The 72,089-nt window shown below is 45.2% G+C and overlaps 2 protein-coding genes and 1 long non-coding RNA gene across 4 annotated transcripts; 1 reads left to right on the top strand and 2 right to left on the bottom strand.

The window, feature by feature from the left end:
• Window positions 1-59,326: 59,326 nt before the first annotated feature.
• LOC123162653 (RING-H2 finger protein ATL39-like) lies at window positions 59,327-60,133 on the top strand. Its single transcript, XM_044580436.1, has one exon. The coding sequence runs from the start codon at window positions 59,473-59,475 to the stop codon at window positions 60,001-60,003; it is 531 nt and encodes a 176-aa protein (XP_044436371.1). The 5' UTR covers window positions 59,327-59,472; the 3' UTR covers window positions 60,004-60,133.
• Window positions 60,134-61,192: 1,059 nt separating this feature from the next.
• LOC123162000 (uncharacterized) lies at window positions 61,193-63,917 on the bottom strand. Of its 2 annotated transcripts, none has more exons than XR_006480978.1 (2): window positions 63,058-63,917; window positions 61,193-62,908 (listed from the first exon to the last, which is right to left on the bottom strand). It is a non-coding gene; the product is annotated as an uncharacterized lncRNA (long non-coding RNA). The 2 variants fall into 2 exon arrangements; XR_006480979.1 differs by having other exon boundaries at window positions 61,193-62,414.
• Window positions 63,918-66,783: 2,866 nt separating this feature from the next.
• On the bottom strand, window positions 66,784-67,818 carry LOC123158033 (uncharacterized). The gene is made up of 4 exons (XM_044576176.1): window positions 67,744-67,818; window positions 67,162-67,679; window positions 67,046-67,090; window positions 66,784-66,928 (listed from the first exon to the last, which is right to left on the bottom strand). Coding segments are annotated over exons 1-4 (639 nt in total). The 3' UTR covers window positions 66,784-66,927.
• Window positions 67,819-72,089: the final 4,271 nt, after the last annotated feature.

The raw sequence follows: 72,089 nt of genomic DNA, 5'->3' as shown, positions 1-72,089 counted from the left end.
TGAATAGGGAGGCGTCCTCTCATGGATTATACCATGTTCCGCACAAAAAGCATCAAATTCATTGGAAAAATACTCTCCACCACGGTCGGACTTAAGCCTCTTGATTTTTCGATCAAGTTGGTTTTCCACTTCAGCTTTATAGATCTTGAAAAAGTTCAAAGCCTCATCCTTGGATTTCAGAAGATACACATGGCAGTATCTAGTGGAGTCATCAATTAACGTCATGAAATATTTCTTTCCACCTTTTGTCAACACACCATTCATTTCACATAGATTTGAATGTATGAGCTCTAGTGGTGCAAGATTTCTCATTTCCGCAGTCGTGTGAGACTTACGAGGTTGCTTAGCTTGCACACACACTTGACACTTAGATCCCTTGATAGTGGTGAAACTAGGGATTAAGTTCAACTTCGCTAGTCGCGACATGCAACCAAAGTTAACATGACAAAGACGTGAATGCCACATATTTGATTCACTATTGTTGCAAATATGATTAACAACTTTATTGCAAACGTCTGATAAAGATAAACGAAACAGGCCTCCTGACTCATAGCCTTTACCAACAAAGGTTCCATACTTGGATATTACAAATTTATTCGACTCAAAGACAAGCTTGTAGCCATCTCTACACAGAAGAGATCCGCTAACAAGATTTTTATTGACGGAGGGGACATAATGTACGTTCTTCAGCCGCACGATCTTCCCCAAAGTAAACTTCAGATCGACCGTGCCAACACCACGAACAGAAGCACTTGAACCGTTGCCCATCAGCACGGTTGAAGTCCCTGCGGTCTGATAAGACGAAAACATGGAAATATCACCGCATACATGCACATTAGCACCCGTGTCAATCAACCAGTCAGGAGAATGACATACTGAAAGAATAGTGGGAAATATACCATACCCAACATCCTTCATGTCAGTGTCTCCAATGACAACGTTAGCGGTCTTGCCGCCTTTCCCAGGATGACGCTTGTCATAGCGATTAGGGCAACTAGGAGCCCAATGATCAGGATCTCCACACACATGACAAGCACCTTTATTCTTGTCATTCTTCTTCTTGAAGTTCGTGTGTTGCACAGCCTTGTTCTTCCCATCAAACTTTGCTTTACCATCAAACTTGCCCTTGTTCTTGAACTTGTGGGGCTGGAAGTTCTGCTTCTGTACCACATTGGCACTAGATCCTCCCTCAATACCTCAAGCATGTGTATCCTTTGCTCTCGCCTTTTCTTCCACATCAAGAGTACCAATGAGATCCGAAACGGAAAACTCCTGTCTCTTATGCTTCAGTAAGGTAGCAAAGTTCCTCCATGAAGGAGGAAGCTTAGTGATGATACCCCCGGCAACAAACTTGTCCGGTAGCATGCAATTGAAGTGCTCAAGTTCTCTAGCAAATGACTGTATCTCATGATCCTGCTCAACCACGGAGCGCTCTTCAGTCATCCTGTAATCATAGAATTGCTCCATGATGTACAACTCAGTGCCGGCATCCGAGACCCCAAACTTGGCCTCGAGTGCGTCCCACATATCTTTTCCATTATCAATTGACGCATAAGCATCAACAATATTCTCACCAAGAACACTCAAGAGAGCAGCCTTAAACAAGGTATCCACTTTCTGAAAAGCTTGTGCCTGTTGGGCATCTTGCTCTCCTTCAGGTTTGCCAAGAGTGGCGTCATAGCAACTCATGGTTTGAAACCATAAGACTGCTCTCAGGCGCCACCTCTTATAGTGGATACCCTCAAACATAGGAGGTATCATGGAAGCAGCAAAACCACTCGGGGTAAATTGCCTATAATAAGGTTTTTGGATTGTTGGAAATATGAGCAATTTACCGAGTGATTTTATTAACAGAAATAGTAGATAAAGCATGACTAGTGTAGCAGTGATAAAACAAGCCATGCAACTTGACAAAGAGAAGGTAAACAACATGTTCATATATGAACCATAACTAAACATATCTAAAGCAGACGGTATAGCAGGTTGCATATATGAAATAGAGTCTAACATATCTAGGGCAAAAACTAGAACAAGGAACTATAGCAGAACCTCCAGTAGAAAGGGGAGAAACACGTACGTGACAGCAGCAGGAGCAGAGGCACTGGACTTAGGGTCGGTGTCCTCCATGTCGTCGAGGAGGTAGTTGACGTCAGGGAAGTAGTCGTCGGAGTCCGGGGCATCCGTGACGAAGAAGTTAGTAGTCGCGCTGAGCGCTCCCCAAAAACCTTATCACCCTTCTCCCGTACAGGACTCAAAAGGTGCGGTCTCGGAGGCCTACTGTCCCGACCTGCGGTGCACACCGCAAGCTGGGATGGGGAAGAACATAGCAGCAGCGCAGTGCTCAGGAACTTGTGGCGAGAGGAAGAAGAGATTCTGGTGCGGTCTCTCTGGGAGGAGCGACCTCCCTTTTATAGGCACAAGAGAAGGAGGCGAGAGGCTGCGCTGGGAGCTGAAGAGAACGAGGGAGACAAAACGAACATGCAGCAGGCGAAGAGGTGCGCCGTTCGTATTCAATCTCCACTACAGCAAGACTTTTCAGCTTTCGCGTGCCCTTTCGTTTACCCGTAGTGCGTGGCAAAAATTTACATCGGCTCGGCTCATTCCCGCAACCCGCGGCGCGTCGTGACGAGGCGGGCGGCGGAGGAGGAGCGCGCGTGGATGTCCCTCTTGTTCTCATGCTCATACAAGTGGGGAAGGAGCCTCCCTTATAAAGAGGTCCAACTCCCTCTAAACTAGCAAGGTGGGACTAAACTTTAGTTCCACCTCTTGCCTTGCACGAATGGGCTGCGTGGGCCTCTAGGATTTATTAGGAATTTCTAAAACTGCTATTGGGCTAGGCCCAAATAGACAAAAATTCCAGCAATCCCCCACCAGATCCCAGAGGCACACAAAATTTGCCTTTGGTTCCAAAACACTGTTTTATATATCGGTACTGCAGTGGAGACTGTTAAGTTGAACTTCCACCTAGAACTCTATGCTACACTAGTAAGCAACTTGAACAGTGGACTGGGCCTTGAACTGCAAGTTTTCTGCGAATCTAGCTTCACATAAAGCCTTGACCGATACGTGGCTACCGTGGGTCTTCCCCGCAGGTGGAGTTTATGCGTCATACTCCGTGACCTTTCATGAGTTTACTAGAGAGAACCCTACTCATAGATTGCGACGTTTAACAATCAGACTCATATAGGTGCGTTCTTCAAAAGATGTTCTGCAGGACAACATCTCTGCTTCAAAGAGCCACTTAGAACACATTAAGATATACATCAACCTGCCATGCAGACTAGGAGAGTATTGCATCTTCATGGAGTGGTATTTTAATAGTAAGGATACTCTCCTCCCAGTTGACCAACAGCTTGTCTTCCACATCTAATTCGCGGGATCTCTGATCACAAAGAATAGGTTACCACTGTGAACAACTCATATTGTGGGTCTCATACCCATCTCCCTCGATGCATTATCTATCACATTACGTGATAGACCCTTAGTAAAAGGATCTGCCAGATTTTTAGACGTTTGGATATAATCCAATGCAATAACTCTAGAGTTTTTCATTTTTCTGACAGACTTTAACCTTCTCTGAACGTGTCTTGATGACTTCATGTTATCCTTTGAGATGCTCACTTTTGTGATCACAGTTTGATTGTCGCAGTTCATAAGGACACCTGGTATAGGTTTCTCAACAACCGGCAAGTCATTCAAGAGCCGACGAAGCCAATCTGCTTCGACCGTAGCTGTATCTAGTGCTGTGAGTTCTGCTTCCATTGTTGACCTCGTTAAGATGGTCTGCTTTCAAGACTTCCAAGAAACAGTGCCACCTCCATGAGTGAATACATAACCGCTCGTGGCCTTTATCTCATCAGCATCTGAGATCCAGTTTGAGTCACTATACCCTTCAAGCACCTTTGGATGCCCAGTGTAGTGAATTCCATAATTCGTAGTGCCTTTCAAATAACGCAAAACTCTCTCTAGAGCTTTCCAATGCACATCTCCTGGTTTCGAAACAAACCGACTTAGTTTGCTAATAACAAAAGAGATGTCAGGTCTTGTAGCACTTGCTAAGTACATAAGCGAGCCAATAATCTGAGAATACTTCAATTGATCTCTAGCAATTCTTTGATTCTTTCGAAGCAGCACGCTAGCATCATATGGTGTTGGAGAGGGCTTGCAGTCACTATAGCCAAAGCGACTCAAGATCTTTTCCACATAATGAGATTGAAGCAATGTAATCCCACCATCATCGTCTCTCAACAACTTGATGTTCAGAATGACATCAGCCACTCCTAAATCCTTCATCTCAACACAGCGAGATAGGAAATCCTTGACCTCCTTAATAACATTCAGATTTGTTCCGAAAATCAGTATGTCATCAACATACAAGCAAAGCATAACTCCCTCGCCCCCACCATGGCGATAGTACACACATTTATCAGCTTCGTTCACAACAAAGCCTACTGCTGTTAAAGTTCTTTCGAACTTCTCATACCACTATTTGCGTGCTTGCTTGAGTCCATACAAAGAATTCAGCAACTTGCACACTTTCCCTTCCTGACCATCTATTACAAACCCATCTGGTTATTCCATATAAATTTCCTCATCCAACTCTCCATTTAGGAAAGCAGTCTTAACATCCATTTGATGAACGAGAAGACCATGGGAGGCTGCTAGTGAAAGTAGAACTCGAATAGTGGTCAGTCGACCACAGGTGAGTAAGTATCAAAGAAGTCTTCACCTTCCTTTTGGGTATAACCCTTTGCCACGAGCCGAGCCTTGTACTTTTCAATAGTACCATCAGGCCTAAGCTTCTTCTTGAATACCCATTTGCATCCTATAGGTTTGCACCCATAAGGACGATCAGTTATCTCCCAAGTTTCATTCGCCAAGATGGAATCCATCTCGCTACGAACCGCTTCCTTCTAGTAGTCAGCATCTTCAGATGCATAGGCCTCCGAAATAGAACTGGGAGTGTCATCTATGAGATACACAAGAAAACCATCACCAAAGGACTTCGCAGTCCTCTGTCTCTTGCTCCTAGTAGGAACTTCATTGATTTCCTCCACAGGACTATCAAAGTGTTCCATCGAAATGGCAGGTTCGGTAATTGTAACTGGTTCCTGATTCGATGAACTAGGCATCTCCTGATTAGATGAGGTAGCAATATCCTTCATGGGAAAGATATCTTCAAAGAAAGTCGCATCATTCGACTCCATGATCGTACCGACATGCATGTCGGGTACCTCAGATTTTACAACCAAGAATCTATAGCCAATGCTATGAAAAGCATATCCCAGGAAAACACAATCCACAGTTTTGGGTCACAGCTTCTGATTCTTTGGAATTGGCACATTGACTTTCGCCAAACAACCCCAGGTTCGTAGATAAGAGAGCTTTAACCTTTTCTTCTCCCATTCCTCGAATGGAGTTATATCTTTGTTCTTCGTGGGAACTCGGTTTAGGACATGACATGCAGTCAATATCGCCTCCCCCCACCATGCCTTGGAGAGACCCGATGTGTCTAACATGGCGTTAACCAAATCAGTTAGAGTACGGTTCTTCCTTTCGGCCACCCCATTTGACTGAGGTGAATAGGGAGGCGTCCTCTCATGGATTATACCATGTTCTGCACAAAAAGCATCAAATTCATTGGAAAAATACTCTCCACCACGGTCGGACCTAAGCCTCTTGATTTTTTGATCAAGTTGGTTTTCCACTTCAGCTTTATAGATCTTGAAAAAGTTCAAAGCCTCATCCTTAGATTTCAGAAGATACACACAGCAGTATCTAGTGGAGTCATCAATTAACGTCATGAAATATTTCTTTCCACCTTTTGTCAACACACCATTCATTTCACATAGATCTGAATGTATGAGCTCTAGTGGTGCAAGATTTCTCATTTCCGCAGTCGTGTGAGACTTACGAGGTTGCTTAGCTTGCACACATACTTGACACTTAGATCCCTTGACAGTGGTGAAACTAGGGATTAAGTTCAACTTCGCTAGTCGCGACATGCAACCAAAGTTAACATGCCAAAGACGTGAATGCCACATATTTGATTCACTATTGTTGCAAATATGATTAACAACTTTATTGCAAACGTCTGATAAAGATAAACGAAACAGGCCTCCTGACTCATAGCCTTTACCAACAAAGGTTCCATACTTGGATATTACAAATTTATTCGACTCAAAGACAAGCTTGTAGCCATCTCTACACAGAAGAGATCCGCTAACAAGATTTTTATTGACGGAGGGGACATAATGTACGTTCTTCAGCCGCAAGATCTTCCCCGAAGTAAACTTCAGATCGACTGTGCCAACACCACGAACAGATGCACTTGAACCATTGCCCATCAGCACGGTTGAAGTACCTGCGGTCTGATAAGACGAAAACATGGAAATATCAGCGCATACATGCACATTAGCACCCGTGTCAATCAACCAGTGAGGAGAATGACATACTGAAAGAATAGTGGGAAATATACCATACCCAACATCCTTCATGTCAGTGTGTCCAATGACAACGTTAGCGGTCTTGCCGCCTTTCCCAGGATGACGCTTGTCATAGCGATTAGGGCAACTAGGAGCCCAATGATCAGGATCTCCACACACATGACAAGCACCTTTCTTCTTGCCATTCTTCTTCTTGAAGTTCGTGTGTTGCACAGCCTTGTTCTTCCCATCAAACTTTGCTTTACCATCAAACTTGCCCTTGTTCTTGAACTTGTGGGGCTGGAAGTTCTGCTTCTGTACCACATTGGCACTAGATCCTCCCTCAATACCTCGAGCACGTGTGTCCTTTGCTCTCGCCTTTTCTTCCACATCAAGAGTACCAATGAGATCCGGAACGGAAAACTCCTGTCTCTTATGCTTCAGTAAGGTAGCAAAGTTCCTCCATGAAGGAGGAAGCTTAGTGATGATACCCCCAGCAACAAACTTGTCCGGTAGCATGCAATTGAAGTGCTCAAGTTCTCTAGCAAATGACTGTATCTCATGATCCTGCTCAACCACGGAGCGCTCTTCAGTCATCCTATAATCATAGAATTGCTCCATGATGTACAGCTCAGTGCCGGCATCCGAGACCCCAAACTTGGCCTCGAGTGTGTCCCACATATCTTTTCCATTATCAATTGACGCATAAGCATCAACAGTATTCTCACCAAGAACACTCAAGAGAGCAGCCTTAAACAAGGTATCCATTTTCTGAAAAGCTTGTGCCTGTTGGGCATCTTGCTCTCCTTCAGGTTTGCCAAGAGTGGCGTCATAGCAACTCATGGTTTGAAACCATAAGACTGCTCTCACGCGCCACCTCTTATAGTGGATACCCTCAAACATAGGAGGTCTCATGGAAGCAGCAAAACCACTCGGGGTAAATTGCCTATAATAAGGTTTTTGGATTGTTGGAAATATGAGCAATTTACCGAGTGATTTTATTAACAGAAATAGTAGATAAAGCATGACTAGTGTAGCAGTGATAAAACAAGCCATGCAATTTGACAACGAGAAGGTAAAAAGCATGTTCATATGTGAACCATAACTAAACATATCTAAAGCAGACAGTATAGCAGGTTGCATATATGAAATAGAGTCTAACATATCTAGGGCAAAAACTAGAACAAGGAACTGTAGCAGAACCTCCAGTAGAAAGGGGAGAAACACGTGCGTGGCAGCAGCAGGAGCAGAGGCACTAGACTTGGGGTCGGTGTCCTCCATGTCGTCGAGGAGGTAGTCGTCGTCGGGGAAGTAGTCGTCGAAGTCTGGGGCGTCCGTGATGAAGAAGTCAGTAGTCGCGCTGAGCGCTCCCCAAAAACCTTATCACCCTTCTCCCTTACAAGACTCAAAAGGTGCGGTCTCGGAGGCCTATTGTCCCGACCTACAGTGCACGCCGCAAGCCGGGATGGGGAAGAACGTAGCAGCAGCGCAGTGCTCAGGAACTTGTGGCGAGAGGAAGAAGAGATTCTGGTGCGGTCTCTCTGGGAGGAGCGACCTCCCTTTTATAGGCGCAAGAGAAGGAGGCGAGAGGCTGCGCTGGGAGCAGAAGAGAACGAGGGAGACGAAACGAACAGGCAGCAGGCGAAGAGGTGCGTCGTTCGTATTCAATCTCCACTACAGCAAGACGTTTCAGCTTTCGCGTGCCCGCAACCCACGGTGCGTCGTGACGAGGCGTGGCGTGGCGAGGCGGGCAGCGGAGGAGGAGCGCGCGTGGATGTCCCTCTTGTTCTCATGCTCATACAAGTGGGGAAGGAGCCTCCCTTATAAAAAGGTCCAACTCCCTCTAAACTAGCAAGGTGGGACTAAACTTTAGTTCCACCTCTTGCCTTGCAGGAATAGGCTGCGTGGGCCTCTAGGATTTATTAGGAATTTCTGAAACTGCTATTGGGCTAGGCCCAAATAGACAAAAATTCCAGCATAAATCATCTGTTAAGGCCAGCTCCTCCCTGATGGTCGGTGATTCGAGTCGCCGGCTCAGAAATATTGGGGAAAACCACTGCTCACACACCAATGGACATACCGGCTTGATCTCTGCAGATGGCGCTCACAGCTGCATATGATCCTCCTCTCCAAACAACGGTGTCAACATTTAATTTTTGCTAGCCCAAAAGGCGACGCGATACACTATGTTGACATGTTCGGGGATGAAACACGCACTTGAGTCACCCTGTGTTGGATTGCTTGCGGCTCGCCTAGGTAATGTTGCACAAAGTTATGGACAACAAATGGGCTTTGATAGATGCCCTCGTATATTGCCTTCTCTCGCGCTCCCCAGACTACCCAAAGAGTCACTACAAAGGTAAATAACCATGAACAATTTATTTGTATTTTATGAACAAAATTTACAATTGATGAACATTTTTGGAACCTAATGAACAAACTTCATATTCAAGAACATTAAAAAATGATGAAATAATTTTGCGTTCAATGAACAAAATTTGATTCTAATGAACATTTTTGAAAAGGATGAACATAATATAATTTGATGAACAATATTTTAGTTTGATGAACATGTTTAAATCTAATGAACAACAAATTAAATTTGATGAACTTTTTTGGAATCTAATGCCCCTTCGAACCCCGCCCGCTAACTGGCTAGCGGGGCCGCCATGTGCGTAGCGCCTTGTATTTCGTACACGATCACTCAAACTGGTAGAATGCAATTCTATGCGTAACTTTGTTTTGTAGGTTTGATGTGAATAGTATGGCTCATGTGTATGTGATGCATGCGTGTAAATTATACATGGCCTGCGTGTCATGTTCGTCAGCCGGCAGGAGCCAAAGTGTTGTTATTATAACGTATAACGACCTGCGTGTCGACTTGTGACTCTATGTAAAATTCATTACTAGTTGTAGTAGTTGGATAATAGAGATCAGGTTGGTGGCTTGATGTTCCGGCGTGACAAACAAGATGGAGTTCCTAGATGGTCATCGGAGTTGGAGCCGACCTGGAAGAACATCCATGAAGGAGTCATACTATTTTACAATATGTGTTTATTTGTAATTGTTATGCTTCTTTGTTTCTATGCATGTTAGAATGGTAGAAAGATCCCTCATGAATATCAAGCGAATTGCCATCCCCGATGTTGCACCTTCGCACGTCAAGGACGTCTAGTAGTGGGCTCATAAAATTGGGGTGCTGCTGGGTGTCCTTGAACTGAAGGGTTCGTGTTGGACACAGACATGCACTGCATCAGGTTAACTTGACAAGGATATCAAAACAATTTTGGACCTTGTGGCAAAGAAGGTTGGGAGCTGAGGTATAAGATACCTACCCGACCAACAGGAGTCGTATAGAGATACGATTAGCAAGGAGTTGCTTACCGGATAGGTATGTTGGCTAGAAGTGATGCTAAAGCTCACTAGTCGCATGCACTAGTCGGATCCTGAATCACTTAGAGTTTGTGGAGGGATGCTGACTTTAGTGGGAGTATTTCTGTTTAGGCTTGAATTACTCTACATAAACACATTGCTCAGTGATTGCATATTTTTCTGTTGTAGATCAATAGCACCATCTGCTCAACCCAACTTTGCATTGAAATCAATTCTAGAAAAGGATAAACTGAATGGAACAAACTTTACCACCTGGTATAGAAATCTAAGAATTGTTCTCAAACATGATAAAATGGAACATGTTCTAGAGGATCTCCTTTCAAAGGAACCTGCAAATAATGCTAATGCCACAACCACGAATGCCTACCAGAAACTCGTTGATGAATCAAACGAGATCAGCTACCTCATGGTGGCTTGTATAGAGCTCGATTTGCAGCAGCATTTCAAAGATGTTGGGGCTTTCAATATGATCGAGAGTCTCAAGAGCATGTTTCAGGTACAGGCTAGGACTGAAAGGTTCAACGTCTGGCGATCCTTGATGGATTGTAAGCTGAAGGAAGGTGATCCACTGAGCCTGCATGTGATCAAGATGATTGGATATGTGCAAGCTTTGGATCGGTTGGTCTTTCCGCTCTTGGATGAGCTGGCTACTGATGCAGTTCTGGGTTCTCTTCCGCCCAGCTATGGGATGTTCATCTCGAACTATCATATGCATGGCATGGATAAGAAGCTCACTGAATTGCACGGGATGCTCAAAGTGGCAGAGCATGATATTAAGAAAGGCACGCATCAAGTGTTGATGGTGTAGAAATCAGCTAAGTTCAAGAAGAGTTGGTCCAAGAACAAGGCTAAGGCAAAGGGCACAGAGACGGTAACCTCCACCGCTGCGCCGAAGTTTGGCCTGGACTCGAAGAACATTTGCAACCACTGCAAGGAGACCGGTCACTGGAAGAGGAACTGTAGCAAGTGGCTTGCAGAGCATGGCAAGAAGGCCGGAAATGATTCTTCGGGCAAAGGCACTTGTTGCATATGTTATAGACATTTACCTTGCTGGCATACCTAGTAGCTCTTGGGTATTTGATACCGGATCGGTTGTTCATATTTGCAACTCGATGCAGGGGCTGGTAAGAACTAGGCGTGTGGCACAAGGGGAGATTGACATCAGGGTCGGCAACAAAGCAAGAGTTGCTGTGTTGGAGGTCAGCACGAGCTTCCTTCTGGATTTATTTTGGAATTGAATAATTGTTATTATATTCCTGCACTTAGTCAAAACATTATTTCTGCCTCATGCTTGATGAGTCAGGGTTATGAATTCAATTTAAAGGACAATGGTTGTTCATTTTATTTGAATGGTATGTTCCACGGCTATGCACCCATTGTTGATGGGCTTTTATATCGAATCTAGAACAAGAACCAGTCTATAACATGAATGTCAAGAGGCACAAGCCCAATGAGATAAAATCCGACATACTTCTGGCATTGCCGGCTTGGACACATTAGTCTGAAACGCATGAAGAAGCTCCATGATGATGGGCTCCTAACTTCGTCCGACCTTGACTCATTCGAGACATGTGAATCATGCATGCTTGGCAAGATGACTAAGTCTCCTTTTGCAAAGAGTTGTGAGAGGGCGTCCAAGCTGTTGGAACTTATACATAATGATGTGTGTGGCCCAATGAGCACAACTGCCAAAGGTGGCTATCAGTACTTCGTAAATTTTACCGACGACTTGAGTAGATATGGATATATCTATTTGATGAGGCACAAGTCGGAAACTTTTGAAAAGTTCAAAGAGTTTCAGAACGAGGTTGAGAATCAGCTCGGCAAGACTATAAAACTTCTACGATCAGATCGTGGAGGTGAGTGCATGAGCCAGGAATTTGATGATCATCTGAAAAGCCGAGGTATAGTACCTGAGCTCACACCTCCAGGTACGCCACAGATAAACGGCATGTCAAAACAGAGGAATAGGACCTTGTTGGACATGGTCTGGTCTATGATGAGCAAATCGGATTTACCCTTGTCATTCTAGGGATACGCTCTAGAAACTGCAACTTTCACATTTAACAGGGTACCATCAAAATCCATAGACAAGACACCGCAAGAGATGTGGACCGGGAAGAGTCCCAGTTCGTCTTTTCTAAAGATCTGGGGTTGTGAAGCATTTGTCAAGCGACTTATGTCAGACAAGCTTACACCCAAGTCGGATAAGTGCATATTCATGGGATATCCAAGTGAAACCTTGGGATATAGCTTCTACAACCGGGAACAGAACAAAGTGTTTGTTGCTCGAAACGGGGTTTTCCTTGAGAAAAGAGTTTCTCAGTTAGGAGGACAGTGGGAGGATGGTCCGACTCGAAGAAATTCGAGGACCACTCGGGGGCAGCTCGGCTGGTGATGAGATCATACCGGAGTCTGTCAGGGAACCCATAGTGGAAGCGGCACCAGAACCACGGAGGTCGGAAAAGATTGCGCAGAGTGCGCGATGTATTATTGATAGAAAGCGACGAGCCAACCACATATGCGGAAGCGATGGTGAGCCCAGATTCCGAGGCATGGCTGGAGGCCATGAGATCCGAGTTAAAGTCCATGGATGAGAATCAAGTATGGGACTTGGTTGATCCGCCGCCTGGCGTAACAGCCATTGGTTGCAAATGGGTCTTTAAGAAGAAAATCGATGTGGATGGAAATGTTCAGATCCACAAAGCTAGGCTTGTTAGCTAAGGGTTATGGACAAGTTCAAGGAATTGACTACGACGAGACTTACTTGCCGGTAGCGATGCTGAAGTCGGTGAGGATCGTACTTCCTATAGCTGCATAATTCGATTACGAGATATGGCAGATGGATGTCAAGATGGCTTTCCTTCACGAAAATTTAACCGAGGACGTGTATATGATATAGCCCGAGGGTTTTGTCGATCCGACTAGCGCTAGTAAAGTATGCAAGCTCAAGAGATCCATTTATGAGTTGAGGCAAGCATCTCGGAGCTGGAATATTCGTTTTGATGAGGTCGTCACTGGTCTCGGTTTCATCAAAAGAGAAGAGGACGCTTGTTTATACAAGAAGTTAAGTGGGAGCTCGATAGTGTTTTTGATCTTATATGTGGATGACATATTACTGATTGGAAATGATGTTTCGATGCTGAAATCGGTCAAGGAATCATTGAATGGAAAGTTTTCAATGAAGGACCTCGATGAAGCAGTTTACATTTTAGGCATCAAGATCTATAGAGATAGATCGAGGAGGCTGCTCGGCTTGAGCCAGAGCACGTACATAGATAAAGTGTTGAAGCGGTTCAACATGAGTGAGGTGAAGAAATGGTTCTTGCCACTCTCACATGGTATAAGGCTAAGCGAGACTTAGAGTCCTTCGCCATATGATGAGCGAAGCAGGATGAGTAGGATTCTGTATGCCTCGGCAATCAGATCCATCATGTATGCCATGATATGTACAAGGCCAGATGTTGATAAGCCTAACAAGCAGATACCAGGCTAACCCAGGTGAGCGTCACTGGGCAGCGGTAAAGACTATTTTGAAGTACCTAAAAAGGACTAGAGAGATGTTCCTAGTTTATGAAGGTGAGGAAGAGCTCGTCGTAAGGGGTTACGCCGATGCTAGTTTCCAAACCGACAAAGATGATTGTCGATCACAATCCGGATTCGTGTATGTCATGAACGGAGGAGCAGTGAGCTGGATGAGTTCCAAGCAAGATACGATGTCTGATTCTACCAAGGAATCCGAATACATTGCGGCTTGTGAATCTGTAAAGGAAGGTGTTTGGATCCGGAATTTTCTGGATGATCTTGGCATTTTCCCAGCCTTAGTAAAACCGTTGGACCTTTATTGTGATAATTCTGGTGCCATCACACAAGCCAAGGAGTCGAGGTATCACCACAAGGTCAGACACATAGATCGGAAATATCACCTGATACGAAAGATCGTAAAGAATGGTGATGTAGAGTTATGCAAAATTCACACGGATGCAAATGTTGCAGATCCATTGACTAAACCGCTTCCACAACCCAAGCATGAGGGGCACGTTAGAGCTATGGGCATACAATGTCTATTTGATTGACTCTAGTGAAAGTGGGAGACTGTTGGAGATATGCCCTAGAGGTAATCATGTATGATGATATTTCCTATGTGTTTATGAATAAAGATAGTCCTTGGATGTAATCAATGATACTTGTTGGCAAGTACGTGCCTTGTCTGTGAGATCTTGTGTTGTATGATACATCCTAAATTGTCCCTAGTCACAAGTGACGTGTGGGCACACGTCGGACTAGACTAGCATATGACACAGTGGATGGATCGGTCTCACTAGTCATGGAGCATTGGATGCTAACGGATAATATGGACTCAGAAGGATCTGGTCGGATACAACGTAGTCGAATCTAAGTCGAGATAAGGTCCGAGTCGGACAGACCCAACGATGAGACACATCAATATGTCATATGTGAGTCTCTAGTACAACATACGTTCTATGTCCTAAGACCTGAGCTGACACATGTACTCAGGATGGTGACAGACTTGCTTTGGGCCGACCAAACGCTACTCCGTGACTGGGTAGTTACAAAGGTAGGTTTCGGGTTTGTCCTGTCCCATGCTGCGAGACATGGCCGAGCAAGATGGGATTTGCCCCTCCGATCAGGAGAGATATACTCTGGGCCCCTCATGTGATCCGACCAAGATAAGCATGGCCATGCGACAATGATTATGAGATAATCCAGTTTGTGGTTGGTATCACTGGAACGAGAAAGAGGTCGGGCTAGCACAAGGATGAAAGTCTCGCCTTGAGCCCGACAACATATATCGTGCGACAAAGGGAACCAAAGTGTGACACGTTGTACAGGTTCGCCTAACCAGCTTCATAGTCTGCTTGGTGGTCGGCACGCCTTGCTAGAGGCCGCTACCAACCGTTCAGGTCGGAGGTGATCCGAACTGGGACCAAGTTGACTTAAACCTAAGGGATCGCACGCTTAAGGGGAGGAACTGACGAGGTCGGTTCGGAGGACACTGGTCAGATGTGATTCGAGCTGGACTTGGAACGCGAGCGAGTAGACTTTGGGCTTTAGGATCCTTGCAAGTCCCAAGTGTTGAGCCCATGACTGATGACTATAAATAGTGGAGGTGCGGCACACTTATTCAGTTGATCGCTTCGGCGCCGTCGTTAGGGCTTTGCATGTGTTGCAACTAGCCACCTCCACTCACCGTCGGTTGTGTGATTAAACCTAGCAGTCCACCGCATGATGTTTCTCCTACACGCACGGATACCGTTAGAGGCGGTGCACTTGCGCCGCTCCGGCGAACCTGTTCACGGGATCCGGTCGGCTACGTGGGAGACCGGCAAGGAGGACATGACTCCGGGAACGCGAGGCGACTCCGGGAACGCACTGTCTCAACTCTACTTCCGCTGCACTACAATGCTCGTCTAGTGGTAATGATCTGTGATCCATCTCCCGAGCATATTTCTGGTTGTTCTGCGCATAGTAAATTTTAATTTACAGTCGACGCACCCTACCGTAGAACCCAACAGTTATATCATTTTTCATCCACCATTGTAGCATCTTCTTTCCTCGTCCTTCCATCTTGTACCTGTACCGCTGCCGGTTGTAGCATTTCGCATTATTTTTGTACCAAAGCATGATGCTGGTTGTAGCAAAAATCAAAACATAATTGTGTGATGCAGCAAATCATGATGTCGGTTGTAGCTAGATGCGACGCTGGTAGTAGCATTTTTCAATGCCAGTTGTAGCATGCAACACAAATCCGCGGCGCCCGTCCTCGCTAAATGTCACTTGGAGCAGCGCCGCCCATCCTCGCCGCCCGCTGTCACCACGCTCAGCAGCCTCGATTGTAGCAAACAACGAAGCAGGACGTAGCAGGAAACGAAGTTGGTTGTAGCAAAAAACAAGTCATTGTGCGTGGTCACCACGCTCGCCATCCTCGGTTTGTAGCAAAAAGGAAGCCGGTTGTAGCAAAAATGGAGCCGGTTGTAGCAAAAAACAGAGTCGGGAGGTGGACGAAGTAGCTTGTGGTCATAGGGTAGCTCACGGTGGTCGCAGCCAATGGCAGGAGGTGGTGTTTGGACTAGCTTGCGGTGGTGCCATGAGAGCCTGCTTGGTGGAGTTGAGAAGAAAGGAAGGGAGAAGAATAGAAGATAGCATCTACGTTAGGTGAAGAAAACGATTGAAGGACGGACCTACCTAGTGGCGTGCGACCGGCCCAACGTTCGGCCGGCGCGTCAACATAAAACGTTTCCCTAAAAAAACGGATCTGCCAAAGCGGCAATTAAGAGCTCCCCTATTTGCACGGGGACCCCACTTATTGAGCACGAATGCTATGTTATCTCATTAAGCGATCACACGGTGATGTATCGCTCAAAGAGTCTGGTAATTGGGCCGGCCCATTCGCTGGCAGTCAACGAAGAAAAAAGGGCAGGAGCAGTAGGGCAAACCCTATTTGGCGGTGCAGGCGCCCGTTATAGGGCATTTTGCTAACGGGCGCCTGCAGCGCACAACCCCCTGCCGCGATTTGGGCCGACCCAGTTCCCTTATGCATTCCTGTAAAAACTGGCGAAAAAGGGTGACCAACAAAGGAATCGAACACTCGCCCTCTCGGCTGCTAGCGCTACGCTCTAGCCATACGGCCATCCAACATTTCACGTAAGTTTCTTTACTTTTCTCCTTTACCGCATTCCTCACTTCGATTTTTTTTCTTTTTCCCATCCTTTTCTATTTTCTTTAATGCACGGTTTTTAAAGATTCATAAATTATTATTTTTCTAAATTGACGAACTTCATTTCATATTCGATGAACTTTTTTCAAAATCAATGAACTTTTTTCAAAAGAGTTGATTTTTTTAAAATCGATATATTTTTTCGAAATTTGATGAACTTTTACCAAATTGGATGAATTTTGATGAACTTTTCAAATCCGATGAACTGTTTTTCAAATTTGATGAACTTTTTTTCAAATCCGATGAACTATTTTTTCAAATTCGATGAACTTTTTCCAAATTTGATGAATTTTTTTTCAAATCCGATGAACTTTATTTCAAATTTGATGATTTTTTTTAAAATTGGATGAACTATTTTTTCAAATTTGATGAACTTTTTCCAAATTTGATGCACTTTTTTCAAATCGGATGAACTTTTTTTAAATTTGATGAACTTTTTTTGAAATCGGATGAACTATTTTTCAAATTTCATGAACTTTTTCCAAATTCGATGAACTTTTTTCAAATTTAATGAACTTTTTTCAAATCCGATGATTTTGTTTCAAAATCAATGATTTTTTTCCAGATTCATGAACTTTTTCTCAGATTCGATGAACCTTTTCCAGTTTTGATGAACTTTTCTCAAATTTGATGAACATTATTTTTCAGATTCAATGAACTTTCTTCAAATTTGATGAATTTTAAAAAACTCAATGTTTTTAAAAAAACTCGTGCATTTTGAAAAAAGTTTCTTTGATTTTTTTTTCAAAAGGTGCACATATTTAGCAAAAAAGAAAAGAAAGAAGGCGAACAAAACCGATACATAAAAACAGAAAAAAAAACAGTTTGCGGGAGTCTGGGGTTCGGGAGCTACGGGAAAGGAAGCAAACGAACATTATAAGCATTGGTCGGTCCATGGTGTAATGGTTCGTGAGGTCCAGTGTTCGATTCTTGTTACTCGCTTATTCTTTTTGCAGTTTCTGGCAGAAAGGAAAAAGACAAATGGGCCGGCCCGTTTCGCGCCCCTGCGAGCGCCAGCTTCTCTAATCGGCGCTAACAGCGCCGACTAGGAGCTCCCGAGAAGTAGGGCGTGCCCGGTTTCGAACCCTGCTCTCACCGATTCACAGGATGTGCAACTAGACAATGTGATAGGCACATGTTGGTGACAAATGAGAAGGGCGGTCTTTCTTAACTCGAAACAAGCCGGGTTTTTCACTAGTTATTCTCTGCTTTTTTTGGCTTTCCTCCGTTTTCTCTTTCTTTACTCCATTTTTTGTTTTTCTTATGTTCGTTTTTGTTTTCACTCTACATTTTCGTATATGCCAAAAACATTTTTTTAATAAGTGATCAACATTTTTTGTACACACGTTCAACATTGTCCGAACGCTTATTCAACATTTTTCAAAAAAGTGTTCAACATTTTAATACTTATCAATATTTTAAAAAACTTTTTCAACATTTTTCATATACTCGTTCAACATTTTCTAAGACCTATTCAACATTTTTCAAATACTTGTTCAACATTTTTCAAATTATTGTTCAATATTTTCAAATACTTATTCAACATTTTTCATATACCTATTCAACCTTTTTCAAATTATTTGGCATTTTTAATACTTATTCAACATTCTCAAATATTTGTTCAACATTTTTAATACTTATTCAACATTTTTCCAAATGTGTTTTTAAAAGTGTATTCCTGTAATATGTCTAGGACGCCACCAGAAGCTAGCGCAGCGGCCTGGCTCGCTGAACGCGAGAAATAGAGGCGTAGCCAGCATCGCTCACACATGCTCAAATGGGCCTCATCCCTGACACATTTCTGTAATAGGTACTTTTTTCCTTTGTCTAAAAAAGGTACTTTTTTCCTTTTTGGAAAATGTGTTTCATAAATATAATTAGGTTCCCTGTAATGAGTCTTAAAAATTAGAATCTAGCAGTATCATGTAGCCAAATTCGCTTTGGCTTCCTAAAATTTAGCTGTACTTTAATTTTCTCTGAGACGCGCGTTTTGACGTGGTTTGCATCTCTGGTTTCGTTCTGGTAATGGAACATGGGGACTTTGGCCCTCCTTTTAGTCTAAAAAATATATAATTTGTAAAAACTAATAAAAATATTTTTTAAACAACATTAGGGAATACATAAAAATATGTACTTTTCAGAAATATATAACAGTTAAAATAATTATTTATCTATTTAAAAAATCAAGCATTAAATTTTTAAAGTTATTTGAAAATTTTCATGTATTTTAAAACAAATTTCATGCATTTTTTCAAAAGCTTATAAGGGTCAAGATGTGTTAAAAAACATATATGTTTAGAATCGTTTGTGTAATTTAAAAATATATTCATATAGTACTCTTAAAATATGCATAATTTTATAAAATTGTTTGTGTGTCTATATAAAATGTAATTATATTTTATAAATTTTCATGTAATTTAGTAACTGTTCATTTTTTTTTGAAACAAGGCAAAAGACTTGCCATTTTCATTAAATAAGGAGAAGGTTTAGACACGAACCGCTGAGCGGCAAGAAAGAAAGATTACTCTCGCGACATAAGTGCACTCGGGTGTTTGGCTCCCGCCAACACCTAAAGATGGGCCTCCTCTTTGATATTGGCAACAATAATGGTGGTCGGTGAAGTCGTGTTGCGAAAGACTCTTGCGTTCCGCTCCTTCCACATTTCCCACATGACAAGCATCAGTACAGAGGCAATGGCTTTTTTTATGTGCCCTCCAGTGTTTATCGTCTTAAGCCACCAATCTTGAACCGTGTCTTCATGGCGCCAATTCAGTGGCGAGTGGTCATGCATGCCGAGCCAGAAGACCACCTCATTCTAGACGCGGTCAGTGAACCTACACTGGAAGAGAAGATGGGAGGCGGACTCTTGGACTTGTTTGCATAGGGGACAAAGTCCACAATGGGCCATCCTCGCCGTTGTAATCGATCCGTCGTCCACACACGGTTTTGGATGATAAGCCAAGTGAAGACCTTGCATTTTGGGGTAGCCCAATTCCTCCAAATTGTGCGAGCAGTTGGGCTGAGAACTTGGCCCTCGAATTGTCCCATGTATGTTGTAGCCACCAAATATTCACCACTGGAAGTGAATTTCCAGGATATGGTGTCCTTCCTATCAGGATTGAGAGCAACATCAGTAATCAACTCCCATAAGACCGCAAACTCCTGGATATTTGCCAAAGTGAGCCCCTGTGTAATGTCAATTTGTTGGACCAGAAATTGTTGTCAAGAGCCTTACTAACCAAGCATGCCTTCTTTTTGGATATTTCGAAGATTTTTGGAGCGATATCTTTTGGTTGGAGGCCGTTGAGCCAAGATGACTCTCAGAATTTTGCTTTTTTGCCATCACCAGTGGTCACAATCGTGGATGCTGAAAAAAGATCTCTGTCAGTATCAGTATAGGGAGTTTCCATCCCCGCCCAAGTCTTGGGAGGATCGGCCCATTCAAACCAAAGCCAACGAAGACGAAGGGCGGTCGCAAACTTCTTGAGATTAAGCTCACTCAGGCCACCGAAGGTCTTGGGCTTGTAGACATGCTCCCAGTTAACCTTACACTTTCCACCAGACACCTTGTCACAGCCAGCCCAAAGATAAGCATGTCGCAAGCTATCAATCTTTTTCCAAACCTCAGCTGGGAGCTCCAGCGGCGTAAGATGGTAGATTGCAATGGTTGTGAGGATAGCTTTGACCAAAACAATGCTTCCAGGGGTCGCAACATGCATAGGCGACCAAGGCGGTAGCTTGCCCGCAATCTTGTCCTCAATACTGAAAGTGTATGCGCTTGAGTCTAGTGACTGACAGGGGGAGGGCAAGGTACCGCAAGGGGAAAGATGTCCGAACCGTCGGGAAGGCCTGAAGGATGTCATCAAGGTCAAAGTTGGCACAAAGGATGGGGGCAACTAAGCTCTTGTTGCAATTGGTGACTAATCCAGTGACTTCGCCAAAGGCAGAGAGCGTTGAAGTGAGAAATTGTATATCTTCCTTAATAGGAGCAACAAAGATGGCTGCATCGTCAGCGTATAAGGAGGCCCAGATGGGGTTGCCACTAAGTGGATGGAGGTTGCCTTGCGCGGTAGCCTTGGCTAGGATATGGTGCAGAGGATCAATGGCAAGGACAAAGAGCAGGGGGAGAGAGGATCCCCCTGTCGAAGCCCACATCCGTGTGTGATTGGGTCGCCCACAACACCATTGATAAGAACTCTGGAGGAGGCTGTGGAAAGGAGAGCAGATATCCAATCACAGAACCTGCTCGGGAAGTGATGGTGGTGCAGCAAGTACATAAGGTAATCCCACCTAACCGAGTTGAAGGCTTTCTTGATGTCTAGCTTGAGAAGCAAAGTTGGGGATTTGGTACGGTGGAGTCGGCGGGACAAGTTGCGAACATACATGAAGTTGTCGTGGATACTTCTTTTCCTAATGAAGGCGCTTTGCGTGTTGGAGACAAGCGCGGGCATGTGAGGGACTAGCCGAGTAGCCATCATCTTAGCTATGATCTTTGCAACTGCGTGAATGAGACTGATAGGCCAAAAATCGGAGATGTCCTCAGACCCATCTTTTTTTAGGATGAGGGCAATGTTAGCGGAGTTGAGCCAATGGATATTGTTCACATGCATATTGGAGAAATTATTGGTCACAATCATTATCTCTGTCTTAATGATGTCCCAACATTCTTTGAAGAAAACTCCATGAACCCGTCCGGGCCTGGTGCTTTGTCTCCTGGGAGCTCTTGGATCACAGCATGGACCTCCTCTTCGGTGAATGGGGTCCCAAGGTCTGAGAGGTCGCAGGAAGACGACGGGGTGCAGGCCCAGTTGAAGTCCTTGGAGCGCAGGGGGGCCTTTGTTGGGAATTTCAAAATTTTCCTACGATCGCGCAAGATCTATCTAGGTGATGCATAGCAACGAGGGGGGAGAGTGTCCACGTACCCTCGTAGACCGAAAGCGGAAGCGTTTCAATAACGCGGTTGATGTAGTCGAACTTCTTCGTGATCCAACAGATCCAAGTACCAAACGTATGGCACCTCCGCGTTCAGCTCGATGACGTACCTCGTGCTCTTGATCCAGTTGAGGACGAGGGTGAGTTCCTTCAGCACGACGGCATGGCGATGGTGATGATGATGTTACCGGCGTAGGGCTTTGCCTAAGCACTACGATGGTATGACCGAGGTGTGTAACTGTGGAGGGGGGCACCACACACGGTTAAGAGAAACTTGTGTGTTCTAGGGTTCCCCCTGCCCCCGTATATAAAGGAGGGAGGGGGAGGCCGGCCGGCCCTAGGGGCGCGCCCAAAGAGGAGGAGTCCTACTAGGACTTCCTAGTCCTAGTAGGATTCCCCTCCAAGGAAGAGGGGGAAGGAAAGGAGAGGGAGAGGGAATAGGAAAGGGGGGGCGTTCCCCCCCTTCCCTTGTCCAATTCGGACTCAAGGGAGGCGCGCGGCCATCCCTCCTGGGGCCCTCCTCTCTCTCCACTAAGGCCCATCTTGGCCCATTAGTTCCCCCGGGGGGTTCCGGTAACCCCTCCGACACTTCGGTTTTACCCAAAACTTCCCGAAACACTTCCGGTGTCCGAATAACATGGTCCAATATATCAATCTTTATGTCTTGACCATTTAGAGACTCCTCATCACGTACGTGATCTCATCCGGGACTCCGAACAAACTTCGGTCATCAAAACACATAACTCATAATACATATCGTCATCGAACGTTAAGAGTGCGGACCCTACGGGTTTGAGAACTATGTAGACATGGCCGAGACACATGTTAGGTCAATAACCAATAGCGGAACCTGGATGCTCATATTGGCTCCTACATATTCTACGAAGATCTTTATCGGTCAAAACGCATAACAACATACGTTGTTCCCTTTGATCGGTATGTTACTTGACTGAGATTCGATCGTCGATATCATCATACCTAGTTCAATCTCGTTACCGGCAAGTCTCTTTACTCGTTCCGTAATACTTCATCCCGTAACTAACTCACTAGTCACATTGCTTGCAAGGCTTATAGTGATGAGTATTACCGAGAGGGCCCAGAGATACCTCTCCGAAACACGGAGTGAAAAATCCTAATCTCGATCTATGCCAACCCAACAAACACATTTGGAGACACCTGTAGAGCATCTTTATAATCACCCATTTACGTTGTGACGTTTGATACCACACAAGGTGTTCCTTCGGTATTCGGGAGTTGCATAATCTCACAGTTTGAGGAACATGCATAAGTCATGAAGAAAGCAGTAGCAATGAAACTATAACGATCATAATGCTAAGCTAACGGATGGGTCTTGTCCATCACATCATTCTCCTAATGATGTGATCCCGTTCATCAAATGACAACACATGTCTATGGTTAGAAAACATAACCATCTTTGATTAATGAGCTAGTCTAGTAGAGGCATACTAGGGACACTATGTATTGTCTATGTATTGACACATGCACTAAGTTTCCGGTTAATAGAATTCTAGCATGAATAATAAATATTTATCATGAAATAAGGAAATAAATAATAACTTTATTATTGCCTCTAGGGCTTATTTCCTTCAGCCTTCCCAATGGATTTCCTAAAGTGGCTCTGAATAATGTCTTTCTTGTGATCATGGCTTGTGACCCAACCATTATTGTGCTTAAGACAGTGGATGAAGTTCTTTCTCCGTCTATGATTGATTCGAAGGTGAAAAAAACGAGTATTTGCATCCCCTTCTTTGAGTAACTTAATTCTCGAGCTTTGCCTTTTCCTTGCCTGCTCGAGAACTGCCAAGGCCATAACCTTAGCTAAGATCCTTTCTTAGGTTTCGTTCACCCGTTGACAGAGTCCCTTGTTCTTGCGTGATGTCGAGACGGAGGATGATCTCAAGGTCCATGTGAAGCTGGATTTTGTGGTTCGAGAAAATGGACCCGCTCCACTTGCGAAGACATTGAATTGTTCTCTTGAGCTTGTGAAAAAGCACCTGATAGGGCTCAGAGTGGGTGGTTTCCTCATTCCAGCCATCCTGGATGATCTTCTTGAAGTTAGGCATTTTAGTCCAGAAGTTTTTAGAACGGAAAGATTTTGGCCGTTTTGGCCCCTTGTCGCTAGCCAACATGTAACGCCCCGGATTCGTTGCGCCAGGTGTCTCCCAGTTATTTGCCGTTGTTGCCATGTTAGTGCTTGTGTGTTGCATTTTGCCATGTCATCATATGCATTTCATCTGCATGTTTTTTCAAAACTTGCATCCGTTCAGGTTCCGCCGTTTCTCTTCGTTGTCCGTTTGGAGTCCAAACCTCTCGCGCGTGCCCGTCGCCCCCGCTCAGACCTTGTTTCGTGAGCGGGATAAAAACATTCACGGAATGGACCGAGGTTTGCCGAGTGGCCTTTGTATATCACCGGTAGACCGCCCGTCAAATTTCGTTCCATTTGGAGGTCGTTTGATGCCCCAACGGTTAACCGCGTAGCCCGAAACCCCTCTCTCTTTGCAGCCCAGCCCCTCTTCACCACAGCCCATGAGCCCATCCAAACCCCCTCCATGCTGTCGGTCGTTTGATCATGATCGTGTGGGCGAAAACCGTGCCCCATTTGGACTCTCCTAGCTCCCAGGATCTATAAATATGTGCCCTCCTTGAAATTTCCGCGCAGTCCAACCCTAGCTTCCCTCATCTCCTGTCGCCGGACGCGTCCGTCCGCGCTGGACATGTCCGCCAGCCACGTTGCCCGACGGATCCACCACCGACACGTCATCGCGCCGCCTCCCTCCTCCACTCGCGCAGCGCCACGTGGCCCCGTGCCCTCCCTCCGTCGCCGGCCCGCCGCGGCCCATCGCGGGCCCTCCTCGGCCCGGGATGCCGCCGCCGCCGCCCCGCGGGCGCCCGAGCCCCGCGCTCGTCGGGCCCCGTCGCCGTGCCGTCGCGCGCCTCCAGCCCCTCCGCCGCCTCGCCACCGGTGCGCCGCTGCGCGCCTCGCCTCCGCCGCCCGGTTCGCCTTCTCGCCGGCGCCGCGCCGCCCATCGCCACCCGGTGGCCGCGGATCCCGCGCCCGCCGTTGGATCCCGTGCCCCGCTGCCGGTCGCCGCCCTCCGTGCCACGTGGCCCCGAGCCCTCCCTTCCCGTCGCCGTGCCTCGCCATGGCCTCGCCTCTCGACGCCCCCCTCCTCCGCCGGCGCCGCCCAGCTCCGGTGAAGCTCGGGATCCGCACCAGATCCAGATCTGGAAACCCTAAGGTTGACCCCCAAAAATTCCTCCAAGTCCCCGAAATATTTGCATTTTATACCTCTGTTCATTGCATCATAACTACATAACCGTAGCTCCGTTTCATGCGCATGATATATCAAAATGATCATTGTGAGATGCTCTTCATTTCGTTCCATTGTGACATGTTTGTTTGAGGTCATCTTGATGCCCTTATCATCGTTGCAAGAGTGCTATATGATGTTGACCGCTGTCTGTTAACAGAACTTGATGATTTGTCATTTTTGTTGCATTTTGTGTGTGCATCTTATGAGCTTGATGTCTACATGAGTTTTGAGATACATCATGCCATATTTACAGGGGTGCAATCCATGTATTTTTGTGAGTTGTGTAGTGAGTTAATCAAGCTCGTGAAGTAGAGTACTTGCTGTTACTGTTTTGCTAGGCTGAATCTGTGATATCATGATGCCATGTAAACCTGCTTGTACAAGTCATTCTATGCATAATCTGGAGATGTTAACTAAGCATGTTTTGTTATACATGTCATGCGCTATCCATTCATGCCCCTGGTTGCATTTATAGCTTGCTTTAGATTGTTCATATCATGCTCCAAACTTGCTAAATAATGTTTCTGTCAGCCTGTTAACATTAAGTTCAGTTTTGACATGAGCTTTGCTAGTGATCCATGTACCCTATGAACTTGCTCCTGTCATTCTTAGCTTCATAAACATGTCATCTTACTGTTGATCACCTTGCCATGCCATGTGTTGCTCTGTGGTGAGTGGTACAAGCTCACCAACATGACTACTTATTGTTGTTCCTGCCATGTTTGAATCTGTCATATCATTTGCCATGTTTGCATGGATGCTACCATATTTTATGTTGATCTTTGGAATTAGTTCAGTAAGGGAGATTTTTTCTTTGTCTTTAGTAGTAGCATGTGATGCCTTTTTTCCATGTTAAGTTCCTATAGCATGTTGTTTGATAGCTCTAAACATTGCAACCTGGTGTTATTTCTGCAAAGTCTGAAACTGTTATTATGTGCAATCTTGCCATGTCTTTTTGAGCATGTTCTAATTATTTCTGGAGATAGCTCAGTGTTCATGTTTTGTTATGCTTGACCTGTACATCATGGCCATGCCTTTTGTTCTTATGTTGAGATGCTGTAGCATATTGTTTTGATGCTTGCTAGATGCCTAGTTGCTGTTTTGAACAGCTTGTCCTTTAAACTTGTATAGAGTATGTGTTGAATCGTTGCTCCATTTTGAGTGTGCTTTATATGAAACTTGCTTAGAATTGCATATAGTTTCATATTACCTTGTTGAATCCATGTTTTGAGTGTGTTTGCTTGATGTTTGAATGCATTTTGCATCAATGCCATGTTTAACTTGTTTTGCTCATATCTTCTAGGCCGTAGCTCCGAACTAAATGAACTTTATATGTAACTTGACTAGAATCTCGTGTAGATCATCTTAGTGCATCTTAACTTGTTGTTTAACAACTTGAACATAAGGTTTATTCAGATCTGAACCAATTTCCAAATTTGCATATGAGGACTTACCGGATTTATTATATGTTGTTTGCGGCCTCATTTAAACTTGCTTTGATGTGTTGCTCTTATATGCATCATCTCTTGCCATGAGTAGTTTTCATGTAGTCTTGTCTTGCATCATACTTGGGTGAGCATCATGTCTTGTATATGTGTGGTGTGTTTATCATGTTGTTTGCTTCTTCTCGATAGTTTCCGTTTTGTTGCGATCGTGAGGATTCGTTCGTCTACGCTTGGTTCGTCTTCGTGGCTTCATCTTCTTCATGGACTCGTTCTTCTTCCTAGCGGGATTTCAGGCAAGATGACCGCTACCCTGGATCTCACTACTATCATTGCTATGCTAGTTGCTTCGTTCTATCGCTATGTTGCGCTACCTATCTTTTGCTCTTCAAGCTTCCCCAAATTGCCATGTCAGGCTCTAACCTTTTCACACTTCCTAGCAAACCGTTGCTTGGCTATGTTACCGCTTTGCTCAGCCCCTCTTAGCGTTGTTAGTTGCAGGTAAAGTTGAAGATTGCTCCATGGTGGACAGGATTATGTTGGGATATCACAATATCTCTTATATTATTATTAATGCATCTATATACTTGGTAAAGGGTGAAATACTCGGCCTTATGCCTTATGTTTTGTTCCACTCTTGCCTCCATAGTTTCCATCATATCGGTATTATGTTCCTAGATTTTGCATCCCTAACGTGGTTGGGTGATTTATGGGACCCCCTTGACAGTTCGCTTTGAATAAAAATCCTGCAGCAAGGCCCAACCTTGGTTTTACCATTTGCCTCATCACCACCTACTTTTCCCTTGGGAGTCGCTCTCTCGAGGGTCATCTTTATTTTAGCCCCCTCGGGCTAGTGCTTCTCTAAGTGCTGGTCCGAACCGAATAGACTGCGGGGCCCCCTCGGGGAAACTCGAGGTCTGGTTTTACTCGTAGGATGTCTCATCCGGTGTTGCCCTGAGAACGAGATATGTGCAGCTCGGCGCATCGGGCGGCTTTGCTAGTCTTGTTTTACCATTGTCGAAATGTCATGTAACCGGGATTCCGAGTCTGACCGGGTCTTCCTGGGAGAAGGAATATCCTTCATTGGCCGTGAGAGCTTGTGATGGGCTAAGTTGGGACACCCCTGCAGGGTATATACTTTCGAAAGCCGTGCCCGCGGTTATGCGGCAGATGTGAATTTGTTAATGTCCGATTGTAGATAACTTGACACCAGATCCAAATTAAAACGCATCAACCGCGTGTGTAGCCGTGATGGTCTCTTTTCAGCGGAGTCTGGAAAGTGAACACGGTTTTGGGTTATGTTTGACGTAAGTAGGAGTTCAGGATCACTTCTTGATCATTGCTAGCTTCACGACCGTTCCATTTGCTCTCTTCTCGCTCTTATTTGCATATGTTAGCCACCATATATGCTTAGTCGCTGATGCAACCTCACCACTTTACCCCTTCCTTTCCCATTAAGCTTTGCTAGTCTTGATACCCATGTTAATGGGATTGCTGAGTCCTCGTGGCTCACAGATTACTACAACAACAGGTGCAGGTACAGGTTATGCGATGATTTTGACGCGAGAGAGATGTTTGCTTGTCTTGGAGTTCTTCTTCTGCTTCTTCTTCGATCAGGGGATAGGTTCCAGGTCGGCAGCCTGGGCTAGCAGGGTGGATGTCATTTGAGTTTCTGTTTGTGTTTTATCCATAGTCGGATGATGCTCTAATGTATTGTGATGTTGTATTCGTGTGGCATTGTATGCCTCTTGTATGTATCCCCATCTATTATGTAATGTTGATGTAATGATATCCACCTTGCAAAAGCGTCTTCAAGATGCGCTTCTATCCTTGGTGGGACCTTCGAGTTCCTTTAGGATAGGGTCGCATCTTGGGTGTGACAAGTTGGTATCAGAGCCTCGACCGACCCTAGGAGCCCCCTTGTTTGATCGTGTAGTTTGGCCGTTATCGAGTCTAGAAGAAAACTTTTTTCTGAGTCTAGATATATCGGAGAGTAGGAATTCTTTTTACTCCTCAGCCCCTGCATCGCTCTGGTGAGGAATCTTGACGTAGGTGTTTTGAATTACTCCTCTTCCCTTTCAAACTTTCTTTAGGATCACGCAGTTGGTTTTTCGGTCGTTGGTTCTCTTCTCTTTTCATCCGGTGCATTTCTCGTCAAGTTGACTCGAGCCTCTTCATCTTTTCCAAGTTCAATCCTCAGTTGTTTTTTCCCACCCGCCCTCCCCTTTTCTCCTCGGAGTCGGAGTCCGTAATCGAGTTTCCATCCTACTCGTGTGAAGCCTTTGCTTTCTTTCAACCGGTGTTTTCTCTTCAAGATATACGTCGTTTCCCCTTCCAAGTTGCCTTTGTTTTTCCCGCCCTTCCACCCTCTTCTTCCCGGAGCTTGATTCTCTTTCGAGCATCAATTTCATTCGTATGGAGCCTCTTCAGTCTTCCCTCAATTGTTTCAACCGGTGAATTCTTGTTTTGTTCGACATTCTTCATCTCTTTTCGGGTGGACTCAATTCAAATTTTTCGGGTTGATCATATCCTTTTCCTCGAAGTGTTTTCCCTGCTCGTTCGCCTCTCGCCAGTTTATCCTTCCGGAGTGCTCAAGACATCTCAGGAGATCCGTCTGTGTTCCAATTAATTCGAGGTTGTCGCCTCATTCAAATATTTCAATTGTTCCGATGCATCATCTATCTGTTCAACATCCCTTTCCAACAGTGTTTTTCTCTTCAGTGGGCCCTAACCCACATGTATTTTCCCAGGATCTTACCTGACTCTTCTAATTCCCCCGGAGCTATTCCCAAATTCTTTTCAAAGTGTGACGTAAGAATGGATTCCATCAGTCACATGCCTTCTCCAAGATCGTTTTCAAACTCTTTTCATTGTTGGTTCAACCCTTCCTCTTTTTCATTCTCCGGAGTATCTTAGTAATTTGGGTGGTGTTTCTCGTCGTCATTTGAAGATCGAAGAAGAGTTTTTCCTCTAAATCTTGTCTGTTCTCTCAAAGATTTAGGGTTCTAGCTTCTTGTTAGCCTCTCGAATGATTCCATTTGTCAGATATTCTTTTCTTACCCATCCGGAGTATGTCAGGAGTTATTTTTTTTTCCGTTTCTTTTCACCGGAGGCCATCATTCCAGAAGAATTCTTGTCCTCACATTTCAGCTACCGATATCCAATTATCCCGGTGCTTCGTTCAAGTGTTCTTAATCAACTCATGATCTCTTTGTTCTTTTGCATCTAAATCACCTCAAGCATATTGGTTCTTCTAATTCTTCCCAGTGATTCATTCTCTTTCATCAGTCATTTTTGAATTCTCACGGTGGTTCATTCAGATTCTTTTTCCTTTGTCATCATATTAATCCTTTCGTTCTTTTCAAACCTACCGGTGGTTCATGAAGACCTTCTCAAGTTTGCGATATGTCACTTCTCAATCCTTTTCAAGAAGAATAAGTAGTATGCAAAATCCGGTTGTCATCAATTAAATTTGATGAACGATAGGCATGCAATAAATCTTATTCTTATTTCCTCCAAGTGATTAATCCCTTCCTTCGGAGTTTGTTCTTGATGAATAAATTCTAGTTCCAAGTGTTTTCATCTTTTCTTTTCCGGAGTTCAAATTTCCTCGGTCATTTCGTCGGAACCTCCATCTAAATCACCACAAGGCTCATCTTATTCTTTCATCCTTCATTCTATCTCATCATCCTTTTGTCACCGGAGTTCTTCATGGTGGTTCTTCATGATTTAATTCATTCTTCAAGTTTTCATCAATATTTTGTTCAAGGAGTTCTAGTATCTTCCTTCTTGCATCTCAAAGTGCGATTAATTCTCCATATTCTTTTGAAGTGGAGTTTTGCATTTCTTTGTTCTTCTCAGCTATGCAAATCATTTCCGTTTGTGGCCGGTTATCACCTTATGATCTTGAAATGTTATCCATAAGTCCACAACAAGCTTATTCTTTCGTTGTTGATTTTCTCACAACTCCATTCAATCCTTCCTTCTAAGTTCTTTTCATTTCTATTTCAATTCTTCCGGAGGCTTTGCGTTGTTCATCTCGTCAAGTGTCATCCCATCTTGTGAAGTTCTTGTTCTATTTCTTCCATTTTCAGTCGGTGTGCTGCCTAAATCATTTCAGTCTAATTCGTTTTATCTCATTCTAACCGGAGTGGTTTCATAACCTATTTGATTCCGTGAGCTTTCGATTCTCGTCATTCTCGTTGTTCCTCTCTTCTTCTCGAGTGCTCTCGATTCCTTGCTTCTTCTCTTGAGTTCTTGTTTCTCCTCACCCCTTTTCTCTCCCGTCTCGTTCCTAAGATCTCAGGATGAGATCTCTTGTTAGTGGAGGAGTGTTGTAACGCCCCGGATTCATTGCGCCAGGTGTCTCCCACTTATTTGCCGTTGTTGCCATGTCAGTGCTTGTGTGTTGCATTTTTCCATGTCATCATATGCATTTCATCTGCATGTTTTTTCAAAACTTGCATCCGTTCGGGTTCCGCCGTTTCTCTCCGTTGTCCGTTTGAAGTCCAAACCTCTCGAGCGTGCCCCGTCGCCCCCTCTCAGACCTTGTTTCGTGAGCGGGATAAAAACATTCTCGGAATGTACCGAGGTTTGCCGAGTGGCCTTTGTATATCACCGGTAGACCGCCCGTCAAATTTCGTTCCATTTGGAGGTCGTTTGATGCCCCAACGGTTAACCGCGTAGCCCGAAACCCCTCTCTCTTTGCAGCCCAGCCCCTATTCACCACAGCCCATGAGCCCATCCAAACCCCATCCATGCTCTCGGTCGTTCGATCACGATCGTGTGGGCGAAAAACGTGCCCCATTTGGACTCTCCTAGCTCCCAGAATCTATAAATATGTGCCCTCCTCGAAATTTCCATGCAGTCCAACCCTAGCTTCCCTCACCTCCCGTCGCCGCACGCGTACGCCCGTGCCGGACATGTCCGCCAGCCACGTCGCCCGACGGATCCGCCACCGACACGTCATCGCACCGCCTCCCACCTCCACTCGTGCAGCGCCACGTGGCCCCGCACCCTCCCTCCGCCGCCGGCCCGCCGCGGCCCATCGCGGGCCCTCCCCGGCCCGGGATACCGCCGCCGCCGCCCCGCGGGCGCCCGAGCCCCGCGCTCGTCGGGCCCCGTCGTCGTGCCATCGCATGCCTCCAGCCCCTCCGCCACCTCGCCGCCAGTGCGCCGCTGCACGCCTCGCCTCCGCCGCCCGGCTCGCCTTCTCGCCGGTGTCGCGCCGCCCATCGCCGCCCGGTGGCCGCGGATCCCGTGCCCGCCGCCGGATCCCGTGCCCCACTGCCGGTCGCCGCCCTCCGCGCCACGTGGCCCCGCGCCCTCCCTCCCCGCCGCCGTGCCTCGCCATGGCCTCGCCTCCCGACGCCCCCCTCCTCCGCCGGCGCCGCCAAGCTCCGGTGAAGCTCGGGATCCGTGCCAGATCCAGATCTGGAAACCCTAAGGTTGACCCCCAAAAATTCCTCCAATTCCCCAAAATATTTGCATTTTATACCTCTGTTCATTGCATCATAACTCCATGACCGTAGCTCCGTTTCATGCGCATGATATATCAAAATGTTCATTGTGAGATGCTCTTCATTTCATTCCATTGTGCCATGTTTGTTTGAGGTCATCTGGATGCCCTTATCATCGTTGCAAGAGTGCTATATGATGTTGGCTGCTGTCTGTTAACAGAACTTGATGATTTATCATTTTTGTTGCATTTTGTGTGTGCATCTTATGAGCTTGATGTCTACATGAGTTTTGAGATACATCATGCCATATTTACAGGGGTGCAATCCATGTATTTTTGTGAGTTGTGTAGTGAGTTAATCAAGCTCGTGAAGTAGAGTACTTGTTGTTACTATTTTGCTAGGCTGAATCTGTGATATCATGATGCCATGTAAACCTGCTTCTGCAAGTCATTCTATGCATAATCTGGAGATGTTAACTAAGCATGTTTTGTTATACATGTCATGCGCTATCCATTCATGCCCCTGGTTGCATTTATAACTTGCTTTAGATTGTTCATATCATGCTCCAAACTTGCTAAATAATGTTTCTGTCAGCCTGTTAACATTAAGTTCAGTTTTGACATGAGCTTTGCTAGTGATCCATGTACCCTATGAACTTGCTCCTGCCATTCTTAGGTTCATAAACTTGTCATCTTACTGTTGATCACCTTGCCATGCCATGTGTTGCTCTGTGGTGAGTGGTACAAGCTCACCAACATGACTACTTATCGTTGTTCCTGCCATGTTTGAATCTGTCATATCATTTGCCATGTTTGCATGGATGCTACCATATTTTATGTTGATCTTTGGAATTAGTTCAGTAAGGGAGATTTTTTCTTTGTCTTTAGTAGTAGCATGTGATGCCTTTTTTCCATGTTAAGTTCCTATAGCATGTTGTTTGATAGCTCTAAACATTGCAACCTGATGTTATTTCTGCAAAGTCTGAAACTGTTATTATGTGCAATCTTGCCATGTCTTTTTGAGCATGTTCTAATGATTTCTGGAGATAGCTCAGTGTTCATGTTTTGTTATGCTTTATCTGTACATCATGTGCATGCCTTTTGTTCTTATGTTGAGATGCTGTAGCATATTGTTTTGATGCTTGCTAGATGCCTAGTTGCTGTTTCGGACAGCTTGTCCTTTAAACTTGCATAGAGTGTATGTGTTGAACCGTTGCTCCGTTTTGAGTGTGCTTTATATGAAACTTGCTTAGAATTGCATATAGTTTCATATTACCTTGTTGAATCCATGTTTTGATTGTGTTTGCTTAATTTTTGAATGCATTTTGCATCAATGTCATGTTTAACTTGTTTTGCTCATATCTTCTAGGCCGTAGCTCCGAACTAAATGAACTTTATATGTAACTTGACTAGAATCTCGTGTAGATCATCTTGGTGTATATTAACTTGCTATTTAACAACTTGAACATAAGGTTTATTCAGATCTGGACCAATTTCCAAATTTGCATATGAGGACTTACCGGATTTATTATATGTTGTTTCCGGCCTCATTTAAACTTGCTTTGATGTGTTGCTCTTATATGCATCATATCTTGCCATGAGTAGTTTTCATGTAGTCTTGTCTTGCATCATACTTGGGTGAGCATCATGTCTTGTATATGTGTGGTGTGTTTACCATGTTGTGTGCTTCTTCTCGATAGTTTCCGTTTCGTTGCGATCGTGAGGATTCGTTTGTCTATGCTTGGTTCGTCTTCGTGGCTTCATCTTCTTCATGGACTCGTTCTTCTTCCTAGCGGGATTTCAAGCAAGATGACCGCTACCCTGGATCTCACTACTATCATTGATATGCTAGTTGCTTCGTTCTATCGCTACGCTGCGCTACCTATCTTTTACTCTTCAAGCCTCCCCAAATTGCCATGTCAGGCTCTAACCTTTTCACCCTTCCTAGCAAACCGTTACTTGGCTATGTTACCGCTTTGCTCAGCCCCTCTTATAGCATTGTTAGTTGCAGATAAGTTGAAGATTTCTCCATGGTGGACAGGATTATGTTGGGATATCACAATATCTCTTATATTATTATTAATGCATCTATATACTTGGTAAAGGGTGGAAGACTCGGCCTTATGCCTGGTGTTTCGTTCCACTCTTGCCTCCCTAGTTTCCGTCATATCGGTATTATGTTCCTGGATTTTGCGTCCCTAACGCGGTTGAGTGATTTATGGGACCCCCTTGACAGTTTGCTTTGAATAAAACTCCTCCAGCAAGGCCCAACCTTGGTTTTACCATTTGCCTGACCACCACCTACTTTTCCCTTGGGAGTCGCTCTCTCGAGGGTCATCTTTATTTTAGCCCCCCCGGGCCAGTGCTTCTCTAAGTGCTGGTCCAAACCGAGTAGACTGCAGGGCCCCCTTGGGGAAACTTGAGGTCTGGTTTTACTCGTAGGATGTCTCATCCGGTGTTGCCCTGAGAACGAGATATGTGCAGCTCCTATCGGGATTGTCGGCGAATCGGGCGGCTTTGCTGGTCTTGTTTTACCATTGTCGAAATGTCTTGTAACCGGGATTTCGAGTCTGATCGGGTCTTCCTGGGAGAAGGAATATCCTTCGTTGACCGTGAGAGCTTGTGATGGGCTAAGTTGGGACACCCCTGCAGGGTATAAACTTTCGAAAGCCATGCCCGCGGTTATGCAGCAGATGGGAATTTGTTAATGTCCGGTTGTAGATAACTTGACACCAAATCCGAATTAAAACGCTTCAACCGCGTGTGTAGCCGTGATGGTCTCTTTTCGGCGGAGTCCGGGAAGTGAACACGGTTTTGGGTTATGTTTGACGTAAGTAGAAGTTCAGGATCACTTCTTGATCATTGCTAGCTTCACGACCGTTCCATTTGCTCTCTTCTCGCTCTTATTTGCGTATGTTAGCCACCATATATGCTTAGTCGCTGCTGCAACCTCACCACTTTACCCCTTCCTTTCCCATTAAGCTTTGCTAGTCTTGATACCCATGGTATTGGGATTGCTGAGTCCTCGTGGCTCACAGATTACTACAACAACAGGTGCAGGTACAGGTTATGCGATGATTTTGATGTGAGAGCGATGTTTGCTTGTCTTGGAGTTCTTCTTCTGCTTCTTCTTTGATCAGGGGATAGGTTCCTGGTCGGCAGCCTGGGCTAGCAGGGTGGATGTCATTTAAGTTTTTGTTTGTGTTTTATCCGTAGTCGGATGATGCTCTAATGTATTGTTGATGTTGTATTCGTGTGGCATTGTATGCCTCTTGTATGTATCCCCATCTATTATGTAATGTTGATGTAATGATATCCACCTTGCAAAAGTGTCTTCAAGATGCGCTTCTATCCTTGGTGGGACCTTCGAGTTCCTTTAGGATAGGGTCGCATCTTGGGTGTGACACAACAGGAGTGGGCAATGGTCCAAGAGCGAGGACGACAGGGCATGGAGAATGTGTGTGCCATAGTCTGGTCCTAATCCTCATTGCAGAAAAAAAGAGTCTAATTTGCTCAAAGTCGGGTTAGTGTGCTCGTTGCTCCAAGTGAACTTTCTGTTTTGTAGATGGATTTCTTTAAGCTCACATGAGTTAAGGGCGTTTCGAAAGCGCACTAAGCGAGTGTGATCCACATTTTCACGGTTTTTATCCCGAGCACGATAAACTTGGTTGAAGTCTCCCTTCACTAGCCATCTAGTACCCTATGCAGGTTTGAGGCTCACAAGCTCTTGGAAGAAAGAGTCTTTCAGATTACTTCTCGTAGGCCCATAAACTGAAGTGAGTTTGAAGGAGGCGGGAGTATTGGCGATAGAAATGTTCGTAGAGATGCAAAATGTGCCAACGTGTATGTTGTCCACCTTCATGTAGTCTTCATTCCAGAGAATAAGAATTCCCCCCTTGGTGCCATAAGCAATTTTTTCTGCAAAATTCTTCAGTCTTTGACCGCCCAGGAAGGAAGCCACAAAAGGGTCAACAACAGCTAATTTCATCTCATGAATGATTGCGCGACGGTTTGGACAGTTGAGGCCACGGACATTCTACTTTAAGATGGATAAACTTTCATTCATTGCAGACAAGGGCTACATCATCGATGACTGTTAACACTGACATGAGTCTTGCCTGGGCAACATCACGAGGTAGTTGCAGACAACCATGCCTAGCTGGACAATAACATGAAGATAGCTAATCATAAGAACTGGGATACATCAACTACTAATCGGAGCAGAAGCATCAAGTAGCCGTTGTCGCTGTCGTGCTTTCTTCACTTTGGACTTGGAGCTCCAATCCAGCCCCTCCCCATGGTCCAGTAGGGCATCTTCAACAGCAGTCGCAAGATCACAATCAAGCCTGAATAGGGCTCTCAGTGCCGCAACCGCCAGGTCTGGCAGGTAACCGCGGGAGAGGGACACATACTTTTCTATGGCTGCTTCGGTGATCAGCTCACCCTCCTCAACAACGCCCATGCACTGACAAAGTAACCTCTTAGCTAGCTTCGCAATTGGTAGGTTCAGGCCAGTTATGCCAACTAAGATTTTCCTCCTAGCAGTCGGCGGCCTTGGTGGTGCGGAGTTGGGCGTCGGGAGGATGGCTGGAGGATAAGGCACGAACAGAGGTGTCCCAGGCACTTGGGCAGGGCTGGAGCTCATCACAACTTGGTCTTCTTCAGGAGCAACCACAACAGCAAAAGCAAACAGAGGTGTGCTGGGGCTTGGTGGCATCGATCCAGAACGCTGTTGTAGTTTTGCTGGGGAGGACCACCCTAGAGGCGCCTCAGGAGACACGGGCGATCCAAGACAGAAGGGAGCACAACGCAGCCATGCAGGAAGCATGGGGGAGGGTTGCATCTCAATCACGTCGCAGGATGTGGTGCGGGGGTGATGCACGAGGTGATTTGTCGTGGGTTTCTTCAATGCACCGGAAGCCAAATGCCTTGCAAGATCATGAGCGCCTCTCCGGACCAGTCACGCGATGTTGAGCCTGCCTGCCTGAAGCTGGGATGACAACACCATCAGGAAGGTGATGCACCCTGGTGGTGTCAATATTCCTGTAGTCCGGAACATCTCGACGCCTGCCGTCATCGTAGCAGCCACGGGAGTCGGGCTCATTGCGCCGCCGTCCAAAACAAGAGCCTCCTTCCCGGCCATCATCACGTCGGGGAGCCCTTGAGCGGCTCCAAAACAGGTTGCGCCAGGAGGAAGAGCTGGGGTCGTTGCGCCTGCCACGTCCATCTTGCTCGTCGTCTCTGTCGCGATTGTCGTCGCGTCGGTCACGGTCGTCGTGGCTCGACGCTCATCCCCAACACGGCGATCCCGAGAGCGGGCCTCACCATCCACCACGCCATAGCGCCATGATGTCTACTACACAACCTTCTTCTTGTAGACGTTGTTGGGCCTGTGTTGGGGAACGTTGCAGAAAATAAAAAAAATTCTACGGTTTCACAAAGATCCATCTATGAGTTCATCTAAGCAACGAGTCATGGGAGAGATGCATCTATATACCACTTTGTAGATCGCGAGCGGAAGCGTTCAAAAGAACGGGGTTGAAGTAGTCGTTCTCGTCGTGATCCTATCACCGGAGATCCTAGCGCCGAACGGACGGCACCTCCGCGTTCAACACACGTACGGTCAGCATGATGTCTCCTCCGTCTTGATCCAGCAAGGGGAAGGAGAGGTTGATGAAGATCCAGCAGCACGACGGTGTGGTGGTGGATGCAGCAGAACTCCGGCAGGGCTTCGCCAAGCTGCTGCGGGAGGAGGACGAGGTGTAGCAGGGGGAGGGAGGCGCCAAGACTTGGGTGCGGCTGCCCTCCCCTCTGCCCTCCTTTATATAGGCCCCCAGGGGGGCGCCGGCCCTAGGAGATGCAATCTCCCAAGGGGGCGGCGGCCAGGGGGGTGGAGTGCCCCCCAAGGCAAGTGGTGCGCCCCCACCTAGGGTTTCCAACCCAAGGCGCAGGGGGGCCCAAAGGGGGGCGCACCAGCCCACTAGGGGCTGGTTCCCCTCCCACTTCAGCCCACGGGGCCCTCCGGGATAGGTGGCCCCACCCGGTGGACCCCCGGGACCCTTTCGGTGGTCCCGGTACAATACCGGGTGACCCCAAAACTTTCCCGATGGCTGAAACAGCACTTCCTATATAGTTTTCTTTACCTCCGGACCATTCCAAAACTCCTCGTGACGTCCGGGATCTCATCCGGGACTCCGAACAACATTCGGTTTGCTGCATACTCATATTCATACAACCCTAGCGTCACCGAACCTTAAGTGTGTAGACCCTACGGGTTCGGGAGACATGTAGACATGACCGAGATGGCTCTCCGGTCAATAACCAACAGTAGGATCTGGATACCCATGTTGGCTACCACATACTCCTCGATGATCTCATCGGATGAACCACGATGTCGAGGATTCAAGCAACCCCGTATACTATTCCCTTTGTCAGACGGTATGTTACTTGCCCGAGACTCGATCGTCGGTATCCCAATACCTCGTTCAGTCTCGTTACCGGCAAGTCACTTTACTCATACCGTAATGCATGATCCCGTGACCAGACACTTGGTCACTTTGAGCTCATTATGATGATGCACTACCGAGTGGGTCCAGTGATACCTCTCCATAACACGGAGTGACAAATCCCAGTCTCGATCCGTGTCAACCCAACAGACACTTTCGGAGATACCTGTAGTGCACCTTTATAGTCACCCAGTTACGTTGTGACGTTTGGTACACCCAAAGCACTCCTACGGTATCCGGGAGTTACACGATCTCATGGTCTAAGGAAGAGATACTTGACATTGGAAAAAGCTCTAGCAAAACGAACTACACGATCTTGTGCTATGCTTAGGATTGGGTCTTGTCCATCACATCATTCTCCTAATGATGTGATCCCGTTATCAATGACATCCAATGTCCATAGTCAGGAAACCATGACTATCTGTTGATTAACGAGCTAGTCAACTAGAGGCTCACCAGGGACATGTTGTGGTCTAAGTATTCACACGTGTATTACAATTTCCGGATAATACAATTATAGCATGAATAAAAGACAATTATCATGAACAAGGAAATATAATAATAATCCTTTTATTATTGCCTCTAGGGCATATTTCCAACAGTCTCCCACTTGCACTAGAGTCAATAATCTAGTTACATTGTGATGAATCGAACACCCATAGAGTTCTGGTGTTGATCATGTTTTGCTCGCGAGAGAGGTTTAGTCAACGGATCTGCGACATTCAGATCCGTATGTACTTTGCAAATATCTATGTCTCCATCTTGAACATTTTCACGGATGGAGTTGAAGCGACGCTTGATGTGCCTAGTCTTCTTGTGAAACCTGGGCTCCTTGGCAAGGGCAATAGCTCCAGTTTTGTCACAGAAGAGTTTGATCGGCCCCGACGCATTGGGTATGACTCCTAGGTCGGTGATGAACTCCTTCACCCAAATTGCTTCATGTGCTGCCTCTGAGGCTGCCATGTACTCCGCTTCACATGTAGATCCCGCCACGACGCTCTGCTTGCAGCTGCACCAGCTTACTGCTCCACCATTCAACATATACATGTATCCGGTTTGTGACTTAGAGTCATCCAGATCTGTGTCGAAGCTAGCGTCGACGTAACCCTTTACGACGAGCTCTTCGTCACCTCCATAAACGATAAACATGTCCTTTGTCCTTATCACGTACTTTAAGATATTCTTGACCGCTGTCCAGTGTTCCTTGTCGGGATTACTTTGGTACCTACCTACCAAAATTACGACAAGGTTTACATCAGGTCTGGTACACAGCATGGCATACATAATAGATCCTATGGCTGAAGCATAAGGGATGACACTCATCTCTTCTTTATCTTTTGCCGTGGTCGGGCATTGAGCCGAGCTCAATCTCACACCTTGCAGTATAGGCAAGAACCCTTTCTTGGACTGATCCATTTTGAACTTCTTCAAAATCTTATCAAGGTATGTGCTTTGTGAAAGACCTATGAGGCGTCTCGATCTATCCCTATAGATCTTGATGCCTAATATGTAAGCAGCTTCTCCAAGGTCCTTCATTGAAAAACACTTATTCAAGTAGGCCTTAATGCTGTCCAAGAATTCTATATCATTTCCCATCAAAAGTATGTCATCTACATATAATATGAGAAATGCTACAGAGCTCCCACTCACTTTCTTGTAAACGCAGGCTTCTCCATAAGTCTGCATAAACCCAAACGCTTTGATCATCTCATCAAAGCGAATGTTCCAACTCCGAGATGCTTGCACCAGCCCATAAATGGATTGCTGGAGCTTGCACACTTTGTTAGCATTCTTAGGATCGACAAAACCTTCCAGCTGCATCATATACAGCTCTTCCTTAAGATAATCGTTAAGGAATGCCGTTTTGACGTCCATCTGCCATATCTCATAATCATAGTATGCGGCAATTGCTAACATGATTCGGATGGACTGAAGCTTCGCTACGGGAGAGAAAGTCTCATCGTAGTCAATCCCTTGAACTTGCCGATAACCCTTAGCGACAAGTCGAGCTTTATAGATGGTGACATTACCATCCGCGTCCGTCTTCTTCTTAAAGATCCATTTGTTTTCTATCGCTCGCCGATCATTGGGCAAGTCAGTCAAAGTCCATACTTTGTTTTCATACATGGATTCTATCTCGGATTGCATGGCTTCTAGCCATTTGTTGGAATCTGGGCCCGCCATCGCTTATTCATAGTTTGAAGGTTCACCGTTATCTAACAACATGATTTCCAGGACAGGGTTGCCATACCACTCTGGTGTGGAACATGTCCTTGTGGACCTACGAAGTTCAGTAGCAACTTGATCAGAAGTACCTTGATCATCATCATTAATTTCCTCTCCAGTCGGTGTAGGCACCACAGGAACGTTTTCCTGAGCTGCACTACTTTCCGGTTCAAGAGGTAGTACTTCATCGAGTTCTACTTTCCTCCCACTTACTCCTTTCGAGAGAAACTCTTTTTCCAGAAAGGATCCGTTCTTGGCAACAAAGATCTTGCCCTCGGATCTTAAGTAGAAGGTATACCCAATGGTTTCCTTAGCGTATCCTATGAAGACGCATTTTTCCGACTTGGGTTCGAGCTTTTCAGGTTGAAGTTTCTTGACATAAGCATCGCATCCCTAAACTTTTAGAAACGACAGCTTAGGTTTCTTCCCAAACCATAATTCATACTGTGTTGTCTCAACGGATTTAGATGGTGCCCTATTTAAAGTGAATGTAGCTGTCTCTAGAGCGTATCCCCAATGATAGCAGTAAATTGGTAAGAGACATCATAGATCGCACCATATCCAATAGAGTGTGATTACGACGTTCGGACACACCGTTACGCTGAGGTGTTCCAGGCGGCGTGAGTTGTGAAACGATTCCACATTTTCTTAAGTGTACCAAATTCGTGACTTAAATATTCTCCTCCACGATCCGATCGCAAGAATTTTATCTTTCGGTCACGTTGATTCTCTACTTCATTCTGAAATTCCTTGAACTTTTCAAAGGTCTCAGACTTGTGTTTCATCAAGTAGACATACCCATATCTACTCCAGTCATCAGTGAGAGTGAGAACATAACGATATCCTCCGCGAGCCTCAACGCTCATTGGACCACACACATCAGTATGTATGATTTCCAATAAGTTGGTTGCTCGTTCCATTGTTCCGGAGAACGGGGTCTTGGTCATTTTTCCCATGAGGCATGGTTCGCATGTGTCAAATGATTCATAATCTAGAGACTCTAAAAGTCCATCAGCATGGAGCTTCTTCATGCGCTTGACACCAATGTGACCAAGGCGGCAGTGCCACAAGTATGTGGGACTATCGTTATCAACTTTACATCTTTTGGTATTCACACTATGAATATGTGTAACATTACGTTCGAGATTCATTAAGAATAAACCATTGACCATCGGGGCATGACCATAAAACATATCTCTCATATAAATAGAACAACCATTATTCTCGGATTTAAATGAGTAGCCATCTCGTATCAAACGAGATCCAGATACAATGTTCATGCTCAAACTTGGCACTAAATAAAAATTATTGAGGTTTAAAACTAATCCCGTAGGTAAATGTAGAGGTAGCGTGCCGACGGTGATCACATCGACCTTGGAACCATTCCCGACGCGCATCGTCACCTCGTCCTTCGCCAGTCTCCGCTTATTCCGCAGCTCCTGCTGTGAGTTACATATGTGAGCGACGGCACCGGTATCAAATACCCAGGAGTTACTACGAGTACTGGTAAGGTACACATCAATTACATGTATATCAAATATACCTTTAGTGTTGCCGGCCTTCTTGCCCGCTAAGTATTTGGGGCAGTTCCGCTTCCAGTGACCCTTCCCTTTGCAATAAAAGCACTCAGTCTCAGGCTTGGGTCCATTCTTTGACTTCTTCCCGGCAACTGGCTTACCGGGCGTGGCAACATCTTTGCCGTCCTTCTTGAAGTTCTTCTTACCCTTGCCCTTCTTGAACTTAGTGGTCTTATTGACCATCAACACTTGATGTTCTTTCTTGATTTCAACCTCTGCTGACTTCAGCATTGAAAATACTTCAGGAATGGTCTTCGCCATCCCCTGCATATTGTAGTTCAACACAAAGCTCTTGTAGCTCGGTGGGAGCGACTGAAGGATTCTGTCAATGACCGCCTCGTCCGGGAGGTTGATCTCCAGCTGGGACAGGCGGTTGTGCAACCCAGACATTTTGAGTATGTGCTCACTGACAGAACTGTTTTCCTCCATCTTACAACTATAGAACTTGTCGGAGACTTCATATCTCTCGACCCAGGCATGAGCTTGGAAAACCATTTTCAGCTCCTCGAACATCTCATATGCTCCGTGTTTCTCAAAACGCTTTTGGAGTCCCGGTTCTAAGCTGTAAAGCATGCCGCACTGAACGAGGGAGTAATCATCAGCACGTGACTTCCAAGCATTCATAACGTCTTGGTTCTCTGGGATGGGTGCTTCACCTAGCGGTTCATCTAGGACATATGCTTTCTTGGCTGCTATGAGGATGATCCTCAGGTTTCGGACCCAGTCCGAATAGTTGCTGCCATCATCTTTCAGCTTGGTTTTCTCTAGGAACGCGTTGAAGTTCATGTTGACATGAGCGTTGGCCATTTGATCTACAAGACATATTTTGCAAAAGTTTTAGACTAAGTTCATGATAATTAAGTTCATCTAATCAAATTATTTAATGAACTCCCACTCAGATTAGACATCCCTCTAGTCATCTAAGTGTTACACGATCCGAGTCGACTAGGCCGTGTCCGATCATCACGTGAGACGGACTAGTCATCATCGGTGAACATCTCCATGTTGATCGTATCTTCCATACGACTCATGTTCGACCTTTCGGTCTCTATGTTCCGAGGCCATGTCTGTACATGCTAGGCTCGTCAAGTTAACCCTAAGTGTTCTGCATGTGTAAATCGGTCTTACACCCGTTGTATGTGAACGTAAGGATCTATCACACCCGATCATCACGTGGTGCTTCGAAACGACGAACTTTAGCAACGGTGCACAGTTAGGGGGAACACTTTCTTGAAATTATTATAAGGGATCATCTTATTTATTACCGCCGTTCTAAGTAAACAAGATGCATAAAACATAATAAACATCACATGCAATTATATAGTAGTGACATGATATGGCCAATATCATATAGCTCCTTCGATCTCCATCTTCGGGGCTCCATGATCATCTTCGTCACCGGCATGACACCATGATCTCCATCATTGTGTCTTCATGAAGTTGTCATGCCAACGACTACTTCTACTTCTATGGCTAACGCGTTTAGCAATAAAGTAAAGTAATTTACATGGCGTTCTTCAATGACACGCAGGTCATACAAAAATAAAGAGAACTCCTATGGCTCCTGTCGGTTGTCATACTCATCGACATGCAAGTCGTGATTCCTATTACAAGAACATGATCTCATACATCATAATATATATCATTCATCATTCATCACAACTTCTGGCCATATCACATCACATGACAATTGCTGCAAAAACAAGTTAGACGTCCTCTAATTGTTGTTGCATCTTTTACGTGGCTGCAATTGGGTTCTAGCAAGAACGTTTTCTTACCAACGAATAACCACAACGTGATTTTTTGTCAACTTCTATTTACCCTTCATAAGGACCCTTTTCATCTAATCCGCTCCAACTAAAGTAGGAGAGACAGACACCCGCTAGCCACCTTATGCAACTAGTGCATGTCAGTCGGTGGAACATGTATCACGTAAGCGTACGTGTAAGGTCGGTCCGGGCCGCTTCATCCCACAATACCGCTGGAGCAAGAAAATACTAGTAGCAGCAAGCAAGTTGACAAGATCTACGCCCACAACAAAATTGTGTTCTACTCGTGCAATAGAGAACTACGCATAGACCTAGCTCATGATGCCACTGTTGGGGAACGTTGCAGAAAATAAAAAAAATTCTACGGTTTCACCAAGATCCATCTATGAGTTCATCTAAGCAACGAGTCATGGGAGAGATGCATCTATATACCACTTTGTAGATCGCGAGCAGAAGCATTCAAAAGAACGGGGTTAAAGTAGTCGTTCTCGTCGTGATCCTATCACCGGAGATCCTAGCGCCGAACGGATGGCACCTCCGTGTTCAACACACGTACGGTCAGCATGACGTCTCCTCCGTCTTGATCTAGCAAGGGGAAGGAGAGGTTGATGAAGATCCAGCAGCACGACGGTGTGGCGGTGGATGCAGCAGAACTCCGGCAAGGCTTCGCCAAGCTGCTGCGGGTGGAGGACGAGGTGTAGCAGGGGGAGGGAGGCACCAAGACTTGGGTGAGGCTGCCCTCCCCCCTGCCCTCCTTTATATAGGCCCCCAGGGGGGGCGCCAGCCCTGGGAGATGCAATCTCCCAAGGGGGCGGCGGCCATGGGGTGGAGTGCGCCCCAAGGCAAGTGGTGCGCCCCCCCCCCCCCACCTAGGGTTTCCAACCCTAGGCGCAGGGGGGGCCAAAGGGGGGCGCACCAGCCCACTAGGGGCTGGTTCCCCTCCTACTTCAGCCCACGGGGCCCTCCGGGATAGGTGGCCCCACCCGGTGGACCCCCGGGACCCTTCCGGTGGTCCCGGTACAATACTGGGTGACCCCGAAACTTTCCTGATGGCCGAAACAGCACTTTCTATATAGTTTTCTTTACCTCCAGACCATTCCGGAACTCCTCGTGACGTCCGGGATCTCATCCGGGACTCCGAACAACATTCAGTTTGCTGCATACTCATATTCATACAACCCTAGCGTCACCGAACCTTAAGTGTGTAGACCCTACGGGTTCGGGAGACATGTAGACATGACCGAGACGGCTCTCCGGTCAATAACCAACAGCGGGATCTGGATACCCATGTTGGATCCCACATACTCCTCGATGATCTCATCGGATGAACCACGATGTCGAGGATTCAAGCAACCCCGTATACTATTCCCTTTGTCAGACGGTATGTTACTTGCCCGAGACTCGATCGTCGGTATCCCAATACCTCATTCAGTCTCGTTACCGGGAAGTCACTTTACTCGTACCGTAATGCATGATCCCGTGACTAGACACTTGGTCACTTTGAGCTCATTATGATGTTGCACTACCGAGTGGGCCCAGTGATACCTCTCCGTAACACGGAGTGACAAATCCCAGTCTCGATCCGTGTCAACCCAACAGACACTTTCGGAGATACCTGTAGTGCACCTTTATAGTCACCCAGTTACGTTGTGACGTTTGGTACACCCAAAGCACTCCTACGGTATCCGGGAGTTACACGATCTCATGGTCTAAGGAAGAGATACTTGACATTGGAAAAAGCTCTAGCAAAACGAACTACACGATCTTGTGCTATGCTTAGGATTGGGTCTTGTCCATCACATCATTCTCCTAATGATGTGATCCCATTATCAATGACATCCAATGTCCATAGTCAGGAAACCATGACTATCTATTGATCAATGAGCTAGTCAACTAGAGGCTCACCAGGGACATGTTGTGGTCTAAGTATTCACGCGTGTATTACGATTTCCGGATAATACAATTATAGCATGAATAAAAGACAATTATCATGAACAAGGAAATATAATAATAATCCTTTTATTATTGCCTCTAGGGCATATTTCCAATAGCCTGCAAGTGCACAGGTTTGTAGGACAGTAGCAAATTTCCCTCAAGTGGATGACCTAAGGTTTATCAATCCGTAGGAGGCGTAGGATGAAGATGGTCTCTCTCAAACAACCCTGCAACCAAATAACAAAGAGTCTCTTGTGTCCCCAACACACCCAATACAATGGTAAATTGTATAGGTGCACTAGTTCGGCGAGGAGATGGTGATACAAGTGCAAAATAGATAGTAGATAAAGGTATTTGTAATCTGAAATAATAAAAACAGCAAGATAGCGAGCGGTAAAAGTGAGCGTAAACGGTATTGCAATGGTAGAAAACAAGGCCTAGGGTTCATACTTTCACTAGTGCAAGTTCTCTCAACAATAATAACATAGATAGATCATATAACAAGCCCTCAACATGCAACAAAGAGTCACTCCAAAGCCACTAATAGCGGAGAACAAATGTAGAGATTATGGTATGGTACGAAACCACCTCAAAGTTATTCTTTCGGATCGATCTATAAAAGAGTTCGTACTAGAATAACACCTTAAGACACAAATCAACCAAAACCCTAATGTCACCTAGGTACTCCATTGTCACCTCAAGTATCCGTGGGCATGATTATACGATATGCATCACACAATCTCAGATTCATCCAACCAACATAAAAGTACTTCAAAGAGTGCCCCAAAGCTACTACCGGAGAGTCAAGAACATGTGCCAACCCCTATGCATAGGTTCCCAATGTCACGAAACCCGCAAGTTGATCACCAAAACATACATCAAGTGGATCGCAAGACATACATCAAGTGTTCTCATAAAAGACTCAATCCGATAAAATAACTTCAAAGGGGAAACTCAATTCATCACATGAGAGTAGAGGGGGAGAAACATCATAAGATCCAACTATAATAGCAAAGCTCGGGATACATCAAGATCGTGCCATAGAGGGAACATGAGAGAGAACTCGAGAGAGAGAGATCAAACACATAGCTACTGGTACATACCCTCAGCCTCGAGGGTGAACTACTCCCTCCTCGTCATGGATAGTGCCGGGATGATGAAGATGGCCTCCCTTGATGGGATCCCCCTCCGGCAGGGTGCCGGAACAGGGTCCCGATTGGTTTTTGGTGGCTACAGAGGCTTGCGGCGGCGGAACTCCCGATCTATCTTCTGTTCTGGAAGTTTTAGGGTACAAGAGTATATATGGGTGCAGGGGGTACGTCGGTGGAGCTACGGGGGCCCCACGAGGCAGGGGGCGCGCCCAGGGGGGCCACCCTCGTGGGCAGCCCGTATCTCCCCTGACGTGCACTCCAAGTTCCCTGGGTTGCTTTCCTTCCAAAAATAACTTCTCCAGTTGATTTCGTTCCGTTTTGACTCCGTCTGATATTCCTTTTCCTCGAAACACTAAAATAGGCATAAAACTGCAAATCTGGGTTGGGACTCCGGTTAATAGGTTAGTCCCAAAAATAATATAAAGTGGATAATAAAGCCCAATATTGCCTAAAACAGTAGATAAAGTAGCATGGAGCAATCAAAAATTATAGATACGTTGGAGACGGATCAAGCATCCCCAAGCTTAATTCCTGCTCGTCCTCGAGTAGGTAAATGATAAAAAAGAATTTTTGATGCGGAGTGATACTTTGGCATAATTTCAATGTGAATCTTCTTAATTGTGGCATGAATATTCAGATCCGAAAGATTCAAGACAAAAGTTCATATTAACATAAAGGTAATAATACTTCAAGCATATAAATTAAAGTAATCATGTCTTCTCAAAATAGCATGGTTAAAAAAAGTTATCCCTACAAAATAATATAGTCTGGCTAAGCTCTAACTTCATCACACAAAGTATTTAATCATGCACAACCCTGATGATGAGCCAAGCAATTGTTTCATACTTTAGTAATCTCAAACTTTTTCAACTTTCACGCAATACATGAGCGTGAGCCATGGACATAGCACTATAGGTGGAATAGAATGGTGGTTGTGGAGAAGACAAAAAAGGAAAAGATAGTCTCACATCAACTAGGCGTATCAATGGGCTATGGAGATGCCCATCAATAGATATCAATGTGAGTGAGTAGGGATTGCCATGCAACGGATGCACTAGAGCTATAAGTATATGAAAGCTCAACAAAAGAAACTAAGTGGGTGTGCATCCAACTTGCTTGCTCACGAAGACCTAGGGCACTTTTGAGGAAGCCCATCATTGGAATATACAAGCCAAGTTCTATAATGAAAAATTCCCACTAGTATATGAAAGTGACAACATACGAGACTCTCTATCATGAAGATCATGGTGCTATTTTAAAGCACAAGTGTGGAAAAAGGATAGTAGCATTGTCCCTTCTCTCTTTTTATCTCATTTTTTTTATTTGGGCCTTTTCTCTTTTTTTTTATGGCCACTCTTTTTTTTCGTCTGGAGTCTCATCCCGACTTATCGGGGAATCATAGTCTCCATCATCCTTTGCTCACTGGGACAATGCTCTAATAATGATGATCATCACACTTTTATTTTTCTTACAACTCAACAATTACAACTTGATACTTAGAACAAAATATGACTCTATGAATGCCTTCGGCGGTGTACCGGGATATGCAATGAATCATGAGCGACATGTATAAAAATTATGAAGGTGGCCTTGCCACAAATACAATGTCAACTACATGTTCATGCAAAAAGCAATATGACAAAAGTAATGCATGTCATATGAACGGAACAGTGGAAAGTTGCACGGCAATATATCTCGGAATGGCTATGGAAATACCACGATAGGTAGGTATGGTGGCTGTTTTGAGGAAGGTATATGGTGGGTATATGATACCGGCGAAAAGTGCACGGTATTAGAGATGCTAGCAATGGTGGAAGGGTGAGAGTGCGTATAATCCATGGACTCAACATTAATCAAAAGAACTCATGCACTTGTTGCAAAAATTTAGAAGTCATCAAAAACCAAAGCACTACATGCATGCTCCTAGGGGGATAGATTGGTAGGAAAAGACCATCGCTCGTCCCCGACTGCCACTCATAAGGAAGACAATCAATAAATAAAATTGTGCTCTGACTTTATCACAAAGCGGTTCACCATACGTGCATGCTACGGGAATCACAAACTTCAACACAAGCATTATTTAAATTTATAATCACCCCAACTAGCATTGCTTTGATATTATCACCTCCATATCTCAAAACAATTATCAAGCATCAAACTTATCTTAGTATTCAACGCACTCATAAGAAAGTTTCACATATCTTGAATACCAAGTATATTAGCATTAAGCAAATTACCATGCTATTAACGACTCTCAAAATAATCTAAGTGAAGCATGAGAGATCAATAGTTTCTTTAAAACAAATCCACCATCGTGCTCTAAAAGATATAAGTGAAGTACTAGAGCAAAAATTATCACGCTCAAAGGATATAAGTGAAGCACATAGAGTATTCTAGCAAATTCTAATTTGTGTATGGCTCTCTCTCATTAAAGGATTTCAGATCTTGATACTTCATTCAAACAGCAAGCAAAGCTAAAGAAAACTACAATGCAAGGATAGCACAACTCATGTGAAGAAGCAAAAACTTAGGCTCAACCGATACTAACCGATAGTTGTTGAAGAAGAAAGGTGGGATGCCTACCGGGGCATCCCCAAGCTTAGATGCTTAAGACTTCTTGAAATATTATCTTGGGGTGCCTTGGGCATCCCCAAGCTTGAACTTTTGTGTCTCCTTAATTCCTCTCATATCATGGTTTCTCTTTTTATCAAAAGCTTCAATCACAACAAACTCAACAAGAACTCGTGAGATAGGTTAGTATAAACCAATGCAAAACCTTATCATTTTCTACTGTAACAAATCACTTAAATAATTATTCAATATTGAATACTAAATGCCTCTGTATATTTAATACTCCTATCCTCAAATAGAATCATTAAACAAGCAAACATATGCAAACAATGCAACCATAACAGCAATCTGGCAAAACAGTACAGTCTGTAAAGAATGCAAGAGTATCAATACTTCACTGACACAAAAAATTATGAACTAAAATTCCCGCTGTAATAAATTTATCAGAGCTTAAAATGCAAAAAGATTCAACGTTATACCATTCTCTGAATTTTCTAGGGAATTTTTGCAACAGCGGTAAACTTTCTGTTTTCAAACAGCAACATATATACAAGCAAAATAAGCATGGCAAAGGCTATCCTTGACTTTTTTATTGAAACTAAAGATGCAAAACATTATTCTAACTAACAGCAAGCAAATACTTACAAAATAAAATGACGCTCCAAGCAAAACACATATCATGTGGCGAATAAAAATACAGCTCCAAGTAAAGTTACCGATGAACGAAGACGAAAGAGGGGATGCCTTCCGGGGCATCCCCAAGCTTAGTTGCTTGGTTGTCCTCGAATATTACCTTGGGGTGCCTTGGGCATCCCCAAGATTAGGCTCTTTCCACTCCTTATTCCATAATCCATCGAATCTTTACCCAAAACTTGAAAACTTTAACCACACAACACTCAAAACAAAACTCGTAAGCTCCGTTAGTATAAGAAAATAAAACCACCACTTAGGTACTGTAATGAACTCATTCTAAATTCATATTGGTGTAATATCTACTGTATTCTAACATCTCTATGGTTCATACCACTTAATACTAGCCATAAATGCATCAAAATAAGCAAACAACACAATGAAAACAGAATCTGTCAAAAACAGAACAGTCTGTAGTAATCTGTATCAAACGTATACTTCTGGAACCCCAAAAATTATGAAATAAATTTATGGACCTGAGCAATTTGTCTATTAATCATCTGCAAAACGAATCAACCTAAAATCACTCTCCAGTAAAAAATTGCAGCTATTCTCGTGAGCGCTAAAGTTTCTGTTTTTTACTGTTTTCACAGCAAGATCACATAAACTTCACCCAAGTCTTCCCAAAGGTTCTACTTGGCACTTTATTGAAACAAAAGCTATAAAACATGATTACTACAGTAGAATAATCATGTGGACACACAAAAATAGTAAGAGTAAATATTGGGTTGTCTCCCAACAAGTGCTTTTCTTTAATGCCTTTCTAGCTAGGCATGATGATGACAACGATGCTCACATAAAAGATAAGAATTGAAACATAACGGGAGCATCATGAAGCATATGACTAGCACATTTAAGTCTAAACCACTTCCTATGCATAGGGATTTTGTGAGCAAACAACTTATGGGAACAATAATCAACAAGCATAGGAAGCAAAACAAGCATAACTTCAAGATTTTAAGCACATAGGGAGGAAACTTGATATTATTGCAATTCCTACTAGCATATATTCCTCCCTCATAATAATTTTCAGTAGCATCATGAATGAATTAAACAATATAACCAGCACCTAAAGTATTCTTTTCATGATCTACAAGCATAGAAAATTTACTACTCTACACATAAGCAAATTTCTTCTCATTCGGAATAGTAGTGGGAGTATCATGAGAGACTTGAACACTAAAAATTGTTTCCACATTAAAAGAATAATGTTCAGAAAAATGGTAATCATAATCATGACAAATATTTGTAAATATAATCCTCACTACTTTTTATAGCATAAGTTTCATCACAATAATCATCATAAGTAGCAACTTTGTTCTCATCATAATCGATTGAAACCTCTCCCAAGATAGTGGAATCACTAAATAAAGTTGACACTCTTCCAAATCCAATTTCATATTCATCACAATAAGATTCAACATCCTCCAAAATAGTGGGATCACTACTTCCTAAAGTTGACACTCTTCCAAACCCACTTTCATCAATATAATCATCATAAAGAGGCATGTTATCATCATAACAACTTTGCATATCAAAACTTGGGATGCTAAAAATATCATCTCCATCAAACATAGCTTCCCCAAGCTTGTGGCTTTGCATATCATTAGCATCATGGATATTCAAGGAATTCATACTAACAACACTGCAATCATGCTCATCATTCACATATTTTATGCCAAGAATTCTATGTAATTATTCTTCTAGCACTTGAGCACAATTTTTCTTTCCATCATACTCACGAAAGATATTAAAAAGGTGAAGCGTATGTGACAAACTTAACTCCATTTTTTGTAATTTTCTTTTATAAACTAAACTAGTGCTAAAACAAGAAACAAAAAGATTCGATTGAAAGATCTAAAGATATACCTTCAAGCGCTAACCTCCCCGGCAACGGCGCCAGAAAAGAGCTTGATGTCTGCTACACAATCTTCTTCTTGTAGACTTTGTTGGGCCTGCAAGTGCACAGGTTTGTAGGACAGTAGCAAATTTCCCTCAAGTGGATGACCTAAGGTTTATCAATCCGTAGGAGGCGTAGGATGAAGATGGTCTCTCTCAAACAACCCTGCAACCAAATAACAAAGAGTCTCTTGTGTCCCCAACACACCCAATACAATGGTAAATTGTATAGGTGCACTAGTTCGGCGAGGAGATGGTGATACAAGTGCAAAATAGATAGTAGATAAAGGTATTTGTAATCTGAAATAATAAAAACAGCAAGGTAGCGAGCGGTAAAAGTGAGCGTAAACGGTATTGCAATGATAGGAAACAAGGCCTAGGGTTCATACTTTCACTAGTGCAAGTTCTCTCAACAATAATAACATAGATAGATCATATAACAAGCCCTCAACATGCAACAAAGAGTCACTCCAAAGACACTAATAGCGGAGAACAAACGTAGAGATTATGGTAGGGTACGAAACCACCTCAAAGTTATTCTTTCGGATCGATCTATAAAAGAGTATGTACTAGAATAACACCTTAAGACACAAATCAACCAAAACCCTAATGTCACCTAGATACTCCATTGTCACCTCAAGTATCCGTGGGCATGATTATACGATATGCATCACACAATCTCAGATTCATCCAACCAACATAAAAGTACTTCAAAGAGTGCCCCAAAGCTACTACCGGAGAGTCAAGAACGTGTGCCAACCCCTATGCATAGGTTCCCAATGTCACGAAACCCGCAAGTTGATCACCAAAACATACATCAAGTGGATCACAAGACATACATCAAGTCTTCTCATAAAAGACTCAATCCGATAAAATAACTTCAAAGGGGAAACTCAATTCATCACATGAGAGTAGAGGGGGAGAAACATCATAAGATCCAACTACAATAGCAAAGCTCGGGATACATCAAGATAGTGCCATAGAGGGAACACGAGAGAGAACACGAGAGAGAGAGAGATCAAACACATAGCTACTGGTACATACCCTCAGCCTCGAGGGTGAACTACTCCCTCCTCGTCATGGATAGCGCCGGGATGATGAAGATGGCCTCCGGTGATGGGATCCCCCCTCCGGTAGGGTGCCGGAACAGGGTCCCGATTGGTTTTTGGTGGCTACAGAGGCTTGCGGCGGCGGAACTCCCGATCTATCTTCTGTTCTGGAAGTTTTAGGGTACAAGAGGATATATGGGTGCATGGGGTACGTCGGTGGAGCTACGGGGGCCCCACGAGGTAGGGGGCGCACCCAGGGGGAGCCCCCCACCCTCGTGGGCAGCCCGTATCTCCCCTGACGTGCACTCCAAGTTCCCTGGGTTGCTTTCCTTCCAAAAATAACTTCTCCAGTTGATTTCGTTCCGTTTTGACTCCGTCTGATATTCCTTTTCCTCGAAACACTGAAATAGGCATAAAACAGCAAATCTGGGTTGGGCCTCCGGTTAATAGGTTAGTCCCAAAAATAATATAAAAGTGGATAATAAAGCCCAATATTGCCTAAAACAGTAGATAAAGTAGCATGGAGCAATCAAAAATTATAGATACGTTGGAGACGTATCACGCTAGTCAAAGGGTGTGTGTGGGTGCGGCCTCCGAGGAACCCTGCCGTCGGCATCAGGGGTGAAGTCTTCGATCCGGTCCAGATGGATCAGGACACACTGTCGCAGCCCTTTGCGCCCGATGACAGGAGCAGGGATGCAGCTCGCTGGCAGCTGGTTGCAGGTGAACATGACCAGCTACACCTTAGGGATTTTGCTTGGGTCCGCCGACCATGCCCATAGGTTGAGAGTCGCAGCGTCCTCGCACTGCACAGAGGAGACGTCGAAGTAGTGCAGGAACGTGTCCAGCCCAAGCACTTGTGCCGTGATACGTCTCCAACGTATCTATAATTTTTGATTGTTCCATGCTATTACATTACCTGTTTTGGATGTTTATGGGCTTTATTTTATACATTATTATCATTTTTGGTACTAACCTACTAACCGGAGGCCCAACCCGTATTGCTCTTTTTTTGCCTATTTCAGTATTTCGAAGAAAAGGAATATCAAACGGAGTCCAAACGGAATGAAACCTTCGGGAGCGTGATTTTTGGAACGAACGTGATCCAGAGGACGTGGAGTGAAAGTCAAGAAACAACCGAAGCCTCCACAAGAAACAACCGATGTCTCGTGGGCCCCTCGGGCATCCACTGACGTACTTCTTCCTCCTATATAAGTCTACGTACCCCGAAAACATCCAGGAGCCACCTGAAGAAATATTTCTGCCACAACCTTCTGTATCCGCGAGATCCCATCTTGGAGCCGCGTCGACGTTCTGCCGGAGGGGGGATCCACCACAAAGGGCTTCTACATCAACATCCTTGCCCCTCCTATGAGTTGTGAGTAGTTTACCACAGACCTACGGGTCCATAGTTATTAGCTAGATGGCGTCTTCTCTCTTTTTGGATCTCAATACAATGTTCTTCCCCTCTCTTGTCAAGAACTATTCGATGTAATCTCTTTTGGCGGTGTGTTTGTCAAGATCCGATGAATTGTGGGTTTATGATCAGATTTATCTATGGATAATAATTGAATCTTCTCTGAATTCTTTTATGTGATTGAATTATCTTTGCAAGTCTCTTCGAATTATCGGTTTGGTTTGGCCTACTAGATTGATCTTTCTTGCCATGGGAGAAGTGCTTAGCTTTGGGTTCAATCTTGCGGTGTTCTTACCCAGTGACAGAAAGGGTTGCAAGACACGTATTGTATTGTTGCCATCGAGGATAACAAGATGGGGTTTATATCATATTGCTTGAGTTTATCCCTCTACATCATGTCATCTTGCTTAATGCGTTACTCTATTCTTATGAACTTAATACTTTAGATGCATGCTAGATAGCGGTCGATGTGTGGAGTAATAGTAGTAGATGCAGGCAGGAGTCGGTCTACTTGTTATGGATGTGATTCCTATATACATGATCATGCCTAGATAACGTCATAATTATTCGCTTTTCTATCAATTGCTTGACAGTAATTTGTTCACCCACCGTAAAACTTATGCTCTCGAGAGAAGCCACTAGTGAAACCTATGGCCCCCGGGTCTATCTCTTATCATATTTGCTTTCAATCTACTTTTATTTGCATCTTTATTTTCTACATCTATATTACAAAATACCAAAAATATATTTATCTTATCATACTTTCTCTATCAGATCTCACTTTCGCAAGTGGCCGTGAAGGGATTGGCAACCCCTTTATCGCGTTGGTTGCGAGTTCTTTGTTTGTTTGTGTAGGTTCGTGGGACTTGTTGAGGAGCCTCCTACTGGATTGATACCTTGGTTCTCAAAAACTGAGGGAAATACTTACGCTACTGTGCTGCATCACCCTCTCCTCTTCGAGGAAAACCAACGCAAGCTCAAGACGTAGCATGTCGCAACATCATCATTCCAAGCATTGAGCGGAACGTTCTTGATGCAGAGGTGGACGTGGTAGTCGGCTTGGACGGCGTCGACATGCGCGTTGAGATGCCACTTGGCAATGTGAATGTCGAGGTTGCCGAAGTCGGAGCTTTAGTGGGAGAAACGACCTGGAGCAGACGTGGCCAAGTCACGGTGATGTTGGTAGTCAAACCTAACGAGGAAATCTTCTGGGTAGAATGGCACCATCTTTAGAAGGGAGCGGTCGGCGCCCGTTGCCGCAGCAACAACATCTCGGATGACGGAGGCACTGACCTTTGGGTGGTTGCCCCCAAGCCAAACGACAGCCTCGAGGTTGGTCAGGCTGGCAGCTTGGGCGTCCATCGCCGACATGGAGACAACGACGACATGGCCCACATCAGGGCGAAGCGAGGGGTCTCCCACCAGAGGCATCTCTGACCCAGACAGGAAGGGCACGACCACCGGCCGCGGCTGTGCGGCAGGGTCGACGAGCCTGGGCGGGTCAGGCAGGGTGGACAGAGGAGTTGGATGAGCTTTGTGGAGATCTTGTGGGGCTGGAGGAGGGGAGTTGGAACACTGTCATGCTCGATGCCCACTTCTGCGGCAGATCAGGGGGGGTGAAGGCGCTGACCGGCGGCTTGAATGGTGGTGGTTGGGGGTGAGAGCACGCCACCAGAACGGAGCTTTAACCAGCTGCCACTCACCTGAGCTGGAGTCCACCCCCAGCGGCTCACTCGGCGGCGCAGGACTCGAGGGATCGGCTATCCACGGCACACCCTGCACGACATTGATATCCAAGGACGAAGGTGTATTCATGGCCAGAGTCGACGACGCCTTGAGGCATGGCTTTGGAGCGCCATGAATGTTTTGCCGGAGAGGCGGGCGAGGCAGATCTTCAGGTTAGGCAAATCGAACCTTGCGAATGGGACCTGGCAGAGCGGTTGAAGTAACTGTGGCCCTGTTTTCCAGGAGGGAGCTCGAGGCGGACGACGACCACAGCTGCTGGGCCAGATCTGGGTCGGCCACAAGCAGCGGCAGGAATAGCTCAGGCATGAGGCACTCACGCGCAGACCTTGGGGCAGAGAATCCGGGGGAGGGGGGACCGGGGCGAGACTGACAAAGGGCTTGACCGGGGGTGGAGCAGTTCAGCGGCGGCAGTGGCGCATCGCAGGAGCATGGGCGGACGCATGCTCATCTTCTTCGATTTCTCAAAATGTGTACATGGGGCTCCCCTAAAAAAAACTTGTGTATGGGGCACACCTGTGTCTAAAAATCAGGTGAGTTAGAGCATCTCCAGCCGTTCAGCCCCCCAGGGCGCCGAAAAAGAGCGGCCTGGGGGCGAGCCGGCGCTAGATCGCCCCCTGGGGTTCGGTTCGCGCCCAATCACACGCCACGGTCGCCACGGGTTCGGCGAAGTTCATTTCAATTTTTTTGCAAACTCGACGACTTTTGCATGAACTCGGCCATTTCTCGACAAAATTTGTACAAAAACTTAAAAACATGCGTGAACTAACTTAAGAACAAATTAAGGCCTAGCCGCTGCCGCCACCGTCATCTACATGCCGAGAAGCCTGTAGAAGCAGGTGTAGTCGCCGCCGCCATCGTCATCGTCGTCGTCGTCGTCGTCGTCGTGGCGCGCCTCACCTGTGGCGTCCCTGCTGCATCCCTCGCCGGGGTCGCCGACAGCGCTTGACGGCCCGGCCTCGCCCTCATCGTCGTTGTCAATGATGATAACGCCGCCCTCCTCGGCGGCGCAGCGACGCTCTTCGACGCGACGACGGGCCTGGGTCGCCAGGTACGCCCGACGCTGCCGGCGCACCTGCTCGCTGACGTAGTCCTCCCTCGCCCATTTGAGGTCGGACTCGTCGTCGGTGACCACCATGCCGGCGTGCTCCGGCTTCACGGGGAGCATGTCCAGCTCGGGCTTCGGCCGGACCAGGCGGAGGGAGCGCCTCGTCGGTGCGGTCGCGGGCGAGGGCTCGTTGATGACGAGGGCGCCGCTGCGAGCGCGACGCCCGAGCGGTGTCTCCTCCGACTCGGGCTTGACGAGGCGTAGGGACGGCGAGCCGGAGCCCAAAGACGAGGACGACCCCAGCTCCATTCGCCGCGGCATCCAGGAACTGCCGCGGCGGCGAGAGAAGGAGGGCCGCGTCGGGTACTCGAGACGCGGCACATTGCCGATCTCGATGTGGTCGAGGATGGCGTCGAGTGTGCGGCCGGGGACGCCCCACCACTCGCGCCGGCCTTCGAAGTTGAGGCGGCCGCGGGGGATGACGCCGTTGACGGAGGCAATCTGCTCCTCGCGGCGGCGCTCGAAGTACAACGTCCACAGCGTTTCGCTGTCGGGCGCGTACGTCGGCTCGTTCCACTGCTCCTTCGTCAGCAAGGAGCGGATGCAGGCGATCTCCGCACGCCGTGCCGCCCCTTCGTGCACCAGCGGCACCAGGACGCCGCCGACGCTCAGTCTCCACGAACCCGGAACACGCATGTTGGGTGGCGCCGGGTACTCGGCCTCGTACAGAAGCCGCGCCTCCGGCTCCTGGAGGTGTCGGCGACCGAAACCGTTCGCCACTGCGCAGTCGCCTGGGTATCTCTCCGCCATGGTTTCACTCGTCGGCGGGTGGGGAAGTGGTGGGAGAGCTCGCCCACGGGGAGAAGGCTTTTTGCTGGAGGGAGAGGGGGAGGCTGTGACGGTCACCGGCGGGGAGGGGCGCCTTTTATAGACGAAGCGGGCGGACGCGTGGCGCATGCGGGCGGACGCGCGTCGGCGGCGCCTTCACTGCATCGTCCGTGAGGCATCAATGAAGGCTGACCGGCGCGGCACCGCGGCAGCCTTCGCATTGATTCCCGCGGGAACCGAGGCGATGAGATCGACGAAGCGGTCGTCTCGCTGACTCGGCGGGCCCGCGGCTGTTTCGCGCCTAAACACTCGCCCCGACGCCCCGGGAGCCCCCGGCACGCCGGGTTCGACCTGGGTCCGCCGGCGCTGATTTCGGTCCAAGCCGATAAAAAACGGGCTCCTGGGAGCGCGACTGGGCCGTTTTTTCGGCGTCGGCACGAAAAAATCACGTGGAGAGGGATCTCTGTTCGTCCTGGGGATCAGGGGGCACCCGTTGGAAGGGGCGCTGCAGCTGGGTGCTTGTTTTTTATTGTTCGAATTAACTGAGGGTCAGCTGCTTCATCAAGCTTGCGCAAAATAAATTTTAATCGAGGTGATTTTGTTCATAATAAACACGTGAAAGAAAGCTTCTCAAGATCTTTGCCAGTAATATCCGGGCCGCCACAGTCGTCGACGAAGTATTACTTGTTTTTGAACTGACTGAAATGTCTTGCCATATATTATGTGTCCCTCTCGGCTGGCTTCATCAGAAACGAAATATCACGCACGTTTAGATCGTAATCCTTCCATCCTTAGCCTCTTTCCTCCTTGAGAGCCTTGGTGACTGGGTCGCAGTGGATCACATCCAACTACGGAGGAAATATCTTGGACTAGTTTCACGGGGTACCTGCACGCGGTGGCTCGAACACGATAAGCTTGAGCCTAATACAATATGAGAAGATGCCAGACAGCTGGTGACATGATCATATACTAAACCATGGCATATACCCTGCATTTCTGTCGTTTATCCATGGAGCCTCCGTGCTAAAAGAAGAACCGGCCCTAATTGGCATTCGATCATCATTATATATTAGTAGTATCCAAGATCGCAATATCTAGGACTAAATTCAAATGCCAGAGGCGACCTTGCTTGCTCAATAAATCAACTCAAATCCGCCCTGCCTTAGATGCAGCTGCCTGCGCTGTCAACGAAACGCATTATCCGGCTCTTCCAGAAGCTTAATCCCCAGCCTACAAAACTGTCGCCGACGGCGCCATTAATGCTCACAAGTCAAGGCTCACAAGCACTGCACCTGCACACAAGTCGCAAGCATTGCACGCACGAAGCCTTCGACCAACGATGTCGTCGTCAGCGGACCTCCCGTGGCCTGCGCGCGGCGGCGGTGTCTTCGACTTCGGGCAGGGCAGCACGCTGGTGCTCGTGTCGTACCCGGTGCTCCTGCTCCTCGTCCTTCTCTCCGCGTTCGTCAAGTACGTGTGGATCGCGCTCGCGCTCTACTGCGCGATCCTGTTCGTGCTCTCTTGCACCGGCCGCTTGCTCGCCGGGCCGGTGGTGTTCGTGCACGACGAGGCCAGGGCGGCCGTCGAGCGGGGCGGCCTATCGCAGGCGTCCATTGCGGCTATCCCGGCGTTCGTGTACGCTGCCGCTGCCGGCGACGGCGAGGCCCAGTGCGCGGTGTGCCTGGAGGCTCTGTCCGGCGGGGAGAAGGCGCGGCGGCTGCCGGTGTGCGCGCACACGTTCCACGTCGGGTGCATCGACATGTGGTTCCACTCGCATGCGACGTGCCCGGTCTGCCGCTGCCATGTCGAGCCGCCCAAGGTCGGCAAGATGGCGCCGTTGCCGCCAGAGCCGCCTCTCCCGCCGGTGTAGTTGTCGCTGACTGTGCCAGGACATAAGATTGTACACATTTAAATTTGAGATCCCTCACTGCCTCAGTATTGTCTTATTGTACTCTGCTGACGATCGAATACCGTATACTCTTTACATGCTTAATGTGTTACTACCGCCGTCCTGTTTTATTAGTCCTTTTCAAAAATTAGTCCTTTTGTATTTTATGTCAAAACTTGACCACGGATTTAACTAATAAAGTGTTAATACATGTCGTTAAAAATTGTATCAACGGATTCGTATTTGAACATAGTCCGGCAATATTATACTTTTATGTATAACTAAATTTTATTATTTAAAATTACATTGTCAAAATATGACCCTAAATACGAGGGGTTACTAATAACCCATGACGGAGGTAGTACGCTACTCCATACTCTCTGTGTCTGAAAATAACATTGTATTTTAGGTGCCTTACTGCCCCAGTATTATTAGATTTCCTTTTAAAACCAAATTTTCTAAATTTTGATCAAGTTTATTAAAAATATAGACATTTAGCATATCAAATAAATATTATTTGATTCACCATGAAACATAATATTATATATTTTTAATATTGTAGACATTAAAAAAATTCTTTATAAATTTGTTTAAAGTATATCACATAAAAAATTACTAGGTCAAAATTAATAAAACTCTTTTTTGTCATTTTTTTGGAAGTTAATGAAGCGCTCTTCTCGCGAAAACCTATGCCAATGTACTATGTGTACCGCTTTTCTGTCAAATCACTCTAATAGTCGCATTTTGTGCACCTTGATTGTGATATAGGAAAAACTAGGTAGGAAGTGCGGCTTGCCGCACCCCGCACCCGACAACAGTCCGCTGTCGGGTATAGTCATATCCAACCCGGTAATACAATCATTGAAGCATTGCAACATATTTTGTATACCAAAATCGACATGTATTTTGTTAGTAAAAACATACATTTCATCAAAAATTACAATCGCTTAACATTGCACCTCAGCCTTATGAAAATTTAGGAAACGCGCCTTGGTTCACAGTGCCTAGCTCAACGTTTTTTCCCGGCGTTTGAACAAAACATTTAATGATTGCTTAGGCTGAATCATTCATGTATAGCAAATTCGTATCAACATATGTGAGAGCCAAATTAATGGCGATATGCCGTCTAAAGAGTTATGTTTCATTTTTTAGAAAATTGAAAAATAAAACAGACACATCACAACTATCTTGTATTACTGGTATATTCATAGATTCAACTCTAAACAATCGAGCATTCATCAATTATTCATCAAATGGCCAACATCAGCAGCAGTAAAAAAACTAAGGTCGATGCCACAACAGATACAACCTAAGAATAAGCCTTACAGTTTCATCATTCGTCTCTTCTTGCTACATACTTCATCGCATGGCTTGAGCATCAACAACTTTCTCTCCATCTCCACCTTTGCAAGTTGTTTTCATTGTTGTAACAATATTATTCAACATAGGCCGTTGATATCGGAAAGGCTACTCTTACTTCCAAGCTAAAGAGAAAGATAACACAATAGAAATTTTCTTCAAATCTTAAAGTGACAATAATTCGTAAGAAGTAATACATTAAAACGTTGTAGCTATGAACACAGCAATTCAAAAATCGGGGTACTCCCAAGTGAAAGTAAGCAATGCCCATGAAGCAATCAGAAGTTATATGCACTACAACGCCAAAGGTTGCATAACAAAACAAACAACAAAAGGACTGAAGAAAAAAGAGGCAGAGTTGACATTAGAGAGTAAAATAATAGATAAACAACCTAGCCGTTTGAGAAGCTTTGCAAATTGAAGTTACCAAGGACACACACGCACACGCGTGCGCACGCATGCACACCACACCACACCACACCAACACCCACACCCACACCCACACACCCACACACGCACACGCACACACACACACATCCAATCACCCATCAAGCATAAGTACAAATTTGAGTTAATTCTAAGCGCAAAATCAGGATAATCAAAGGAAGCAGACCAACAACAGACTTATATACTTAGATAGACTCATCCAGACTACCCTGCCAAGACTACCCTGCCACTGACTCAACTCACTACTCGTCTTTTAACACCTATATATATCAAACAAAAGAACAAAAACCTCCTCTGCAAAGAGCAAGGATAGGGGTTGATGCCATATTTGTCTCCTAATCGACAGTGGGAAATAGCAAGGTACCAAATAAAGCAAGGAAGGCACCAACAAAAAGTACTTTGCAGAGACCAAGGACATGCCTAGAAGTACAATATATATCTAATCCATCTCCTCAACAGTAAGAAAGCAAGAGAAGTATACATTATCAACCAAGACAGAGCACATGAATTATACTCTCTAGGAATGACCGAGTAAACAAACGAACATACGCGAACGACGGGATCATGGGAACGACAACCGCAATGACCTGTAAAAACATAGAACATCCTATTAACTGAAACATGCTTGCACTAACTTTAATTCAGTCGTCAAACAAATTAAAGGGAAAGGGATCAATTGTTTTCCATTTATAGCCCAGTAGGAAATAACACGCAAGGTACAACCAACACAATCACCACTTTGAACCTTTCAACTCTTCTCAGCCTCAAAAAGGTGTCATGGTTTTGATGATGTCCTCATCCAAGCGATGCAAATTATTTGTAGAGAATGCATATTAGTAAATAAAAAGAAATTCCAAAGCAGAAAACACCAAGCTTGCTAGGATATTTGTCACTCAAGGCATCATTTTTTCATGCAAAAGATATAAAGGTCCAATGTCCAATAACAACTCAACCTTATTTATTTTTCAGAATCCTTTGATACACACTATAAGTTGCCGACCAAAATCTTTGAGCATGCACAGCTGGCATAAAAAATTGATATGAGAACTGAGAGCATTTTTTGTCGGTTTAAACCTTGGATCTACAATCAGAAGTATCATATTATTATTACTCTTACATACATGTTGGCATACACAATATATCTCTACTCTGCCATAGTGTATAGAAAAATAACAGGACTATTAGCTCTACATGAGAAGTGAACTCATGGGTAGAGGAGATCAATCTTACCTTGAATGTCTTGTACCAAGGCATCCAGCCACCAAGGCAAGATCTCAAACACAGAACATCTGTCTTAGAAACACCAATGTTTCCCATTATAGTCCAGCCTTCCTACAATATTCTCGGAACAACAGAAATCTCCCGTTAGTTTATACAGTATGCAATTTGCGCTCAAACTGAAACCAGAACAACATTTTGTCAGTTTTCAGCAACATTTGGTCAATTGGGCACCAACATAATCTCCTATATGATTTGGCGATTAAAGAATAGTAACAAATGATATAAAATCACCAGTGACATCAATATCCAGGGAAGCAACATGAATCACCAGTTGGTTCACACAGTACGCAATTTTTCTCTCAAGTGAAATGAGGACAACATTTTGTCAGCGATATTTAGTTAATGGAGCACCAACAAATCTCCTATTTCATTTAGAAGAATAAGAATAAATAAAGGATATAAAATAAGCAGTGGCACATTAACTCTAACTACAGCTTGGCAAAGAAATTGCATTAGTTGATTAATGATTATCTGTAGCTAAATCATATATTCAACACAACCAAGACGAACAAAAATATCTCAACTCAATTTTGGTGAAAATACTCTTCTCTAATTCGCAAGTCGATCTGCAGCCACATAAGCAAGCATCCACATCAGAACACATGGTCATTATGAAGGTATCATATATACTACAAAGACATATCTTATGAAGGTATCATATATACTACAAAGACATATCTTATGAAGGTAACTTTTCGAGCATTATAGTTCTATCTGGAAAGTTAATCACACAAGATTTGATGCTAACTATGAAGAAAACCATTGATGATTAACTTATAGACCATGATGACTCCCGGTCCGAGAGCCCTTCTATACCTTGAGTATGTGACGTCTCTCAAAGAGGACAAAGGACCTACAGGCTGCACACAGCCACACATAAGATAGATCCCAGGAAACAAATCGCTGACAGCAACCTTCAAGAACAACAGGGTGAGACCACACGTCAGACGGTGATAAAGAAGTAGTATATGGATGCTATTTATGTATTAGTTAAACACAATTGTAATGTGATACAATGCATAGGAATGTAGAACAAAAAATGTCAAAAGTGGTTCCCTTTTACAAAACAAACTTGTAGCAAGATGTGCAGTTTACCAGAATAAACTTGTAGACAACAGGGATTCCTTTTAACAAAAGCAAAAGTAGCAACCTGCACTGTGCTCCATGAAAAGTAGGGTGGATAAGGGGATAGGGAACTGATTCATACTTATAGTAGGCGAGCAAAGCCATTGCCCTGTTCGACAGGAGGAGCAGCGACCATCACTTTCGTCCCTCTAGAGTTGCTACCCACACTGACCTATATGTCGATCTGCAGAAAAGTTGATCAGAACAGTGAGAGGGTGGGGGAATTGGAGAGGGCGCTCTACAATTCGCACGACGGATCTGAGGCAGTTCACCTCGGGTCATCTTCTTCTCGTAGATTTAAAATAAATAAATTTGATTTCCACCATTGTGTTGATAGAAGAGATGCACGCTTCATTCCACTCGGGTCATATAACCAAGACAATAAGCTTATCCCTGATTTATGAAGAGAAGGAAAAGAAACATTTGCCAATGGAACAATAAGCTGCCAGCAAATAAACCCGTTGCGCCAATGGCGCAAAAAGTGAGAGCGAGCCGAGTATTGAAACAATGGGCATGTGACTGATTTAGAACCAACTAAGGCCAAAGACTATTTGAGTAATAATTACCACACATTTGTAAAAGCGAGTATTAATTACCAGATTTGAACCAACATAGTATTGAATTGCCAACATATAGAGACACTCTAAATCGTACGAAAGGTGTTTGCTCGACAATTAGACCATTTGGAGCATTGGTACTTCCAGTTAATACAACCAAGTAGCCGAGTTGAAAGGATAAGGTGATGCGAAGCAGATTACACATGCCACGAAAGTAGTACATGACGTAAGTCCTGAACCTAAGCTATACTATCAGATAATGGCGGTGGCTGCCTATGCCGCTATCAGAGGGAGCTATACTTGGTTTTCTCGCTAAACTCAACATGATCCTTTTCAAGGTTATCTAGGTTTCAATTGTGCCAGCACTCTGACCAGTTTCATTCTGTGAGACTGTCACTAACGTTTGTGCTATATTAGCACACTAAAATTTAGAATATTGTGGGCTTTTGGGATTAAAAAATTCCATTAGAATGGAGGACCCTGCATATACTCTCATCGTGCTTTCTCAAGTGTGAAAATACAGATGATTGTTCATTTATTTGCATATTATCTTTAGCTTAACACCAACTAAGTGCTCTATTCAGTATGCACATACCCATGCGCACGCACCCAACAGGAGCAAGCCAGCATAAACGCACACGCACGACAGCAAGCCAACAAGCACACACGCAGCAACATTTCAGTAGACCATAGCAGTAGGTTGTTAAATATAGCATGCTTGTTCAAAAGAGGGCAGACTGTAATCCTACAACATGATGCTATAGATATGAGACGACAATTAGAAACTGGCCAATAGAAGTATTTCCAAAAATGTTAAATGGATGAAATATCTTGTTACAAAAGTATATCAAATGTATGGCCCAATTTCACACTCTACATCTGGAACATCAGTGATGTACTCAGGATGCATTGCATAATGTCATAGCAAGTATTCCAATATAGGGAAACAAGAAACTATGATAAATAGGCCAACCGGAGAATGTAGAGACGGTCCAGGGCAGCGACGATGTTGGTCTGCTTCGCTCTGAACTCTTCTTACAGCTAGAAATAAGTTCAGTTAGCAAAGACGTGTGAGTTAAAAGAAGACTTCAAACCTATTGTGTCACATGAGGAAAATAATTTAAACCAGAAAATAAATAATACACTAAGCTAAACTTTCAGGATAGGACGTGAATTCTGAATGCGAAATGACCGTGAGATTGCCAGATCTGCTACTGCTTGAACAACAACTATAATTGTTAAGATCAAAATCAGCATCTTTTGCAACTAATGCAGAGTGAGAAATTTTCTGCACACAAAAAAGGCTTTCACTGCTTTTCTCAAGAACCCATGACTAAAAGTTGTGGAAACCAAATTGTAAATTATGAGCATTAGTACTTCTTAGGTAACACAGAAATTCGTTGGAACTTCAACAAGAGCCATAACGGAGGCGAGGACACACGCACAAAAATTCAGAGAATGGAGGCAAGGACACAGGAACAGACCTCTAGGGTGGGCAGACAGCGGCGCGAGGGCTGGACAAATCCGGCTGTCTCTCCGGCCCATGCTCCTCCCGTCGAGGAGGACGGCAATGGCGCCATGGACCACCGCTACGAATCCAGCTCCTCCCTTCATTCAGCAGAAAGCTAGCATATAGTAGAAAGGTAATGCCCCAAACAGATATAACATAATAACAAGCAATTGATTGCAACCTTCATCACACGGAAATATTAGAAAGATCCATCTCACACAACAATCATCACACAAGGATATTAGAAATATTAGTTACTGTGTGAGAGAAAGGGGCAGAGGCATGTATCACCTTGCCGCTGCACTGCTGAATTTTATGATCTGCAGTTCTGGTTTCTTCTATAGGCTTGGCTGAGTTCACTTTATTTTCTAGACATAGAGAAGAAAAATACATGTCACTCACACTCAAATTATACTACAAACTCCATCTGTGGTGCCCCTAATTAATAATTCAAGAAGCAACAGGTTACTTGGGGGTACAAACCATGGTGTTAGGCTCGAAGGGGTGCTCCTCATCGAGGTGCCAACACAAGGATGCGAGTCACGGTCCTCGTAGCAGTAGGGGTGGACGAACTCGGATCTGGCCGCCTTCTCTACGTCCATGTCCAGCTCCTCCATCCCCTCCCGATCTGTACCCGCCATCAAGAACCCACAAACCAAACAATCACGAAACCCGTCATGGACTGAGAGAGGAAAATTGATCCAACCGATCCGTGGCAGGGGCGGGGTGGATGTGGTGTACGTACCAGTTTGTCCGAGCTGCACCGCGACGGGGAGAGGATGCGGAGGAGCTGCAGCAGAGAGGAGCTTCATGAAGAGAGCAACACAAGCAACATCGAATCGAGAAGGGGGAGGAGGGCACCTTGACGGGGTCGGGGCAGAGGAGCTGTGGTCGCACGACAACGGCAGTAGTGGCTGCCACCTCCTCTTCTCCTGGTGAGCGAGCAACTGGGGAGGGCGCGGATCCGGACGAACCGCGGCAGCCATGGTCTGGCTGCCGCCTGGCCTGCTGCTCGAGGAGGGGTGCGATGGGGATGGGTGACGGAGCGGCGGCCTGAGGTCGATGGTCGGGGAGGAGAAGACGTAGCGACGGCGGTAGGGAGCGCCGCCAGGCAGGGGAACGGGACGGAGGGCGAGCACGGGAGATTGGGGGATGATGCGCTGGAGTAGGAGAAGACGCGACAGCAGTGGCTCCCGCTGGATCTCCTTATCCACCGCCGTCGGCTGCTCTCCAAGACTCGAGCATCGAGATGAGAAGGGGGAGGCGGCGGCGCCAGGGGACGGGAGGCGGCGGCGGCGGCGTGGAGAATGGGCTAGGGTTAGGGGAACGAGGAGCGGGGGGAAGTGAGGAGACGAGGAGAGGACGACGCTGTAGGCGCCCTATCGACCCCCTCTCCTGCAATGCGAAAAGACGAGAATACCCTCGGTGGGGCACGGAATTTACAGGCGGTGGCATGGCAATTCCGATCGGACGGCCAGGGTCGCTGCGGGCTCGATAGGACGGCCCGGATCGCTCCATCTCGTGATCCGACGTACAGGACGCGTCAGGGAGCTCGATCGGACGGTCCACAATCCAAACGCACGGGAGAGCTCCATTTTGCTTCGGACTCTAAGGCCTTGTGCAATGGGAGGTGCTTAAGAGAGGTGCTTGGAGAAATAAATCAGGCTTTCCTTAAGCACCGGTGCTTATTTGTACAGGATAGACGCTTAACTAAGTGTCTCTCGTGTAGAAATAGGCACCGGTGCTTCAGAAAAACCCGGTTTATTTTTCTAAGCATCTTTCTAAGCACCTCCCACTGTACAAGGCCTAACAAGGGGATGAGAATTTTTTTTGCGGGAACGCCCGATCTATTCATTTTCTATTATGGTAGTACAACGAACATAAAAAATAATAAAAATTACATCCAGATTCATAGACCATCTAACGACGACTACAAGCACTGAAGCGTGCCGAAGGCGCGCCACCATCATTGCCCCTCCCTTACTGGAGTCGAGCAAAACTTATTGTAGTAGATAGTTTAGAAGTCGTCGTACTAAGGCCCCATAGAACCAGTGCACCAGAACAGCAACCGTCGCCGATGGAGAACGTAGATCGGAAGAATCAAACATGAAGAGACAAAAACGTATACGAACGACGAACAGATCCGAGCAAATCCACCAGAAGTAGATCCATCGGGGACACACATCCACATACCCACCGATGATGCTAAATGCACCACCAAAACAGGGGCTAGACGGGGAGAATCTTATTCCATCTTCAGAAAGCCATGAGCGTCTTGTCTTCCTGAGCAGTACACAAACCCTAAGAAAACTTGAAAACACACCTAAAACGAAGCCCTCCCACCAGTAAAAGCCGGGATCCACCGCGCCCCCATGGCCCTAAGGCCACCGAAGACAAGGTGGATCGACAGCGGCGCCCACAGGAGGCGGAGGAACCCTAATTTTTTCGGCAGGAGGCGGTTGCGTGGAATAGATTGTGATAGGAAAAATGAGATCTTAAGATAACGACACACTTAACCGTGAACCCCTAAGGGTTATCTAATTTTTTTAATACAGTGCAAACTCAGTCGATAGGAACGTCTCCTTTCACTAAAGAAACACGAAAAGCTTGGAAAAAATAAAAAAATGCGAGTATCAGTACTAAGTCTAGAACTTGAACCATGGTGAGTTGGTTCCATCACATGCAAACTAATCAGCTAAGCTACGCTCAGTTCGCAAAGGTGAGCTCAATCAAAACGCTTTCGATGTCCGTCAGAGCAGAGTTGGATTTTTTTTAGAAAAGAAGTATGACCCCCGACATCTGCATCTAGGCGATGCATGCGGCCACTTTATTAATTATTCACACAAGACCTTACAAAATTCATACAACAGTAAGACTAAAGTCACCGTCTAGGCAACATTTGTCGCTATTCCTATCCAGTTGATCAAGGGGCGCTGAAAATCTGGGCCTAATGTCAAACAGACCTCGCAGCCAAACCTAACATCTAAAACCTGAGGTTCCAACCAGGACGCCTGCCGGGTATGGGGCACCCATCAGTCCGGCGCACTCCTCAACCAGGACGCCTGCCTCAACTAGAGCAGAGTCGGATAGCTAGTGAAAAAACAACTCTTTTTGTCGGACAAATATTGTGATGGTATACATCCGAAGGCTGTCTACATCCAAAACCGGATCAAGGGTAATCGCCTTTGAGCCTCTGAATGAGTTCATTTCGAGTTGACTGGGCGATCTGAAAGTTGATACCTTTTGTACACATCGAAGCATCTACACCGATCACTCTGCAGATTCGGAGCCATCTCATAAAGTTGGTAACGACTAGATTTTAGGTTCAGACTATATATATATACCCCCACCTATCCCACTTGTTCACTCGAAGCAAACTAAACTCCTATCACATGTTCTGAGAGAGAACTTCACCTTCTTGTGATGATTTTAAAGAGCTTTCTACTCCAACCATCCAAACCATTGCTTTGAGATCTAATCCCCCTGCTTCCACCCATATTTCTCAAATTTCTCCGATCCAACGCAAAATCCTGATAGAGTTTGAGTGCAAGAGGAGATTATTTTTTGAAGCATAAGAGCAAGACATTTATTACCAAGAAGCCTCATGTTGTTATTTTTGGAGGATGCATGTCCCGTAGATCGGCTAGCTATGTTTGGGAGTCTTCAAAGTTTGTGAAGAATCAAGAAGTTTTCAAGAGCATAGAGATCGCCTACTGATGGCCTGCAAGACACGCGTAGCAATGTAGTACTTTCGTGTAAATATATCAATAGTAATCATCCCAACGAAGAGAGATGAGGAGAGTAAACATGAGTGGTGTTTTGGTCACGCCCGAATTGTCGCTGGTCTGGTATGAGGTAACGAGTGGTCACACACGAGTTTACCCCTTTCTTTTTTAGAATGCGTGAACTTTTTCTCAATTTGAAACATTTTTCAAGTTTTGAGATTTTTTCAAATTCCTAAATTTTATTCAATTTTCATTTTCAAAATTAGTCAAGTTTTTTAATTCGTGAACCTTTTTTCAAGTTCATTTAAAAAAATTATGACTTCTTTAGATTCACAAATTTTTTCCAAAATTTGAATGTATTTTATATCTTTTGTACTTTTTTAGAAATTTTTTTTGAATATTTTGCAGATTCATGATGTTTGTTTCAAAAGTCAATGATCAATTGGTCCACTCTTAAGTGAGTGAACTTTTTTTAAATTCTTTTTTTTCAAGTTGTTCAAACTTATTTCAAAATCTACGATCAACTAAGCAACTTATGAACCGGTCCACCTGTCGGTGGTTAGTGGTCGACGTGGACCAGTATTTTTTTAGAGGGACGTCCACCAGTCAAACCATTGAGAATCGGCTTAGCTGCTGACATGCAGACCGGCTTGCCCGCAATCTGCTCGGGTGACCATCAGTCTACTATCTGGCGAGATCGTACTCATTGCAAAAATCACTCCCACTTTTTCTGGTTGCGACAAGTGGCGCGCTGCATGTGCGTCACTTGTTGCAACCTGAGAGTTTTTCCTTTTTTCGTACACTCTTTTATTCAAAACATTTTATCTTTTAAACCGTGCGTCCAAATCTCGAACCGTTTTCACTGTTGGATTCCTCGTGTCGAGATTTTCAAAACTAGATCCCATGTTGATAGATTTCGACAATTTTTTTCACAAAAAAACTGGACGAAAAAACCGAACCGGGACCACGGGTTTTTTTTATTTTCAAAAGAGGCACGCCCATGCCTCTCGCGGAATCACAACCATGCCTCTCGCGGAAGGAAAACTATGACTCTCGTGAAAGGGAAAAGAACTCGTTTTTTTCATTTCCGAGGAGGCACGGCCGTGCCTCTGGCGAAAGCACAATGATGCCTCTCGTGGAAGCAAAATCGTGCATTTCACGAAAAAAAACAGAAACACGTTTTTTCGGTTTCGAGAGGCACGGCCGTGCCTCTCGTGAAAGCACAACCGTGCCTCTCTCGGAATGAAAAACAAAACAAAAAATGCGTTTTTTTTTGTTTTCAAGATGCACGACCGTGCCTCTCGCGAAAGCACAACCGTGCATCTCTCGAAAGCAAAACCATGCCTCTTGTGAAAGAAAAAAAACAAAAAACACATTTTTTCGGTATTCGAGAGTTACGGCCGTGACTCTCGCGAAAGCAAAACCGTGACTGTCGCTAGAAAAAAAAGGCATTTTTTGCGCAAAAAAAAAAGAAATTGAAATTGTTTTATTCTAAATGTTAAGGAAGACCGGCGAAAAAGTAAAATAAAATCGGAAGGGAGCGTCCAGAGCGCGACACGTGGTGGACAGCCGAGAGTGCCCCAAGTGACGCTGATCGTTGTGAGCCTCCCGAAGGAGCGCTCGTTAACTGGTTGTTCTCACTATCTGGTGTATCAAGCGCTGACTAGTATGTCTCGCGGGCCACATCTATATGGGCCAGCCCAGCCACGTGGGAGGCACATCCTTTCTTTTTTTGTTTTTTTTTCTGTTTTATGTTGTCATTTTTTATTATTTTTGTACTTTTCTTATATATATGTATGTATATATTACAAAAACACTCTTCAAAAATCCATTTGAAATGATGTTGAATAAATATTTTAAAAAATATTGAACAAGAATTTGAAAATTGTTGAAAAGTATTTGAGAATGTTGAATAAGTATTAAAAATGTTGAACAAGTATTTGAAAAATGTTGACTAGGTATTAAAAAATGTTGAACGAGTACATGAAAAATCTTGAACAAGTATTTAAATTTTTTGAAAAAGAATTTAACAAATGTTGAACAAGTATTTAAAAATGTTGAACA

Source organism: Triticum aestivum, chromosome 7B, assembly GCF_018294505.1.
Source record: "Triticum aestivum cultivar Chinese Spring chromosome 7B, IWGSC CS RefSeq v2.1, whole genome shotgun sequence".
NCBI lineage: Eukaryota > Viridiplantae > Streptophyta > Magnoliopsida > Poales > Poaceae > Triticum > Triticum aestivum.
The sequence above is the reverse complement of the archived record's forward strand: the minus strand, read 5'-3'. Positions and strand labels throughout refer to the sequence as shown.

What these genes read in the sequence shown, in the direction of transcription:
- LOC123158033 (XM_044576176.1), bottom strand. Translation starts at nt 67,818, where the DNA reads ATGGAGCGATCCGGGCCGTCCTATCGAGCCCGCAGCGACCCTGGCCGT. An exon ending in GAATTGCCATGCCACCGCCT is followed by an intron (nt 67,680 to 67,743) that starts GTAAATTCCGTG and finishes GGGGGTCGATAG; the next exon opens with GGCGCCTACAGCGTCGTCCT. An exon ending in TCTGCCCCGACCCCGTCAAG is followed by an intron (nt 67,091 to 67,161) that starts GTGCCCTCCTCC and finishes TCTCTGCTGCAG; the next exon opens with CTCCTCCGCATCCTCTCCCC.
- LOC123162653 (XM_044580436.1), top strand. Translation starts at nt 59,473, where the DNA reads ATGTCGTCGTCAGCGGACCTCCCGTGGCCTGCGCGCGGCGGCGGTGTC.